Source organism: Phaenicophaeus curvirostris, unplaced genomic scaffold (assembly GCF_032191515.1).
Source record: "Phaenicophaeus curvirostris isolate KB17595 unplaced genomic scaffold, BPBGC_Pcur_1.0 scaffold_68, whole genome shotgun sequence".
In the NCBI taxonomy this organism is placed as follows: Eukaryota; Metazoa; Chordata; class Aves; order Cuculiformes; family Cuculidae; genus Phaenicophaeus; species Phaenicophaeus curvirostris.
The window spans coordinates 750,789-820,162 of record NW_027206690.1 but is presented as its reverse complement, the minus strand read 5'-3'; the positions used below and the strand labels follow the sequence as shown (position 1 = coordinate 820,162).

The 69,374-nt window shown below is 55.8% G+C and overlaps 4 protein-coding genes across 4 annotated transcripts; 1 reads left to right on the top strand and 3 right to left on the bottom strand.

The window, feature by feature from the left end:
- Positions 1-18,263: 18,263 nt before the first annotated feature.
- Positions 18,264-25,566, bottom strand: LOC138734155 (cytochrome c1, heme protein, mitochondrial-like). The gene is made up of 4 exons (XM_069881734.1): positions 25,334-25,566; positions 23,262-23,422; positions 19,788-19,910; positions 18,264-18,268 (listed from the first exon to the last, which is right to left on the bottom strand). The coding sequence occupies exons 1-4, from the start codon at positions 25,564-25,566 to the stop codon at positions 18,264-18,266; spliced, it is 522 nt and encodes a 173-aa protein (XP_069737835.1).
- Positions 25,567-26,607: 1,041 nt separating this feature from the next.
- LOC138734154 (cytochrome c1, heme protein, mitochondrial-like) lies at positions 26,608-31,167 on the bottom strand. Its single transcript, XM_069881733.1, has 4 exons — positions 30,996-31,167; positions 28,490-28,705; positions 26,802-26,902; positions 26,608-26,712 (listed from the first exon to the last, which is right to left on the bottom strand). The coding sequence occupies exons 1-4, from the start codon at positions 31,165-31,167 to the stop codon at positions 26,608-26,610; spliced, it is 594 nt and encodes a 197-aa protein (XP_069737834.1).
- On the top strand, positions 31,166-51,742 carry LOC138734160 (cytochrome c1, heme protein, mitochondrial-like). The gene is made up of 3 exons (XM_069881739.1): positions 31,166-31,275; positions 49,039-49,244; positions 51,504-51,742. The coding sequence occupies exons 1-3, from the start codon at positions 31,166-31,168 to the stop codon at positions 51,740-51,742; spliced, it is 555 nt and encodes a 184-aa protein (XP_069737840.1).
- On the bottom strand, positions 32,244-36,175 carry LOC138734178 (cytochrome c1, heme protein, mitochondrial-like). The gene is made up of 4 exons (XM_069881751.1): positions 36,132-36,175; positions 35,916-36,076; positions 32,456-32,556; positions 32,244-32,363 (listed from the first exon to the last, which is right to left on the bottom strand). Exons 1-4 carry the CDS (start codon positions 36,173-36,175, stop codon positions 32,259-32,261), a joined length of 411 nt encoding a protein of 136 aa, XP_069737852.1. The 3' UTR covers positions 32,244-32,258.
- Positions 51,743-69,374: the final 17,632 nt, after the last annotated feature.

The following is a 69,374-nucleotide window of genomic DNA, read 5'->3' as shown; positions in this document are numbered from 1 at the left end:
TCCGGCTCCCACGCCCATATCTGGTAGCAGAGGATGGTTCAGGTTCCTCTTTTTTAATTTCTCCGTGACTACTCTAAGTAGCGAGAGGAGGCGGGTTGGGAGAACAAACCGGCTGAGGGTAGCATTATCTGGGTCCAACGGGGCAGGATAAATGCTGGAGTGTGAGGTCGCGACTCACCCCTTAGGCGCAGCTATGCAAACAGATGCTGCGGCCACTCTGCTGGCGGGAATCCTCTCTAAGAGAGGGCATGATATACCCGTAAAGCAGGTAGTAGTTTTAATACAGTTAGGTCAAAGATTGGGTCATTTTGAAGACCTGCAGATGATATTTTCGGTCACGGACTGGCAAAACTACGGGGATACGTTGCGGGACAAAACTATTTCGGGATCCGAAAAGGAACGAAAAGCGGTTAAGGCCGTCCGTGCAGATTGGCGTCTCGTTTTAGAGACATTAAAGGAGATGAACGCGGAAAGGGAGGTAGCTCGTGCAGCAATTCGGATGCTGGGACCTGCATCTAACGTTGAAAGGGTTCCAGCCAAACCAGGTCCGATTTCGCGGTTATTCGGACTGCCTGCGGTAAAAGGCATGATAGGAACTGTGTGTAAAACCGTTAGTGACTTGAAAAGGGAGGATGAAGTAGATGAGGAGTGGAACGGGATCACCGCGCAACAGCCGATCGAACCGGAAGTTGATTCTTTGAGCGGTTCCGGCTCGACTGAGGAGGACGCGGAAGTGCGTCGGGAGGGAGGAACGGCTTTCTGCGGTCGCCGCCCTCGCTCTGGCGCCCCTCCTTCACTGCGGCCCTCTACTCCTCCCATCGAGGAACTGATTCCTTCAGCGCCACCCACATCTGGTAGCAGGGTCATTAAGGATACTATAATGCAGGGACACTTGATGACTCCAAATAACAGTGAAGGGCTTATGCACTTAGCCTTTCCTGTAATTCAAGAAAACGGATAAGGAAAGAGGGAGATAACAGCATCTCTCATGACCTCACATTCAATTAGAATTTTCCAACTGTATTAATATGTTGTAATATATTTTGTTTTCACATGTCCTTTTCCATAAATGTTGCAATCGGTGCCTTAAAGATCATCTTAAATTTGGTATATTCTGAAAAATGATTTGTTTTCATGTCCCAAAGGGATAGGCTCCAGAAGAATCTGGGAGTGGTCTCTCTTTTTTAGAAATTATTTTTGTTTAATTCTCTAGTTTAAAAGAGAAAACCAACCCTTTAGCGACATGGCGTTAAAAATCTTAATAGACATGTTAGCAGCAAGAGGGCTTGTTATTGCACCTGACAAGGTACAAAGATCAAGCCCCTGGAAATATTTGGGTTGGCATATCACCGATGCTCAAATTCGGCCTCAAAAGATAGAGCTCAAAACTTGTTTAAAAACAGTGAAAGATGTACAGACATTGCTAGGTGACATTCAGTGGGTACGTAACTGTGTGGGGATTTCAAACACTGAAATTGCCCCGCTGACTGCGTTATTACGCAATGCGGATCCAGCTCACGAGATCGAACTTACTGCAGAACACCATAGCCTGCTGCAAAAAATTGTTTGCAAATAGCAAACTTCTTGGTCATCTCGGCGAATCGTAGATATACCTATTTCATTTATAGTGTGTAATGGTTTAGAATCACCGTATGCCGTCATTTGTCAGTGGCAAAACAAAAAGGGGGAGACAGTCTCTACCTTACTGGATAGTGATGCCACTGACAAAGATGGGTTTGATGAATTTATCATCTTGGAATGGGTATTTCTAAGAGTGCAGCCAAAAACAAGTATCCAAACTCGACCTGATGCTGTAGCAGAATTGGTACGAAAGGGTAGATCTCGAATCATTGAGCTCACTGGACAAGAGCCTGCAGATATTAGCATCCCAGTTAATGCTGTAGACCTGGAGTGGTGGTTACGAAATGTAACGCCAATTCAGGAAGCCCTATTAGGATTTGTAGGGAAGATACATTCACAGCATCCACAAGGGAAAAGGTTTCAAATATTGTGCCGAAATCAGTGGTTGGAAAAAACAAAGGTCAGCACACAGCCACTGACAGACGGTCTTACTGTTTATACTGATGCCGGAAAACGATTGCATCGTGCTGTCTGTGTATGGCATGATGGCAACGCATGGCATAAACACGTTATAGAGGGACAACCTCAAGATTCTCTTCAGACTTTGGAGTTAACTGCCGTAGCTTGGGCCTTGTTAAATTGGTTGAATGTTCCTCTCAATGTTGTCACAGATTCGCTATATGTAGCAGGAGTAGTGCCCAGGTTAGAAGATGCTCTTATAAGAGAAACAAACAATCCCAGACTAGGGACATTATTTATGCAGTTGCAATCAACACTTCAACAACGTATTGAGCCTTGTTGTATTATTCATGTTCGTAGTCACCAACTTGACGTGGGGCTGGGAGAAGGAAATCAAATAGCTGATAGCTTGGTTAGTCCAGCTCAACATATGCCGCCCATGGATAAGTTTTGTCAAGCAAGGCAGAGCCATGAACACTTTCACCAGAATGCCAAAGGTTTAAAACGACAGTATGATTTAACAGAAAATGAAGCCCGCAGTATTGTACAGGCTTGCCCAAAATGTGGGAATCATGGCCCGGGAATAGGGGTAGGAGTTAACCCTAAGGGTTTAAAATCTTTAGAACTTTGGCAAACAGATGTTACACATATTGCAGAATTTGGAAGGTTGAAATATGTTCATGTAACAATTGATACCTTCTCAAAATTTGTCTGGGCGACTGCATTACCTGGGGAAAAGGCACAACATGTTTGTAAACATTTGTTATCTTGTTTTGCGGTTATGGGGGTGCCTGAGACTATAAAAACAGATAATGGACCTGCTTATGGTAGCCAAAAAACGAGGATCTTCTTGTCTAAATGGGGAGTTCGACACCTTACAGGGATTCCGCATTCCCCTACTGGACAAGCTTTAGTAGAGCGAACGCATCTAGTTTTGAAAGATTATTTGCGAAAGCAAAAAGGGGAAAACATGGATGCGCAAATGAGGTTAAGTAAAGCATTGTTTACGTTGAATTATTTGTGTTTAATGGGTAACAGAGAAGAGCCATCAGTGGTGATACACCATCAGAGCATAAAGTTAAGTGAAAAAACAACTATTCCTCGCTTTCAAGTGCTATATAGGGATCCGATAACTGGGGTATGGAAAGGACCTGTTACTGTTATATTCAATGGTTGAGGGTATATGTGTGTTTCCACAGAGGGTGGTCCAAAATGGGTACCAGCTAGAAGCATTCGACCCTATCGAGAGTCATCTATGGCACACGACCAGTTGCCAGCGCAAGAAGACAACGCGAGTGAATAAGCGATGAGATGAGAAGTTTGTTACCCTGATGTTTTGTGTACTTGTTATAGTTGGATTAATGTTGTTGATAATGGTTATTTAAGGGACAGCACTTTTAGCTGTGTAATGTTATATGTAAGAAAAATAATGTTGCACGTAATGTTGAAGCCTGGCTTGTTCAAAAACAAAAAGGGGGATTTGTGGAAGGGTGAATATATGATCTAATAGCAGTGAACAACCCAGGGCTCAACATTCAGGATTAAACCTGGCGTTCCCCTTTAAGCCTTCCTCGGTATGCTGACCGGGAGAGGTGCATAACAAAAGCCTGGGACTCAGCGCCGGAAAGTCCCTGAACCGGTCGGACCGGCCCGGCCCGGTACCTTTCGCGCGCTCAAACCTTGTGAACCAATCCTGTAACTTTTAAGGCGTGGACAGTTTGAATGAACCAATTGTAAGTTGTTTCTTGGCGCATGCTCTGCTGGAAAGGTATATAAGGAGTGTTGTGTTTACGAATAAATGAGAACGACCATACTCATATTGAGATTCATCGTTACTCGGGGTCCGGCTCCCACACCCATAGAAGAGGGTTTTGGTGTCACCATGATGGGTTTTGGTGTCACCGGGATGGGTTTTGGCGACACCAGGCTGGGTTTCGGTGTCACCGGGCCGGGTTTGGGTGTTGCTGGGATGGGTTTTGTTGTCTAGAAGAGGGTTGTGGTGTCACCAGGATGGATTTTGGTGTCGAGAGGAGGGATTGGGTGTCACCGGGCTGAGTTTCGGTGCCACCGGGCTGGGTTTTGGTGCCACCATGATGGGTTCTGGTGCCACCGGGCTGGGTTTTGGTGCCACCATGATGGGTTCTGGTGTCACCGGGCCGGGTTCGGGTGCCCGCAGACCCTGGTGCAGCGCGGGGACGCCATGCGCTGCCCCGGCTGTGCCGTGGTGGTGCAGAAGCGGGACGGGTGCGACTGGCTGCGCTGCCGCCTCTGCCAAACCGAGATCTGCTGGGTCACCAAAGGGCCCCGGTGGGGACCCGCGGTGAGAGACACGGGGCACTGGGGGGCACTGGGAGGGACTGGGAGGGACTGGGAGGGGATAATGGGGGCACTGGGAGGGACTGGGGGCACTGGGAGGGACTGGGAGGGGGCTGGGAGGGACTGGGGGCACTGGGAGGGACTGGGAGAGACTGGGAGGGACTGGGGGCACTGGGACACCCCATGGGCCCCACCCCGACGTTGACCCCAACCTTGACCTCAACCTCAACCTTGGCCCCAACCTCAACCTTGACCCCAACCTCAACCTTGACCCCAGCCCAACCAGAACCTCAACCTTGACCCTGATCTTGACCCCCGTGTCCCCCCCCAGGGCCCGGGTGACACGAGCGGCGGCTGCCGCTGCAACGTGTCGGGCCAGCGCTGCCACCCCCAGTGCCACAACTGCCACTGACCCCCCGGAGAGGCCACCACGGCCACCGGAGAGCCCGGAGACACCACTGGGAGAGCTGGAGATGCCACCATGGGCACCCAGAAGCTGTTGGTGTCTGTAGAGCAGCTGTTGGTGGCCCCAGAGAACCTATTGGTGGCCCTAGAGGAGCTGGAGAAGCTGCTGGTGGCCCCAGAGGAGCTGTTGGTGGCCCCAGAGAAGCTGCTGGTGGCCCCAGAGAACCTGTTGGTGGCCCCATAGGAGGTGGAGAAGCTGCTGGTAGCACCGAGAACCTGTTGGTGGCCCCAGAGGAGCTGCTGGTGGCCCCAGAGGAGCTGCTGGTGTCCCCGGAGACGCTGTTGGTGGCCCCAGAGGAGCTGCTGGTGTCCCCGGAGACGCTGTTGGTGGCCCCAGAGGAGCTGCTGGTGTCCCCGGAGACGCTGTTGGTGGCCCCAGAGGAGCTGCTGGTGTCCCTGGAGACGCTGCTGGTGTCCCCGGAGACGCTGTTGGTGGCCCCAGAGGAGCTGCTGGTGTCCCCGGAGACGCTGTTGGTGGCCCCGGAGACGCTGTTGGTGGCCCCAGAGGAGCTGCTGGTGACACTGGAGGAGCTGCTGGTGGCCCCAGAGGAGCTGTTGGTGGCCCCGGAGACACTGCTGGTGGCCCCTGAGGAGCTGCTGGTGTCCCCGGAGACGCTGCTGGTGGCCCCAGAGGAGCTGCTGGTGGCCCCGGAGACGCTGTTGGTGGCCCCAGAGGAGCTGCTGGTGTCCCCGGAGACGCTGTTGGTGGCCCCAGAGGAGCTGCTGGTGTCCCCGGAGACGCTGTTGGTGGCCCCGGAGACGCTGTTGGTGGCCCCAGAGGAGCTGCTGGTGACACTGGAGGAGCTGCTGGTGGCCCCAGAGGAGCTGTTGGTGGCCCCGGAGACACTGCTGGTGGCCCCTGAGGAGCTGCTGGTGGCCCCAGAGGAGCTACTGGTGACACTGGAGGAGCAGCTGGTGGCCCCGGAGAAGCTGCTGGTGGCCCCAGAGAAGCTGCTGGTGGCTCCAGAGGAGCTGCTGGTGGCCCCGAAGAAGCTGCTGGTGGCCCCAGAGAAGGTGCTGGTGGCCCCAGAGGAGCTGCTGGTGTCCCTGGAGACGCTGCTGGTGTCCCCGGAGACGCAGTTGGTGGCCCCAGAGGAGCTGCTGGTGTCCCCGGAGACGCTGTTGGTGGCCCCTGAGGAGCTGCTGGTGTCCCTGGAGACGCTGCTGGTGTCCCCGGAGACGCAGTTGGTGGCCCCAGAGGAGCTGCTGGTGTCCCCGGAGACGCTGTTGGTGGCCCCGGAGACGCTGTTGGTGGCCCCAGAGGAGCTGCTGGTGACACTGGAGGAGCTGCTGGTGGCCCCAGAGGAGCTGTTGGTGGCCCCGGAGACACTGCTGGTGGCCCCTGAGGAGCTGCTGGTGTCCCCGGAGACGCTGTTGGTGGCCCCAGAGGAGCTGCTGGTGTCCCCGGAGACGCTGTTGGTGGCCCCAGAGGAGCTGCTGGTGTCCCCGGAGACGCTGTTGGTGGCCCCAGAGGAGCTGCTGGTGTCCCCGGAGACGCTGTTGGTGGCCCCGGAGACGCTGTTGGTGGCCCCAGAGGAGCTGCTGGTGACACTGGAGGAGCTGCTGGTGGCCCCAGAGGAGCTGTTGGTGGCCCCGGAGACACTGCTGGTGGCCCCTGAGGAGCTGCTGGTGGCCCCAGAGGAGCTACTGGTGACACTGGAGGAGCAGCTGGTGGCCCCGGAGAAGCTGCTGGTGGCCCCAGAGAAGCTGCTGGTGGCTCCAGAGGAGCTGCTGGTGGCCCCGAAGAAGCTGCTGGTGGCCCCAGAGAAGGTGCTGGTGGCCCCAGAGGAGCAGATGGTGGCCCTGGAGAAGCTGCTGGTGGCCCCAGAGAAGCTGCTGGTGGCCCTGGAGAAGCTGCTGGTGGCCCCGGAGAAGCTGCTGGTGGCCCCAGAGACGCTGATGGTGGCACCAAAGACGCTGATGGTGGCCCTGGAGAAGCTACTGGTGATACTGGAGGAGCTGCTGGTGGCCCCGGAGAAGCTGCTGGTGACCCCAGAGGAGCTACTGGCGACACTGGAGGAGCTGCTGGTGGCCCCGGAGGAGCTGCTGGTGACACTGGAGGAGCAGCTGGTGGCCCCGGAGAAGCTGCTGGAGGCCCCGGAGGAGCAGCTGGTGGCCCTGGAGAAGCTACTGGTGACACTGGAGGAGCTGCTGGTGGCCCCGGAGGAGCTGCTGGTGACATTGGAGGAGCTGCTGGTGGCCCCGTGACGGGGTCGGTGGCTCCGGAGGCGACCAATAAACCCACCGTGTGCAGCACAGAGAGCGCCCCACGCACCCCGATCCAGGGATCCCGCCCCACGGATCCCACCCCACGCACCCCGATCCAGGGATCCCGCCCCACGCACCCCGATCCAGGGATCCCGCCCCACAGATCCCGCCCCATGGATCCCACCCCACGAATCCCACCCCACGGATCCCACCGCACGGACCCCAATCCAGGGATCCCACCCCGCGGATCCCACCCCACAGCTCAGACCCCAGGGAATAGATCCCACCCCATGGCTCAGACCCCATGGCTCCAATCCCATGGAATGGATCCCACCCCACGGATCCCACCCCGCGGCTCAGACCCCAGGGAATGGATCCCACCCCATAGATCCCACCCCATGGATCCCACCCCATGGCTCAGACCCCACCCCATGGATCCCACCCCACAGCTCCAATCCCACCCCATGGATCCCACCCCACAGCTCCAATCCCACCCCATGGATCCACCCCCCAGATCCCACCCCACGGCTCAGACCCCATGGAATGGATCCCACCCCATGGATCCCACCCCATGGCTCAGACCCCACGGAATGGATCTCACCCCATGGATCCTACCCCACGGAATGGATCTCACCCCATGGATCCCACCCCCCGGCTCAGACCCCAAGGATCCCTCCAGCTCCTCAACCTCCTCCCTGGAACGAATCCTTTATTTCCACCCCGCGATGGAGCTCGGGGCTCCCTCTATGGGACCTGGTTGGGGGGGGGGATCCCCCACATTTCCCACCCCCCTTTTTTTTTATTATTTAATTTCTACTTGGGGGGCCGATAAATCATCTTCCGGCTCTTCATCACCGACCACTTGTGCCGCTTCAGGTAATAGGAGAGGGGGGCCAGGAGAGCCCCGAGAAGCAGCATCTGGGGGGGTAGGAAGGAAAAATAGGGGGTTCAGGAGGGGCCCCAGGTGGGGGGGGGGAAGGGGATGGGTCGGAGCCCCCCGAAAAACCTTTAATCCCATTCGCTTGCGGTGATCGTGCTCGGGCTCGGCCGCCCAGCGCAGGAAGGTGCAGATGTCCTTGGCGATCTGAGACATGGAGACATCCACTGGGATGGGGTTTGGTGACACCAGGATGGGGTTTGGTGTCACTGGAAGGGTTTTGGTGACACAGGGATGGGTTTTGGTGTCTAGAAGAGGGTTTTGCTGCCACCGGGATGGGTTTTGGTGTCTAGAAGAGGGTTTTGGTGACACTGGGATGGGTTTTGGTGACACTGGGATGGGTTTTGGTGACACCAGGATGGGTTTTGGTGACTGCGGGCTGAGTTTTGGTGTCTAGAAGAGGGTTTTGGTCTCACCATGAGGGATTTTGGTGCCACCTGGCTGGGTTTCAGTGCCACCGGGCTGGGTTTTGGTGTCTAGAAAAGGGTTTTGGTGACACTGGGATGGGTCTTGGTGACACTGGGATGGGTCTTGGTGACACTGGGATGGGTTTTGGTGTCACCAGGATGGGTTTAGGTGACACCAGGATGGGGTTTGGTGTCGAGATGACGGATTTGGTGCCACTGGGCTGGGTTTTGGTGTCGCCGGGACGGGTTTAGGTGTCACATGGATGGGTTTTTGGTGTCACCGGGATGGGTTTTGTTTTCAAGAGGAGGGATCTGGTGTCACCGGGATGGGATTTGGTGTCACTGGGATGGATTTTGGTGACACCAGGATGGGTTTTGGTGTCACCATGATGGGTTTTGTTGTTTACGGGAGGGATCTGGTGCCACTGGGATGGGTTTTGATGTCACCGGGATGGGTTTTGGTGTCTAGAAGAGGGGTTTGATGTCACCGGGATGGGTTTTGGTGACACCGGGATGGATTTTGGAGTCACCGGGCTGGGTTTTGGTAACACCAGGATGGGTTTTGGTGTCACCGGGCCGTGTTTGGGTGTCACTGGGATGGGTTTGGGTGTCTAGAAGAGGGTTTTGGTGTCACCATGATGGGTTTTGGTGTCGAGAGGAGGGGTTTGATGTCACCGGGATAGGTTTTGGTGTCTAGAAGAGTGTGGAAGGGTGAATATATGATCTAATAGCAGTGAACAACCCAGGGCTCAACATTCAGGATTAAACCTGGCGTTCCCCTTTAAGCCTTCCTCGGTATGCTGACCGGGAGAGGTGCATAACAAAAGCCTGGGACTCAGCGCCGGAAAGTCCCTGAACCGGTCGGACCGGCCCGGCCCGGTACCTTTCGCGCGCTCAAACCTTGTGAACCAATCCTGTAACTTTTAAGGCGTGGACAGTTTGAATGAACCAATTGTAAGTTGTTTCTTGGCGCATGCTCTGCTGGAAAGGTATATAAGGAGTGTTGTGTTTACGAATAAATGAGAACGACCATACTCATATTGAGATTCATCGTTACTCGGGGTCCGGCTCCCACGCCCATATCTGGTAGCAGAGGATGGTTCAGGTTCCTCTTTTTTAATTTCTCCGTGACTACTCTAAGTAGCGAGAGGAGGCGGGTTGGGAGAACAAACCGGCTGAGGGTAGCATTATCTGGGTCCAACGGGGCAGGATAAATGCTGGAGTGTGAGGTCGCGACTCACCCCTTAGGCGCAGCTATGCAAACAGATGCTGCGGCCACTCTGCTGGCGGGAATCCTCTCTAAGAGAGGGCATGATATACCCGTAAAGCAGGTAGTAGTTTTAATACAGTTAGGTCAAAGATTGGGTCATTTTGAAGACCTGCAGATGATATTTTCGGTCACGGACTGGCAAAACTACGGGGATACGTTGCGGGACAAAACTATTTCGGGATCCGAAAAGGAACGAAAAGCGGTTAAGGCCGTCCGTGCAGACTGGCGTCTCGTTTTAGAGACATTAAAGGAGATGAACGCGGAAAGGGAGGTAGCTCGTGCAGCAATTCGGATGCTGGGACCTGCATCTAACGTTGAAAGGGTTCCAGCCAAACCAGGTCCGATTTCGCGGTTATTCGGACTGCCTGCGGTAAAAGGCATGATAGGAACTGTGTGTAAAACCGTTAGTGACTTGAAAAGGGAGGATGAAGTAGATGAGGAGTGGAACGGGATCACCGCGCAACAGCCGATCGAACCGGAAGTTGATTCTTTGAGCGGTTCCGGCTCGACTGAGGAGGACGCGGAAGTGCGTCGGGAGGGAGGAACGGCTTTCTGCGGTCGCCGCCCTCGCTCTGGCGCCCCTCCTTCACTGCGGCCCTCTACTCCTCCCATCGAGGAACTGATTCCTTCAGCGCCACCCACATCTGGTAGCAGGGTCATTAAGGATACTATAATGCAGGGACACTTGATGACTCCAAATAACAGTGAAGGGCTTATGCACTTAGCCTTTCCTGTAATTCAAGAAAACGGATAAGGAAAGAGGGAGATAACAGCATCTCTCATGACCTCACATTCAATTAGAATTTTCCAACTGTATTAATATGTTGTAATATATTTTGTTTTCACATGTCCTTTTCCATAAATGTTGCAATCGGTGCCTTAAAGATCATCTTAAATTTGGTATATTCTGAAAAATGATTTGTTTTCATGTCCCAAAGGGATAGGCTCCAGAAGAATCTGGGAGTGGTCTCTCTTTTTTAGAAATTATTTTTGTTTAATTCTCTAGTTTAAAAGAGAAAACCAACCCTTTAGCGACATGGCGTTAAAAATCTTAATAGACATGTTAGCAGCAAGAGGGCTTGTTATTGCACCTGACAAGGTACAAAGATCAAGCCCCTGGAAATATTTGGGTTGGCATATCACCGATGCTCAAATTCGGCCTCAAAAGATAGAGCTCAAAACTTGTTTAAAAACAGTGAAAGATGTACAGACATTGCTAGGTGACATTCAGTGGGTACGTAACTGTGTGGGGATTTCAAACACTGAAATTGCCCCGCTGACTGCGTTATTACGCAATGCGGATCCAGCTCACGAGATCGAACTTACTGCAGAACACCATAGCCTGCTGCAAAAAATTGTTTGCAAATAGCAAACTTCTTGGTCATCTCGGCGAATCGTAGATATACCTATTTCATTTATAGTGTGTAATGGTTTAGAATCACCGTATGCCGTCATTTGTCAGTGGCAAAACAAAAAGGGGGAGACAGTCTCTACCTTACTGGATAGTGATGCCACTGACAAAGATGGGTTTGATGAATTTATCATCTTGGAATGGGTATTTCTAAGAGTGCAGCCAAAAACAAGTATCCAAACTCGACCTGATGCTGTAGCAGAATTGGTACGAAAGGGTAGATCTCGAATCATTGAGCTCACTGGACAAGAGCCTGCAGATATTAGCATCCCAGTTAATGCTGTAGACCTGGAGTGGTGGTTACGAAATGTAACGCCAATTCAGGAAGCCCTATTAGGATTTGTAGGGAAGATACATTCACAGCATCCACAAGGGAAAAGGTTTCAAATATTGTGCCGAAATCAGTGGTTGGAAAAAACAAAGGTCAGCACACAGCCACTGACAGACGGTCTTACTGTTTATACTGATGCCGGAAAACGATTGCATCGTGCTGTCTGTGTATGGCATGATGGCAACGCATGGCATAAACACGTTATAGAGGGACAACCTCAAGATTCTCTTCAGACTTTGGAGTTAACTGCCGTAGCTTGGGCCTTGTTAAATTGGTTGAATGTTCCTCTCAATGTTGTCACAGATTCGCTATATGTAGCAGGAGTAGTGCCCAGGTTAGAAGATGCTCTTATAAGAGAAACAAACAATCCCAGACTAGGGACATTATTTATGCAGTTGCAATCAACACTTCAACAACGTATTGAGCCTTGTTGTATTATTCATGTTCGTAGTCACCAACTTGACGTGGGGCTGGGAGAAGGAAATCAAATAGCTGATAGCTTGGTTAGTCCAGCTCAACATATGCCGCCCATGGATAAGTTTTGTCAAGCAAGGCAGAGCCATGAACACTTTCACCAGAATGCCAAAGGTTTAAAACGACAGTATGATTTAACAGAAAATGAAGCCCGCAGTATTGTACAGGCTTGCCCAAAATGTGGGAATCACGGCCCGGGAATAGGGGTAGGAGTTAACCCTAAGGGTTTAAAATCTTTAGAACTTTGGCAAACAGATGTTACACATATTGCAGAATTTGGAAGGTTGAAATATGTTCATGTAACAATTGATACCTTCTCAAAATTTGTCTGGGCGACTGCATTACCTGGGGAAAAGGCACAACATGTTTGTAAACATTTGTTATCTTGTTTTGCGGTTATGGGGGTGCCTGAGACTATAAAAACAGATAATGGACCTGCTTATGGTAGCCAAAAAACGAGGATCTTCTTGTCTAAATGGGGAGTTCGACACCTTACAGGGATTCCGCATTCCCCTACTGGACAAGCTTTAGTAGAGCGAACGCATCTAGTTTTGAAAGATTATTTGCGAAAGCAAAAAGGGGAAAACATGGATGCGCAAATGAGGTTAAGTAAAGCATTGTTTACGTTGAATTATTTGTGTTTAATGGGTAACAGAGAAGAGCCATCAGTGGTGATACACCATCAGAGCATAAAGTTAAGTGAAAAAACAACTATTCCTCGCTTTCAAGTGCTATATAGGGATCCGATAACTGGGGTATGGAAAGGACCTGTTACTGTTATATTCAATGGTTGAGGGTATATGTGTGTTTCCACAGAGGGTGGTCCAAAATGGGTACCAGCTAGAAGCATTCGACCCTATCGAGAGTCATCTATGGCACACGACCAGTTGCCAGCGCAAGAAGACAACGCGAGTGAATAAGCGATGAGATGAGAAGTTTGTTACCCTGATGTTTTGTGTACTTGTTATAGTTGGATTAATGTTGTTGATAATGGTTATTTAAGGGACAGCACTTTTAGCTGTGTAATGTTATATGTAAGAAAAATAATGTTGCACGTAATGTTGAAGCCTGGCTTGTTCAAAAACAAAAAGGGGGATTTGTGGAAGGGTGAATATATGATCTAATAGCAGTGAACAACCCAGGGCTCAACATTCAGGATTAAACCTGGCGTTCCCCTTTAAGCCTTCCTCGGTATGCTGACCGGGAGAGGTGCATAACAAAAGCCTGGGACTCAGCGCCGGAAAGTCCCTGAACCGGTCGGACCGGCCCGGCCCGGTACCTTTCGCGCGCTCAAACCTTGTGAACCAATCCTGTAACTTTTAAGGCGTGGACAGTTTGAATGAACCAATTGTAAGTTGTTTCTTGGCGCATGCTCTGCTGGAAAGGTATATAAGGAGTGTTGTGTTTACGAATAAATGAGAACGACCATACTCATATTGAGATTCATCGTTACTCGGGGTCCGGCTCCCACACCCATAGAAGAGGGTTTTGGTGTCACCATGATGGGTTTTGGTGTCACCGGGATGGGTTTTGGCGACACCAGGCTGGGTTTCGGTGTCACCGGGCCGGGTTTGGGTGTTGCTGGGATGGGTTTTGTTGTCTAGAAGAGGGTTGTGGTGTCACCAGGATGGATTTTGGTGTCGAGAGGAGGGATTGGGTGTCACCGGGCTGAGTTTCGGTGCCACCGGGCTGGGTTTTGGTGCCACCATGATGGGTTCTGGTGTCACCGGGCCGGGTTCGGGTGCCCGCAGACCCTGGTGCAGCGCGGGGACGCCATGCGCTGCCCCGGCTGTGCCGTGGTGGTGCAGAAGCGGGACGGGTGCGACTGGCTGCGCTGCCGCCTCTGCCAAACCGAGATCTGCTGGGTCACCAAAGGGCCCCGGTGGGGACCCGCGGTGAGAGACACGGGGCACTGGGGGGCACTGGGAGGGACTGGGAGGGACTGGGAGGGGATAATGGGGGCACTGGGAGGGACTGGGGGCACTGGGAGGGACTGGGAGGGGGCTGGGAGGGACTGGGGGCACTGGGAGGGACTGGGAGAGACTGGGAGGGACTGGGGGCACTGGGACACCCCATGGGCCCCACCCCGACGTTGACCCCAACCTTGACCTCAACCTCAACCTTGGCCCCAACCTCAACCTTGACCCCAACCTCAACCTTGACCCCAGCCCAACCAGAACCTCAACCTTGACCCTGATCTTGACCCCCGTGTCCCCCCCCAGGGCCCGGGTGACACGAGCGGCGGCTGCCGCTGCAACGTGTCGGGCCAGCGCTGCCACCCCCAGTGCCACAACTGCCACTGACCCCCCGGAGAGGCCACCACGGCCACCGGAGAGCCCGGAGACACCACTGGGAGAGCTGGAGATGCCACCATGGGCACCCAGAAGCTGTTGGTGTCTGTAGAGCAGCTGTTGGTGGCCCCAGAGAACCTATTGGTGGCCCTAGAGGAGCTGGAGAAGCTGCTGGTGGCCCCAGAGGAGCTGTTGGTGGCCCCAGAGAAGCTGCTGGTGGCCCCAGAGAACCTGTTGGTGGCCCCATAGGAGGTGGAGAAGCTGCTGGTAGCACCGAGAACCTGTTGGTGGCCCCAGAGGAGCTGCTGGTGGCCCCAGAGGAGCTGCTGGTGTCCCCGGAGACGCTGTTGGTGGCCCCAGAGGAGCTGCTGGTGTCCCCGGAGACGCTGTTGGTGGCCCCAGAGGAGCTGCTGGTGTCCCCGGAGACGCTGTTGGTGGCCCCAGAGGAGCTGCTGGTGTCCCTGGAGACGCTGCTGGTGTCCCCGGAGACGCAGTTGGTGGCCCCAGAGGAGCTGCTGGTGTCCCCGGAGACGCTGTTGGTGGCCCCGGAGACGCTGTTGGTGGCCCCAGAGGAGCTGCTGGTGACACTGGAGGAGCTGCTGGTGGCCCCAGAGGAGCTGTTGGTGGCCCCGGAGACACTGCTGGTGGCCCCTGAGGAGCTGCTGGTGTCCCCGGAGACGCTGTTGGTGGCCCCAGAGGAGCTGCTGGTGGCCCCGGAGACGCTGTTGGTGGCCCCAGAGGAGCTGCTGGTGTCCCCGGAGACGCTGTTGGTGGCCCCAGAGGAGCTGCTGGTGTCCCCGGAGACGCTGTTGGTGGCCCCGGAGACGCTGTTGGTGGCCCCAGAGGAGCTGCTGGTGACACTGGAGGAGCTGCTGGTGGCCCCAGAGGAGCTGTTGGTGGCCCCGGAGACACTGCTGGTGGCCCCTGAGGAGCTGCTGGTGGCCCCAGAGGAGCTACTGGTGACACTGGAGGAGCAGCTGGTGGCCCCGGAGAAGCTGCTGGTGGCCCCAGAGAAGCTGCTGGTGGCTCCAGAGGAGCTGCTGGTGGCCCCGAAGAAGCTGCTGGTGGCCCCAGAGGAGCAGATGGTGGCCCCAGAGGAGCAGATGGTGGCCCTGGAGAAGCTGCTGGTGGCCCCAGAGAAGCTGCTGGTGGCCCTGGAGAAGCTGCTGGTGGCCCCGGAGAAGCTGCTGGTGGCCCCAGAGACGCTGATGGTGGCACCAAAGACGCTGATGGTGGCCCTGGAGAAGCTACTGGTGATACTGGAGGAGCTGCTGGTGGCCCCGGAGAAGCTGCTGGTGACCCCAGAGGAGCTACTGGCGACACTGGAGGAGCTGCTGGTGGCCCCGGAGGAGCTGCTGGTGACACTGGAGGAGCAGCTGGTGGCCCCGGAGAAGCTGCTGGAGGCCCCGGAGGAGCAGCTGGTGGCCCTGGAGAAGCTACTGGTGACACTGGAGGAGCTGCTGGTGGCCCCGGAGGAGCTGCTGGTGACATTGGAGGAGCTGCTGGTGGCCCCGTGACGGGGTCGGTGGCTCCGGAGGCGACCAATAAACCCACCGTGTGCAGCACAGAGAGCGCCCCACGCACCCCGATCCAGGGATCCCGCCCCACGGATCCCACCCCACGCACCCCGATCCAGGGATCCCACCCCACGCACCCCGATCCAGGGATCCCGCCCCACGGATCCCACTCCACGCACCCCGATCCAGGGATCCCACCCCACGCACCCCAATCCAGGGATCCCGCCCCACAGATCCCGCCCCATGGATCCCACCCCACGAATCCCACCCCACGGATCCCACCGCACGGACCCCAATCCAGGGATCCCACCCCGCGGATCCCACCCCACAGCTCAGACCCCAGGGAATAGATCCCACCCCATGGCTCAGACCCCATGGCTCCAATCCCATGGAATGGATCCCACCCCACGGATCCCACCCCGCGGCTCAGACCCCAGGGAATGGATCCCACCCCATAGATCCCACCCCATGGATCCCACCCCATGGCTCAGACCCCACCCCATGGATCCCACCCCACAGCTCCGATCCCACCCCATGGATCCCACCCCACAGCTCCAATCCCACCCCATGGATCCACCCCCCAGATCCCACCCCACGGCTCAGACCCCATGGAATGGATCCCACCCCATGGATCCCACCCCATGGCTCAGACCCCACGGAATGGATCTCACCCCATGGATCCTACCCCACGGAATGGATCTCACCCCATGGATCCCACCCCCCGGCTCAGACCCCAAGGATCCCTCCAGCTCCTCAACCTCCTCCCTGGAACGAATCCTTTATTTCCACCCCGCGATGGAGCTCGGGGCTCCCTCTATGGGACCTGGTTGGGGGGGGGGATCCCCCACATTTCCCACCCCCCTTTTTTTTTATTATTTAATTTCTACTTGGGGGGCCGATAAATCATCTTCCGGCTCTTCATCACCGACCACTTGTGCCGCTTCAGGTAATAGGAGAGGGGGGCCAGGAGAGCCCCGAGAAGCAGCATCTGGGGGGGTAGGAAGGAAAAAAAGGGGGTTCAGGAGGGGCCCCAGGTGGGGGGGGGGAAGGGGATGGGTCGGAGCCCCCCGAAAAACCTTTAATCCCATTCGCTTGCGGTGATCGTGCTCGGGCTCGGCCGCCCAGCGCAGGAAGGTGCAGATGTCCTTGGCGATCTGAGACATGGAGACATCCACTGGGATGGGGTTTGGTGACACCAGGATGGGGTTTGGTGTCACTGGAAGGGTTTTGGTGACACAGGGATGGGTTTTGGTGTCTAGAAGAGGGTTTTGCTGCCACCGGGATGGGTTTTGGTGTCTAGAAGAGGGTTTTGGTGACACTGGGATGGGTTTTGGTGACACTGGGATGGGTTTTGGTGACACCAGGATGGGTTTTGGTGACTGCGGGCTGAGTTTTGGTGTCTAGAAGAGGGTTTTGGTCTCACCATGAGGGATTTTGGTGCCACCTGGCTGGGTTTCAGTGCCACCGGGCTGGGTTTTGGTGTCTAGAAAAGGGTTTTGGTGACACTGGGATGGGTCTTGGTGACACTGGGATGGGTCTTGGTGACACTGGGATGGGTTTTGGTGTCACCAGGATGGGTTTAGGTGACACCAGGATGGGGTTTGGTGTCGAGATGACGGATTTGGTGCCACTGGGCTGGGTTTTGGTGTCGCCGGGACGGGTTTAGGTGTCACATGGATGGGTTTTTGGTGTCACCGGGATGGGTTTTGTTGTCGAGAGGAGGGATCTGGTGTCACCGGGATGGGATTTGGTGTCACTGGGATGGATTTTGGTGACACCAGGATGGGTTTTGGTGTCACCATGATGGGTTTTGTTGTTTACGGGAGGGATCTGGTGTCACTGGGATGGGTTTTTGTGCCACTGGGATGGGTTTTGATGTCACCGGGATGGGTTTTGGTGTCTAGAAGAGGGGTTTGATGTCACCGGGATGGGTTTTGGTGACACCGGGATGGATTTTGGAGTCACCGGGCTGGGTTTTGGTAACACCAGGATGGGTTTTGGTGTCACCGGGCCGGGTTTGGGTGTCACTGGGATGGGTTTGGGTGTCTAGAAGAGGGTTTTGGTGTCACCATGACGGGTTTTGGTGTCACCGGGATGGGTTTTGGCGACACCAGGCTGGGTTTCGGTGTCACCGGGCCGGGTTTGGGTGTTGCTGGGATGGGTTTTGTTGTCTAGAAGAGGGTTGTGGTGTCACCAGGATGGATTTTGGTGTCGAGAGGAGGGATTGGGTGCCACCGGGCTGGGTTTCGGTGCCACCGGGCTGGGTTTTGGTGCCACCATGATGGGTTCTGGTGTCACCGGGCCGGGTTCGGGTGCCCGCAGACCCTGGTGCAGCGCGGGGACGCCATGCGCTGCCCTGGCTGTGCCGTGGTGGTGCAGAAGCGACACGGGTGCGACTGGCTGCGCTGCCGCCTCTGCCAAACCGAGATCTGCTGGGTCACCAAAGGGCCCCGGTGGGGACCCGCGGTGAGAGACACGGGGCACTGGGGGGCACTGAGAGGGACTGGGAGGGACTGGGAGGGGATAATGGGGGCACTGGGAGGGACTGGGGACACTGGGACACCCCACGGGCACCACCTTGACCTTGACCCCAACCTCAACCTTGACCCCAGCCCAACCAGAACCTCAACCTTGACCCTGATCTTGTCCCCATGTACCCCCCCAGGGCCCGGGTGACACGATCGGCGGCTGCCGCTGCAACGTGTCGGGCCAGCGCTGCCACCCCCAGTGCCACAACTGCCACTGACCCCCCGGAGAGGCCACCACGGCCACCGGAGAGCCCGGAGACACCACCCGGAGAGCTGGAGATGCCACCACGGCCACCGGAGAGCCCGGAGACACCACCCGGAGAGCTGGAGATGCCACCATGGGCACCCAGAAGCTGTTGGTGGCTGTAGAGAAGCTGTTGGTGGCCCCAGAGAACATATTGGTGGCCCTAGAGGAGCTGGAGAAGCTGCTGGTGGCCCCAGAGGAGCTGTTGGTGGCCCCAGAGAAGCTGCTGGTGGCCCCAGAGAACCTGTTGGTGGCCCCAGAGGAGCTGGAGAAGCTGCTGGTAGCACCAAGAACCTGTTGGTGGCCCCAGAGGAGCTGCTGGTGGCCCCAGAGGAGCTGCTGGTGGCCCCGGAGACATTGTTGGTGGCCCCAGAGGAGCTGCTGGTGGCCCCGGAGGAGCTGCTGGTGTCCCCGGAGACGCTGTTGGTGGCCCCAGAGGAGCTGCTGGTGTCCCCGGAGACGCTGTTGGTGGCCCCAGAGGAGCTGCTGGTGGCCCCGGAGACGCTGTTGTTGGCCCCAGAGGAGCTGCTGGTGTCCCAGGAGACGCTGTTGGTGGCCCCAGAGGAGCTGCTGGTGTCCCCGGAGACGCTGTTGGTGGCCCCAGAGGAGCTGCTGGTGTCCCCGGAGACGCTGTTGGTGGCCCCAGAGGAGCTGCTGGTGGCCCCGGAGACGCTGTTGTTGGCCCCAGAGGAGCTGCTGGTGTCCCCGGAGACACTGCTGGTGGCCCCTGAGAAGCTGCTGGTGGCCCCAGAGGAGCTGCTGGTGGCCCCAAAGATGCTGATGGTGGCCCCAGAGACGCTGATGGTGGCCCTGGAGAAGCTACTGGTGATACTGGAGGAGCTGCTGGTGGCCCCGGAGAAGCTGCTGGTGGCCCCGGTGGAGCTACTGGTGACACTGGAGGAGCTGCTGGTGGCCCCGTGACGGGGTCGGTGGCTCCGGAGGCGACCAATAAACCCACCGTGTGCAGCACAGAACGCGCCCCACGGATCTCACCCCATGGATCCCACCCCCCGGCTCAGACCCCACGGATCCCTCCAGCTCCTCAACCTCCTCCCTGGAACGAATCCTGTATTTCCACCCCGCGATGGAGCTCGGGGCTCCCTCTATGGGACCTGGTTGGGGGGGGGGATCCCCCACATTTTCCAACCCCCCTTTTTTTTTTATTATTTAATTTCTACTTGGGGGGCCGATAAATCATCTTCCGGCTCTTCATCACCGACCACTTGTGCCGCTTCAGGTAATAGGAGAGGGGGGCCAGGAGAGCCCCGAGAAGCAGCATCTGGGGGGGTTAGGAAGGAAAAAAAGGGGGGTCAGGAGGGGCCCCAGGTGGGGGGGGGGGGAAGGGGATGGGTCGGAGCCCCCCGAAAAACCTTTAATCCCATTCGCTTGCGGTGATCGTGCTCGGGCTCGGCCGCCCAGCGCAGGAAGGTGCAGACGTCCTTGGCGATCTGAGACATGGTGGCGGGGGTCCCTGCGGGGAAAAAGGGGGGTCAGGGTGACAAAGAGCCCCAAAAGAAGCTCGAAATGGGGAAAATCACCCCTAAAAACCCCTAAAAAGGACAAAGGACCCCTAAAAACCCACCTCAATATAACGAAGGAACCCTAAAAACCCTCCTAAATGCAGGAAATGCCCCCTAAAAACCCACCTAAAAAGAACAAATGCCCCTAAAAACCCACCTCAATATAACAAAAGCGCCCTAAAAACCCTCCTAAATAGAACAAATGACTCCTAAAAGCCCTAAAAACCCACTTAAATACAACAAAGGACCCCTAAAAACCCTCCTAAATACATGAAATGCCCCCTAAAACCCCAAAAACCCACCTGAATACACCAAATGCCCCCTAAAAACCCTCCTCAATACAAGAAATGACCCCTAAACCCCCTAAAAACCCACTTAAATACAACAAAGGACCCCTAAAAACCCACCTAAATAGAACAAATGACTCCTAAAACCCCTAAAAACCCACTTGAATAGGACAAATGACCCCTAAAAACCCCTAAAAATCCACCTAAATAGGACAAATGACCCCTAAAGACCCTCGTAAATACAACAAATGCCCCCTAAAACCCCACCTAAATACACCAAATGCCCCCTAAAAAGCCTAAAAACCCACCTAAATACAACAAAGGACCCCAAAAACCCACCTAAATAGGATAAATGACCCCTAAAACCCCTCCTAAATACAAGAAATGACCCCTAAACCCCCTAAAAACGCACTTAAGTACAAGAAATGACTCCTATAAACCCACCTAAATACAAGAAATGACCCCTAAATACACTAAAACCCCACTTAACTACAACAAATGCCCCCTAAGACCCCTAAAACCCCTCCTAAATACACCAAATGCCCCCTAAAAACCCACCTAAGTACACCGAATGCCCCAGAAAACCCTAAAAACCCACCTAAATGCAACAAATGCCCCAAAAAACCCACCTAAATACAAAAAACAACTCCTAAATAAATTAAAACCCACTTAAACACACCAAATGTCCCCTAAAACCCCACCTAAATACAACAAAGGACCCTTAAAAAACCCTTGAAACCCACCTAAATACACCGAATGCCCCTAAAAACCCACCTAAATACACCAAATGCCCCCCCAAACCCACCTAAATACACCAAATGCCCCTAAAAATCCCTAAAAACCACTCTAAATACACCAAATGCTCCCTAAAATCCCTCCTAAATACAAGAAATGACCCCTAAATACACTAAAAACCCACTTAAGTACAACAAATGCCCCCTAAAACGCTTAAAAACCCACCTAAATACACCAAATGCCCCCCCAAACCCACCTAAATACACCAAATGCCCCCCCAAACCCACCTAAATACACCACATGCCCCTAAAAATCCCTAAAAACCACTCTAAATACACCAAATGCCCCCTAAAAACCCACCTAAATACACCAAATGCCCCCTAAAAACCCACCTAAATACAACAAAGGTCCATAAAAACCCTCCTAAATACCCCAAATGCCCCCTAAAAACCCATAAAAACCCACCTAAATACACCAAATGCCCCCTAAAAACCCATAAAAACCCACCTAAATACCCCAAATGCCCCCTAAAAACCCTAAAAAGCCACTTAAATACAACAAATGCCCCCTAAGACCCCTAATAACCCACCTAAATACAGGAAATGCCCCTAAAACCCCACCTAAATAGGTCAAATGACCCCTAAATAGCCACCTAAATACAACAAATGCCCCTAAAAACCCCTAAAAACCCACCTAAATATAAAAAATGACCCCTAAATACACTAAAAACCCACCCAAAAACCCCAAAAGCCCCCTAAAAATCCCTAAAAACCCCCCTAAATAACCCAAATGCCCCCTAAAAACCCACCTAAATACATCAAATACCCCAAAGCCCCCAATTAACCCCTTAAACCCCCCAATTAACCCCTTAAACGCCCCCGGGACCCCCCAAACACCCCAATTAAACCCTTAAACGCCCCCGGGACCCCCCAAACACCCCAATTAACCCCTTAAACCCCCCAATTAACCCCTTAAACCCCCTTTGACCCCCCAAACCCCCCAATTAACCCCTTAAACCCCATGTGACCCCCCAAACCACCCAATTAACCCCTTAAACGCCCCCGTGACCCCCAATTAACCCTTTAAACGCCCCCGTGACCCCCCAAACCCCCCAATTAACCCTCTAAACACCCCAATTAACCCCCTAAACACCCCCAAACACCCTTTAAACACACCCAAACACCCCAATTAACCCCTTAAACACCCCCAAACACCCCAATTAACCCCCCAAACACCCCAATTAACCCCTTAAACGCCCCTGTGACCCCCCAAACCCCGCAATTCACCCCCTAAGCCCCCCAATTAACCCCTTAAACACCCCCAAACATCCCAATTAACCCCCCAAACACCCCAATTTATCCCTTAAAAACCCCCAAACTGCCCCAGTGCCCCCGAAACACCCCAATTAACCCCCCAAACACCCCAATTAACCCCCTAAACACCCCCAAGCTGCCCCAGAGACCACCAAACACCCCAATTAACCCCTTAAACACCCCAATTAACCCCCTAAATACCACCGAAACCCGAATTAACCCCCCAAACACCCCAATTAACCCCGTAAACACCCCCAAACACCCCAATTAACCCCCCAAGCACCCCAATGACCCCTAAACACTCAAATTAACCCCTTCAACACCCCCTAACAACCCAATTAACCCCCCAAACACCCCAATTAAGCACTTAAACACCCCAATTAACCCCCCAAACACCCCAATTAACGCCCAAACACCCCAATTAGCCCCCCAAACACCCCAATTAACCCCTTAAACACCCCGTGACCCCCCCAAACACCCCAATTAACGCCTTAAACACCCCAATTAACCCCTTAAACACCCCCAAACACCCCAATTAACCCCCAAAACACCCCAATTAACCCCCTAAACACCCCCAAACACCCCAATTAACCCCTTAAACACCCCCAAGCATTCCAATTAACCCCCTAAAGACCCCCAAACACCCCAATTAACCCCCCCAAACACTCCAATTAACCCCTTAAACCCCCTTTGACCCCCCAAACCCCCCAATTAACCCCTTAAACACCCCAATTAACCCCTTAAAAACCACCAAGCTGCCCCAGAGTCCCCCCAAACACCCCAATTAACCCACCAAACACCCCAATTAACCCCTTAAACACCCCCAAACACCCCAATTAACCCCCCAAATACCCCAATTAACCCCTTAAACACCCCAATTAACCCCTTAAACGCCCCTGAGACCCCCCAAACCTCCACAGAGCCCCCCCAAACCCCCCAATTAATCCCCGTGAACCCTTATTTTTACCGTCATCGAACTGGAGGACCTCGTTGTAGATGGGGGGGGCCATGCCGATGGCCTGGCCGGGGAAGTAGGGGTTGTAGTGGAGCCCTTCCCGCACGGAGACGCCGGCCGGGGGGTCGCAGGAGCCCGTCAGCAAGGAGAAGACGTAGTCCTCACCCCCGTGGCTGGAGGAGCCGGGGAGGAAGGGGTTAACGGGGCGGAAAAAGCCCCTTGGAGAACCTCAACTTGGAGCTCGGAAGCCTCCGGAGGTGCCTCAACCCCATGGATCCATCAAAAACCCCCTCTGGAGGTGCCTCCAGCTCATGGATCAAGGCTCAGAACCCTCTGGAGGTGCCTCAACCCCATGGATCAAGGCTCAGAACCCTCTGGAGGTGCCTCCAGCTCATGGATCGAGGCTCAGAACCCTCTGGAGGTGCCTCCAGCTCATGGATCAAGGCTCAGAACCCTCTGGAGGTGCCTCCAGCTCATGGATCAAGGCTCAGAACCCTCTGGAGGTGCCTCCAGCTCATGGATCGAGGCTCAGAACCCTCTGGAGGTGCCTCCAGCTCATGGATCAAGGCTCAGAACCCTCTGGAGGTGCCTCCAGCTCATGGATCAAAGCTCAGAACCCTCTGGAGGTGCCTCCAGCTCATGGATCGAGGCTCAGAACCCTCTGGAGGTGCCTCCAGCCCATGGATCGAGGCTCAGATCCCTCTGGTGTTGCCTCCAGCCCATGGATCAAGGCTCAGAACCCTCTGGAGGTGCCTCCAGCTCATGGATCGAGGCTCAGAACCCTCTGGAGGTGCCTCCAGCCCATGGATCGAGGCTCAGAACCCTCTGGAGGTGCCTCCAGCCCATGGATCGAGGCTCAGAACCCTCTGGAGGTGCCTCCAGCCCACGGATCTGTTGCCTTCGGGGGGCGTTGGCTCCGGAGCCGTGGCGACCTGGCTCAGGAACGGCACGGTGACCAACCCCAGGCCACTCGGTCCATGAGCTCACAGACACCAATGTGGTGGACGGCAAATGGCGTTTATTGATACGTAACACAGCCTTCTAGAGCCTGGGCGTGCGACGTCACTGCCGTCCGCTGACAGCATGAACTAATCCGCAATTGGCTACCCGGAGGGGGTCCTACCTTTCCGTACATGGCGAGATCTTCCCACCGCCGCGCCTTAGCTACCCACATTTGGTGCCACCGGGATGGGTTTAGGTGACACCGGGATGGGTTTTGATGTCACTGAGAAGGTTTTGGTGTCACTGGGATGGGATTTGGTGACACCATCATAGGTTTTGATGTCACTGAGAAAGTTTTGGTGCCCCCGGGATGGGTTTTGGTGTCTAGAAGAGGGTTTTGGTGTCACCAGGATGGGTTTTGGTGCCACCGGGATGGGATTTGGTGTCACTGGGATGGATTTTGGTGACACCAGGATGGGTTTTGGTGCCACTGGGCTGGGTTTTGGTGTCATCGGGATGGGTTTTGGTGTCTAGAAGAGGGGTTTGATGTCACCGGGATGGGTTTTGGTGTCTAGAAGAGGGTTTTGTTGTCACCGGGATGGGTTTTGGTGACACCGGGATGGATTTTGGTGTCTAGAAGAGGGTTTTGGTGTCACCGGGATGGGTTTTGGTGACACCAGGATGGGTTTTGGTGTCAAGAAGAGGGTTTTGGTGTCACCATGGTGTGTTTTGGTGTCACCAGGATGGGATTTGGTGACACCAGGATGGGTTTTGTTTTCACTGGGATGGATTTTGGTGTCTAGAAGAGGGGTTCGATGTCACCAGGATGGATTTTGGTGTCGAGAGGAGGGATTGGGTGCCACCGGGCTGGGTTTTGGTGCCACCGGGCTGGGTTTTGGTGCCACCATGATGGGTTCTGGTGTCACCGGGCCGGGTTCGGGTGCCCGCAGACCCTGGTGCAGCGCGGGGACGCCATGCGCTGCCCCGGCTGTGCCGTGGTGGTGCAGAAGCGGGACGGGTGCGACTGGCTGCGCTGCCGCCTCTGCCAAACCGAGATCTGCTGGGTCACCAAAGGGCCCCGGTGGGGACCCGCGGTGAGAGACACGGGGCACTGGGGGGCACTGGGAGGGACTGGGAGGGACTGGGGCCCCGGAGAGGCCACCACGGCCACCAGAGAGCCTGGAGACACCACCCGGAGAGATGGAGATGCCACCACGGCCACCGGAGAGCCCGGAGACACCACCCGGAGAGCTGGAGATGCCACCACGGCCACCGGAGAGCCCGGAGACACCACCCGGAGAGCTGGAGATGCCACCATGGGCACCCAGAAGCTGTTGGTGGCTGTAGAGAAGTTGTTGGTGGCCCCAGAGAACATATTGGTGGCCCTAGAGGAGCTGGAGAAGCTGCTGGTGGCCCCAGAGGAGCTGTTGGTGGCCCCAGAGAAGCTGCTGGTGGCCCCAGAGAACCTGTTGGTGGCCCCAGAGGAGCTGGAGAAGCTGCTGGTAGCACCAAGAACCTGTTGGTGGCCCCAGAGGAGCTGCTGGTGGCCCCAGAGGAGCTGCTGGTGGCCCCGGAGACATTGTTGGTGGCCCCAGAGTAGCTGCTGGTGGTCCCGGAGGAGCTGCTGGTGTCCCCGGAGACGCTGTTGGTGGCCCCAGAGGAGCTGCTGGTGTCCCCGGAGACGCTGTTGGTGGCCCCAGAGGAGCTGCTGGTGTCCCCGGAGACGCTGTTGGTGGCCCCAGAGGAGCTGCTGGTGTCACCGGAGGAGCTGCTGTTGGCCCCGGAGAAGCTGCTGGTGACTCCGGAGACGCTGCTGGTGGCCCCGGAGAAGCTGCTGGTGGCCCCGGAGAAGCAGATGGTGGCCCCAGAGACGCTGATGGTGGCCCTGGAGAAGCTACTGGGGATACTGGAGGAGCTGCTGTTGGCCCCGGAGAAGCTGCTGGTGACCCCAGAGGAGCTACTGGCGACACTGGAGGAGCTGCTGGTGACCCCGGAGGAGCTGCTGGTGACACTGGAGGAGCAGCTGGTGGCCCCGGAGAAGCTGCTGGTGGCCCCGGAGGAGTAGCTGGTGGCCCTGGAGAAGCTACTGGTGACACTGGAGGAGCTGCTGGTGGCCCCGGTGGAGCTACTGGTGACACTGGAGGAGCTGCTGGTGGCCCCGTGACGGGGTCGGTGGCTCCGGAGGCGACCAATAAACCCACCGTGTGCAGCACAGAACGCGCCCCACGGATCTCACCCCATGGATCCCACCCCCCAGCTCAGACCCCACGGATCCCTCCAGCTCCTCAACCTCCTCCCTGGAACGAATCCTGTATTTCCACCCCGCGATGGAGCTCGGGGCTCCCTCTATGGGACCTGGTTGGGGGGGGGGATCCCCCACATTTTCCAACCCCCCTTTTTTTTTATTATTTAATTTCTACTTGGGGGGCCGATAAATCTTCTTCCGGCTCTTCATCACCGACCACTTGTGCCGCTTCAGGTAATAGGAGAGGGGGGCCAGGAGAGCCCCGAGAAGCAGCATCTGGGGGGGTTAGGAAGGAAAAAAAGGGGGGTCAGGAGGTGCCCCAGATGGGGGGGGGGAAGGGGATGTGTCGGAGCCCCCCGAAAAACCTTTAATCCCATTCGCTTGCGGTGATCGTGCTCGGGCTCGGCCGCCCAGCGCAGGAAGGTGCAGACGTCCTTGGCGATCTGAGACATGGTGGCGGGGGTCCCTGCGGGGAAAAAGGGGGGTCAGGGTGACAAAGAGCCCCAAAAGAAGGTCGAAATGGGGAAAATCGCCCCTAAAAACCCCGAAAACCCACCGAAATAGGACAAATGGCCCCTAAAAACCCTAAAAACCCACCTCAATATAACAAAAGCCCCCTAAAAATCCTCCTAAATAGAACAAATGCCCCCTAAAAACCCTCCTAAATACAAGAAATGACCCCTAAACCCCCTAAAAACCCACTTAAATACAACAAAGGACCCTAAAAACCCTCCTAAATACAAGAAATGACCCCTAAACCCCCTAAAAACCCACTTAAATACAACAAAGGACCCTAAAAACCCACCTACATAGAACAAATGTCTCCTAAAACCCCTAAAAACCCACTTGAATAGGACAAATGACCCCTAAAAACGCCTAAATATCCACCTAAATACACCAAATGCCCCCTAAAACCCCTAAATACATCAAATACCCCCAAACCCCCCAATTAACCCCTTAAACCCCCCAATTAAACCCTTAAACGCTCCCGGGACCCCCAAACCACCCAATTAACCTCTTAAATGCCCCCGGGACCCCCAAATCCCCCAATTAACCCCTTCAACACCCCAATTAATCCCCAAACACCCCAATTAACGCCCAAACACCCCAATTAAACCCCCAAACACCTCAATTAACCCCTTAAACACCCCTGTGACCCCCAAACCCCCCAATTCACCTCCTAAGACCCCCAATTAACCCCTTAAACACCCCCAAACAGCCAGATTAACCCCTTAAACACCCCAATTTATCCCTTAAAAATCCCCAAACCACCCCTGTGCCCCGAAACACCCCAATTAACCCCTTAAACACCCCAATTAACCCCCTAAACACACCAAACACCCCAATTAACCCCCCAAACACCCCAATTACCCCTAAACACTCAAATTAACCCCTTAAACACCACCTAACAACCCAATTAACACCCCAAACACCCCAATTAAGCCCTTAAACACCCCAATTAACCCCCCAAACACCCCAATTAACGCCCAAACACCCCACTTAACCCCCAAACACCCCCAAACACCCCAATTAACCCCTTAAACACCCCGTGACGCCCTAAACCCCCCAATTAACACCTTAAACGACCCCAATTAACCCCTTAAAAACCCCGTGACCCCGCCAAACACCCCAATTAACGCCTTAAACACCCCAATTAACCCCCTAAACACCCCAATTAACCCCCTAAACACCCCCAAACACCCCAATTAGCCCCCCAAACACCCCAATTAAACCCTAAACATCCCCAAACACCCCAATTCACCCCCAAACACCCCAATTAACACCTTAAACACCCCCAAACACCCCAATTAACCCCCAAACACCCCAATTAACCCCCTAAACACCCCAATCAACCCCTTAAACACCCCCAAACTGCCCCCGTGACCCCCGAAGCACCCCAATTAACCCCCTAAACGCCCCAGAGCCCCCCCAAAGTCCCAATTAACCCCCCAAACACCCCAATTAACCCCCTAAACACCCCCAAACGTCCCAATTAACCCCCCAAACCCCCCAATTAACCCCTTCCACGCCCCCGTGACCCCCTTTATTTTACCGTCATCGAACTCGAGGACCTCGTTGTAGATGGGGGGGGCCATGCCGATGGCCTGGCCGGGGAAGTAGGGGTTGTAGTGGAGCCCTTCCCGCACGGAGACGCCGGCCGGGGGGTCGCAGTAGCCCGTCAGCAAGGAGAAGACGTAGTCCTCACCCCCGTGGCTGGAGGAGCCGGGGAGGAAGGGGTTAACGGGGCGGAAAAAGCCCCTTGGAGAACCTCAACTTGGAGCTCGGAAGCCTCCGGAGGTGCCTCAACCCCATGGATCCATCAAAAACCCCCTCTGGAGGTGCCTCCAGCTCATGGATCGAGGCTCAGAACCCTCTGGAGGTGCCTCCAGCTCATGGATCGAGGCTCAGAACCCTCTGGAGGTGCCTCCAGCCCATGGATCAAGGCTCAGAACCCTCTGGAGGTGCCTCCAGCTCATGGATCGAGGCTCAGAACCCTCTGGAGGTGCCTCCAGCTCATGGACCGAGGCTCAGAACCTTCTGGAGGTGCCTCCAGCTCATGGATCAAGGCTGAGATCCCTCTGGAGGTGCCTCCAGCCCATGGATCAAGGCTCAGATCCCTCTGGAGGTGTCTCCAGCTCATGGATCAAGGCTCAGAACCCTCTGGAGGTGCCTCCAGCTCATGGATCGAGGCTCAGAACCTTCTGGAGGTGCCTCCAGCTCATGGGTCGAGGCTCAGAACCCTCTGGAGGTGCCTCCAGCTCATGGATCAGGGCTCAGAACCCTCTGGAGGTGCCTCCAGCTCATGGATCAAGGCTCAGATCCCTCTGGAGGTGCCTCCAGTTCATGGATCAATACTCAGAACCCTCTGGAGGTGCCTCCAGCTCATGGATCGAGGCTCAGAACCCTCTGGAGGTGCCTCCAGCTCATGGACCGAGGCTCAGAACCTTCTGGAGGTGCCTCCAGCTCATGGATCAAGGCTGAGATCCCTCTGGAGGTGCCTCCAGCCCATGGATCAAGGCTCAGATCCCTCTGGAGGTGTCTCCACCCAATGGATCAAGGCTCAGAACCCTCTGGAGGTGCCTCCAGCCCATGGATCAAGGCTCAGATCCCTCTGGAGGTGCCTCCAGCTCATGGATCGAGGCTCAGAACCCTCTGGAGGTGCCTCCAGCTCATGGATCGAGGCTCAGATCCCTCTGAAGGTGCCTCCAGCTCATGGATCAAGGCTCAGAACCCTCTGGAGGTGCCTCCAGCCCATGGATCGAGGCTCAGAACCCTCTGGAGGTGCCTCCAGCCCACGGATCTGTTGCCTTCGGGGGGCGTTGCCTCCGGAGCCGTGGCGACCTGGTTCAGGAACGACACGGTGACCAACCCCAGGCCACTCGGTCCATGAGCTCACAGACACCAATGTGGTGGACGGCAAATGGCGTTTATTGATACGTAACACAGCCTTCTAGAGCCTGGGCGTGCGACGTCACTGCCGTCCGCTGACAGCATGAACTAATCCGCAATTGGCTACCCGGAGGGGGTCCTACCTTTCCGTACATCGCGAGATCTTCCCACCGCCGCGCCTTAGCTACCCACATTTGGTGCCACCGGGATGGGTTTAGGTGACACCGGGATGGGTTTTGATGTCACTGAGAAGGTTTTGGTGTCACTGGGATGGGATTTGGTGACACCATCATAGGTTTTGATGTCACTGAGAAAGTTTTGGTGCCCCCGGGATGGGTTTTGGTGTCTAGAAGGGGGTTTTGGTGCCACAAGGCTGGGTTTTGGTGCCACCGGGCTGGGTTTTGGTGCCACCATGATGGGTTCTGGTGTCACCGGGCCGGGTTCGGGTGCCCGCAGACCCTGGTGCAGCGCGGGGACGCCATGCGCTGCCCCGGCTGTGCCGTGGTGGTGCAGAAGCGGGACGGGTGCGACTGGCTGCGCTGCCGCCTCTGCCAAACCGAGATCTGCTGGGTCACCAAAGGGCCCCGGTGGGGACCCGCGGTGAGAGACACAGGGCACTGGGGGGCACTGGGAGGGACTGGGAGGGACTGGGAGGGGATAATGGGGGCACTGGGAGGGACTGGGGGCACTGGGAGGGACTGGGAGGGGGCTGGGAGGGACTGGGGGCACTGGGAGGGACTGGGAGGGGGCTGGGAGGGACTGGGGGCACTGGGAGGGACTGGGAGGGGGCTGGGAGGGACTGGGGGCACTGGGGGCACTGGGAGGGACTGGGAGGGACTGGGGGCACTGGGAGGGACTGGGAGGGGGCTGGGAGGGACTGGGGGCACTGGGAGGGACTGGGAGGGACTGGGGGCACTGGGACACCCCATGGGCCCCACCCCGACGTTGACCCCAACCTTGACCTCAACCTCAACCTTGGCCCCAACCTTGAACCCAGCCTCAACCTTGACCCCAACCTCAACCTTGACCCCAGCCCAACCAGAACCTCAACCTTGACCCTGATCTTGACCCCCGTGTCCCCCCCCAGGGCCCGGGTGACACGAGCGGCGGCTGCCGCTGCAACGTGTCGGGCCAGCGCTGCCACCCCCAGTGCCACAACTGCCACTGACCCCCTGGAGATGCCACCACGGCCACCGGAGAGCCCGGACACACCACCCGGAGAGCTGGAGATGCCACCACGGCCACCGGAGAGCCCGGAGACACCACTGGGAGAGCTGGAGATGCCACCACGGCCACCGGAGAGCCCGGAGACACCACCTGGAGAGCTGGAGATGCCACCATGGGCACCCAGATGCTGTTGGTGGCTGTAGAGAAGCTGTTGGTTGCCCCAGAGAACATATTGGTGGCCCTAGAGGAGCTGGAGAAGCTGCTGGTGGCCCCAGAGGAGCTGTTGGTGTCCCCAGAGAAGCTGCTGGTGGCCCCAGAGAACCTGTTGGTGGCCCCAGAGGAGCTGCTGGTGGCCCCAGAGGAGCTGCTGGTGGCCCCGGAGACATTGTTGGTGGCCCCAGAGGAGCTGCTGGTGGCCCCGGAGGAGCTGCTGGTGTCCCCGGAGACGCTGTTGGTGGCCCCGGAGACGCTTCTGGTGTCCCCGGAGACGCTGTTGGTGGCCCCAGAGGAGCTGCTGGTGTCCCCGGAGACGCTGTTGGTGGCCCCAGAGGAGCTGCTGGTGTCCCCAGAGACGCTGTTGGTGGCCCCAGAGGAGCTGCTGGTGACACCGGAGGAGCTGCTGGTGACCCCGGAGACGCTGCTGGTGGCCCCGGAGAAGCTGCTGGTGGCCCCGGAGAAGCAGATGGTGGCCCCAGAGACGCTGATGGTGGCACCAGAGACGCTGATGGTGGCCCTGGAGAAGCTACTGGTGATACTGGAGAAGCTACTGGTGGCCCCGGAGAAGCTGCTGGTGACCCCAGAGGAGCTACTGGTGACACTGGAGGAGCTGGTGGTGGCCCCGGAGGAGCTGCTGGTGACACTGGAGGAGCAGCTGGTGGCCCCGGAGAAGCTGCTGGTGGCCCCGGAGGAGCAGCTGGTGGCCCTGGAGAAGCTACTGGTGACACTGGAGGAGCTGCTGGTGGCCCCGGTGGAGCTACTGGTGACACTGGAGGAGCTGCTGGTGGCCCCGTGACGGGGTCGGTGGCTCCGGAGGCGACCAATAAATCCACCGTGTGCAGCACAGAACTCGCCCCACGGATCTCACCCCATGGATCCCACCCCCCAGCTCAGACCCCACGGATCCCTCCAGCTCCTCAACCTCCTCCCTGGAATGAATCCTGTATTTCCACCCCGCGATGGAGCTCGGGGCTCCCTCTATGGGACCTGGTTGGGGGGGGGGATCCCCCACATTTTCCAACCCCCCTTTTTTTTTTATTATTTAATTTCTACTTGGGGGGCCGATAAATCATCTTCCGGCTCTTCGTCACCGACCACTTGTGCCGCTTCAGGTAATAGGAGGGGGGGGCCAGGAGAGCCCCGAGAAGCAGCATCTGGGGGGGTTAGGAAGGAAAAAAAGGGGGTTCAGGAGGTGCCCCAGATGGGGGGGGGGGGGAAGGGGATGGGTCGGAGCCCCCCGAAAAACCTTTAATCCCATTCGCTTGCGGTGATCGTGCTCGGGCTCGGCCGCCCAGCGCAGGAAGGTGCAGACGTCCTTGGCGATCTGAGACATGGTGGCGGGGGTCCCTGCGGGGAAAAAGGGGGGTCAGGGTGACAAAGAGCCCCAAAAGAAGCTCGAAATGGGGAAAATCGCCCCTAAAAACCCCTAAAAAGGACAAAGGACCCCTAAAAACCCACCTCAATATAACGAAGGAGCCCTAAAAACCCTCCTAAATGCAGCAAATGCCCCCTAAAATCCCACCTAAATAGAACAAATGACTCCTAAAAGCCCTAAAAACCCACTTAAATACAACAAAGGTCCCCTAAAAACCCTCCTAAATACATGAAATGACCCCTAAAACCCCTAAAAACCCACCTGAATACACCAAATGCCCCCTAATAACCCTCCTAAATACAAGAAATGACCCCTAAACCCCCTAAAAACCCACTTAAATACAACAAAGGACCCCTAAAAACCCACCTAAATAGAACAAATGACCTCTAAAGACCCTCGTAAATACAACAAATGCCCCCTAAAACCCCTAAAAACCCATCTAAATACACCAAATGCCCCCTAAAAAGCCTAAAAACCCACCTAAATACAACAAAGGACCCCAAAAACCCACCTAAATACAACAAAGGACCCCAAAAACCCACCTAAATAGGATAAATGACCACTAAAAACCCTCCTAAATACAAGAAATGACCCCTAAAAGCCCTAAAAACCCACTTAAATACAACAAAGGAGCCATAAAAACCCTCCTAAAAACAAGAAATGACCCCTAAAAACCCTCCTAAATACAAGAAATTACCCCTAAAACCCCTAAAAACCCACTTAAATACAACAAATGCCCCCTAAAAACCCACCTAAATACAACAAATGCCCCCTAAAAACACACCTAAATACAACAAATAACCCCAAAAACCCTCCTAAATACACCAAATGCCCCTAAAAAACCCTAAAAACCCTCCTAAATACAAGAAATGCCCCCTAAAAACCCACCTAAATACACCAAAGGACCACTAAAAACCCACCTAAATATCAAAAATGACCCCTAAAACCCCCTAAAAACCCCAAATGCCCCCTAAACACCCCCGAAATACCCCAAATGCCCCCTAAAAAACCCAAAAAACCCTCCTAAATACAAGAAATGCCCCCTAAAAACACACCTAAATACAACAAATGTCCCTAAAAACCCACTTAAATACAACAAATGCCCCCTAAAAACCCACCTAAATACAAGAAATGCCCCCTAAAAACCCTCCTAAATACACCAAATGCCCCCTAAAAACCCTCCTAAATACCAGAAATGACCCCTGAATACACTAAAAACCCACTTAAATACAACAAATGCCCCCCAAAACCCCTAAAAACCCTCCTAAATACAACAAATGCCCGTAAAAACCCACTTAAATACAACAAATGACCCCTAAATACACTAAAACCCCACCTAAATACACCAAATGGCCCCTAAAACCCCTAAAAACCCACCTAAATACACCAAATGCCCCCTAAAACCCCTAAAAATCCACCTAAATACACCAAATGCCCCCTAAAACCCCACCTAAATACACCAAATGCCCCTAAAAACCCACCTAAATACAACAAATGACCCCTAAATACACTAAAACCCCACCTAAATACAACAAATGCCCCCCAAAAACCCATAAAAACCCACCTAAATACACCAAATACCCCCCAAAACCCCTAAAAACCACCCTAAATACACCAAATGCCCCCTAAAACCCCACTTAAATACAACAAATGCCCCCTAAAAACCCATAAAAACCCACCTAAATACACTAAATGCCCCCTAAAAACCCACCTAAATACAGCAAATGTCCCTAAAAATCCCTAAAAACCCACTTAAATACACCAAATGCCCCCCAAACCCCCTAAAAAGCCACCTAAATACACCAAATGCCCCCTAAAACCCCTAAAAACCCAACTAAATGCAGCGAATGCCCCCAAAAACCCACTTAAATACAAAAAATTACCCCTAAAAACCCACCTAAATACAGCAAATGCCCCCAAAACCCCCTAAAAACCCTCCTAAATACCCCAAATGCCCCCTAAAAACCCCTAAATACATCAAATACCCCCAAACGCCCCAATTAACCCCTTAAACCCCCCAATTAACCCCTTAAACGACCCCGGGAAACCCAAACCCCACAATTAACCCCTTAAACGCCCCTGTGACCCCCCAATTAACCCCTTAAACGCCCCCAGGACCCCCAAACCCCCCAATTAACCCCTTAAACGCCCCCGTGACCCCCCAATTAACCCTTTAAACTCCCCTGTGACCCCCAAACACCCCAATTAACCCCCAAACACCCAGATTAACCCCCTAAACACCCCAATTAACCCCTTAAACGCCCCCGGGACCCCCCAAACCCCCCAATTCACCCCCTAAGCCCCCCAGTTAACGCCTTAAACACCCCCAAACATCCCAATTAACCCCCAAACACCCCAATTAACCCCTTAAACACCCCCAAACACCCCAATTAACCCCCCAAACACCCCAATTAACCCCCTAACCACCCCCAAACACCCCAATTAACCCCCCAAACACCCCAATTAACCCCCTAACCACCCCCAAACACCCCAATTAACCCCCCAAACACCCCAATTCACCCCCAAACACCCCAATTAACACCCCGATTAACCCCCAAACACCCCAATTAAACCCCCAAACACCCCAATTAACCCCCCAAACATCCCAATTAACCCCTTAAACGCCCCTGTGACCCCCCAAACCCCCCAATTCACCCCCTAAGCCCCCCAATTAACCCCTTAAACACCCCCAAACATCCCAATTAACCCCCCAAACACCCCAATTTATCCCTTAAAAACCCCCAAACCGCCCCAGTGCCCCCGAAACACCCCAAATAACCCCCCAAACACCCCAATTAACGCCCTAAACACCCCCAAACACCCCAATTAACCCCCTAAACACCCCCAAACACCCCAATTAACCCCCCAAGCACCCCAATTACCACCTAAACACTAAAATTAACCCCTTAAACACCCCCAAACATCCCAATTAATCCCCCAAACACCCCAATTTATCCCTTAAAAAACCCCAAACTACCCCAGTGCCCCCCCAAACACCCCAATTAACCCCCCAAACCCCCCAATTAACCCCTTAAACACCCCCGTGACCCCCCAAACACCCCAATAAACCCCTTAAACGACCCCAATTAACCCCTTAAAAACCCCGTGACCCCCCCAAACACCCCAATTAACGCCTTAAACATCCCAATTAACCCCCTAAACACCCCAATTAACCCCTTAAACACCCCCAAACACCACAATTAGCCCCCAAACACCCCAATTAACCCATTAAACACCCCAATTAACCCCTTAAACGCCCCTGAGACCCCCAAAACCGCCCCAGAGCCCCCCCAAACACCCCAATTAACCCCTGTGACCCCCTTTTTTTTACCGTCATCGAACTCGAGGACCTCGTTGTAGATGGGGGGGGCCATGCCGATGGCCTGGCCGGGGAAGTAGGGGTTGTAGTGGAGCCCTTCCCGCACGGAGACGCCGGCCGGGGGGTCGCAGGAGCCCGTCAGCAAGGAGAAGACGTAGTCCTCACCCCCGTGGCTGGAGGAGCCGGGGAGGAAGGGGTTAACGGGGCGGAAAAAGCCCCTTGGACAACCTCAACTTGGAGCTCGGAAGCCTCCGGAGGTGCCTCAACCCCATGGATCCATCAAAAACCCCCTCTGGAGGTGCCTCCAGCTCATGGATCAAGGCTCAGAACCCTCTGGAGGTGCCTCCAGCCCATGGATCAAGGCTCAGAACCCTCTGGAGGTGCTTCCAGCTCATGGATCAAGGCTCAGAACCCTCTGGAGGTGCCTCCAGCTCATGGATCGAGGCTCAGAACCCTCTGGAGGTGCCTCCAGCTCATGGACCGAGGCTCAGAACCCTCTGGAGGTGCCTCCAGCTCATGGATCAAGGCTGAGATCCCTCTGGAGGTGCCTCCAGTCCATGGATCAAGGCTCAGATCCCTCTGGAGGTGCCTCCAGCTCATGGATCAAGGCTCAGAACCCTCTGGAGGTGCCTCCAAACTCATGGATCAAGGCTCAGAACCCTCTGGAGGTGCCTCCAGCTCATGGATCAAGGCTCAGAACCCTCTGGAGGTGCCTCCAGCTCGTGGATCAAGGCTCAGAACCCTCTGGAGGTGCCTCCCTGCACCCCAAAATCCACCTCCTGCACCCCAAAATCACCCCCAGGCACCCCAAAATCACCCCTAGCACCCCAAAATCACCCCCAGGCACCCCAAAATCCACCCCCTGCACCCTAATTCACCACCTGGCACCCCCCCTGCACCCCAAAATCCACCCTCTAAGCTCAAAGTTCAACCCTAAGGTGGTAAAATCAACACCCTGCACCCCGCTCCTCGTGTCCCCAGCTGGGTCTGGGCCCTCCCTCCCAGTACAAACCAGTAACCTTCATCCCCATCCCAGCTCCATCCTCCCAGTTTGAAGGCTCTGGGCCGGGTCGGAGGCTCTTCCCGCGTCCCAATCCCGCTTCCTGACCCCTTTTTCCGGCTCCCGATCCCTCCGTGTCACAGAATCACAGAATCACAGAATCACAGAATCACAGAATAACCAGGTTGGAAGAGACCCACCGGATCACCGAGTCCAACCGTTCCTACCAAACACTAACCCATGTCCCTCAGCACCTCGTCCACCCGTGCCTTAAACACCTCCAGGGAAGGGGACTCAACCCCCTCCCTGGGCAGCCTGTTCCAGTGCCCAATGACCCTTTCTGTGAAGAATTTTTTCCTAATGTCCAGCCTAAACCTCCCCTGTCGGAGCTTGAGGCCATTCCCTCTTGTCCTGTCCCCTGTCACTTGGGAGAAGAGGCCAGCACCCTCCTCTCTACAACGTCCTTTCAGGGAGTTGTAGAGAGCAATGAGGTCTCCCCTCAGCCTCCTCTTCTCCAGGCTGAACATCCCCAGGTTCCTCACAGGCTCCTCGTGTTCTCCAGCCCCTTCACCAGCTTTGTTGCTCTTCTCTGGACTCTCTCCAGAGCCTCAACATCCTTCTTGTGGTGAGGGGCCCAGAACTGAACACAGGATTCGAGGAGCGGTCTCACCAGCGCTGAGTACAGAGGGAGGAGAACCTCCCTGGACCTGCTGGTCACGCCGTGTCTGATCCAAGCCAAGATGCCATTGGCCTTCTTGGCCACCTGGGCCCCTGCTGGCTCATGTTCAGTCGCCGTCAACCAACACCCCCAGGTCCCTCTCCTCCAGGCAGCTTTCTAGACAGACTTCTCCCAGTCTGTAGCACTGCACAGGGTTGTTGTGCCCCAAGTGCAGGACCCGGCATTTGGCCTTGTTAAACCTCATGCCATTGGACTCTGCCCAGCGGTCCAGCCTGTTCAGATCCCTTTGGAGCCTCCCGACCCTCCAGCAGATCGACACTTCCACCCAGCTTAGTGTCGTCCGCAAACTTGCTCAGGGTGCACTCGATGCCTTCATCCAGATCATTGATGAAGACATTGAACAGGGCTGGACCCAGCACTGAGCCCTGGGGAACCCCACTTGTCACTGGCCTCCAGCTGGATTTCACACCATTTCCCACCACTCTCTGGGCCCTCCAGCCAACCAGTTTTCCACCCAGGAGAGTGTGCGCCTGTCCAGCCCAGAGGCTGACAGTTTCTCAAGCAGAACGCTGTGAGAAACTGTGTCAAAGGCTTTGCTGAAGTCCAGGAAGATCCATCCACAGCCTTTCCCTCATCCAGTAGCCGGGTCACTTTGTCATAGAAGGCGATCAGGTTAGTCTGGCAAGACCTGCCTTTTGTGAACCCATGTTGACTGGGCCTGATCACCCAGTTCTCTTGCATGTGCTTCATGATAGCACTCAAGATCACCTGTTCCATGACTTTCCCTGGCACTGAGGTCAGACTGACAGGCCTGTAGTTCCCTGGGTCCTCCCTGCAGCCCTTTTTGTAGATGGGCACAACATCAGCCTCCAGTCCAGTGGGACTTCCCCAGTCTTCCAGGACTGTTGGAAGATGATGGAAAGGGGTTTGGCCAGCACATCCGCCAGCTCCTTCAGTACCCTAGGGTGAATCCCGTCCGGCCCCATAGACTTGTGACTGTCCAGTCGGGCTAGCAAGGCTCTGACCACCTCCTCTTGGATCATGGGAGCCTCATTTTGCTCCTCTAGCTCCTGGGTTTGTACACAGACGGAACGACCCTCCTTACGACTAAAGACTGAGGCAAAGAAGGCATTAAGTACCTCAGCCTTTTCCTCATCCCCTGTTACTGTTGTCCCTTCTGTGTCCAATAGGGACTGTATGGTCTCCCTAGTCCGCCTTTTATTATTTATATATTTGTAGAAAGATTTTTTGTTCTCTTTCACTGACTTGGCCAATCCAATTTCTAGCTGAGCCTTAGCCCTTCTGATTTTTTCCCTACACAATCTCACTTCCCTCCTGTAGTCCACCCAAGAGGCCTGTCCCTTCTTCCAGAGGCCATAAACATTTCTTTTCTTCTTGATATCCCTCAAGATCTCTCTATTCAACCAAGCTGGCTTTCTCCCCTGCCGGCTTTTTTTCCGGACCACGGGGATGGCTTTCTCCTGAGCTGCTAGGACCACCCTTTTGAAGAGCTCCCAGCCCTCCTGGGCTCCCTTGCCCTTGCGTACTGTCTCCCATGAGACTTCACCAACCAGCCTGCTGAAGAGATCAAAGTCTGCCCTCTGGAAATTTAATGTTACCGTCTTGCTAACCACCCTCTTCACTTCACCTAGAACAGAAAATTTTATCATCTCATGGTCGCTTAGTCCTAGGCGTCCACCTACCGCCACATCCCCCACAAGGCCTTCTCTGTTCACCAACAGGAGGTCCAGGAGGGCACCTTCCCTGGTTGGTTCATTCACCAACTGTGCGAGGAAGTTGTCTCCCACGCACTCCAGGAACCTCCTAGACTGCTTCCTTTCTGCCGTGTTGTACACCCAGCAGATATCAGGCAGATTGAAGTCTCCCACCAGAACGAGAGGCATCGATCTAGAGATTGACCGCAGCTGTTTATAGAAGAGCTCATCTGCTGCTTCTCCTTGGTTGGGTGGTCTGTAACAGACTCCCATCACAAAATCTACCTTCTGGTGGGCTCCTCTGATTTTGACCCACAGGCACTCAACCTCCTCATCTCCACAATCCATCTCAGTGATGTCCAAGTCCTCCCTTACAAAGAGGGCTACCCCGCCTCCTCTCCTACCCTTCCTATCCCGCCTGAAAAGCTTGTACCCCACCATAGTCGTACTTAGGGGGTTAATTGGGGTGTTTGGGGGGTTAATTGGGTTTAGGGGGTTAATTGGGGTGTTTGGGGGGTTAATTGGGGGTGTTTAGGGGGTTAATTTGGGGTTTGGGGGGTCCCGGGGGCGTTTAAGGGGTTAATTGGGGGGTTTAGGGGTATTTGATGTATTTAGGGTTTTTTAGGGGGCTTTTGGGTTATTTAGGTGGGTTTTTAGGGGCATTTGGTGTATTTAGGTGGGTTTTTAGGGGCATTTGTTACATTTAGGAGGGTTTTTAGGGGGTATTAGGGGCATTTGCTGTATTTAGGTGGATTTTTAGGGGTCCTTTGGTGTATTTAGGTGGGGTTTTAGGGATTTTAGGGACATTTTTTTGTATTTAGGAGGGTTTTTAGGGGTCATTTTTTGTATTTAAGTGGGTTTTGAGGGGCATTTGCTGCATTTAGGTGGGTTTTCAGGGGTTTTTGGGGGCATTTGTTGTATTTCAGTGGGTTTTTAGTGTATTTAGGGGTCATGTTTTGTTTTTAGGTGGGTTTTTAGGGGCATTTGTTGTATTTAGGTGGGTTTTTAGTGTATTTAGGGGTCAATTTTTAGTTTTAGGTGGGTTTTTAGGGGGCATTTGGTGTATTTAGGTGGGTTTTTATGGGTTTTTAGGGGGCATTTGGTGTATTTAGGTGGGTTTTTATGGGTTTTTGGGGGGCATTTGTTGTATTTAGGTGGGGTTTTAGTGTATTTAGGGGTCATTTGGTGTATTTAGGTGGGTTTTTAGGAGCATTTGGTGTATTTAGGTGGATTTAGGAGGGTTTTAGGGGGCATTTCTTGTATTTAGGAGGGTTTTTAGGGGGCATTTGTTGCATTTAGGTGGGGTTTTAGGAGTTTTGGGGGGCATTTGTTGTATTTAAGTGGATTTTTAGTGTATTTAGGGGTCATTTCTTGTATTTAGGAGGGTTTTTAGGGGCATTGGCTGTATTTAGGTGGGGTTTTAGGTGTCTTTTGTTATGTTTGGGTGGGTTTTTAGGGTTTTTTAAGGGTCCTTTGTTGTATTTAGGTGGGTTTTTATGGATTTTTAGGGACATTTGGTGTATTTAGGTGGGTTTTTAGGGGCATTTGGTGTATTTAGGAGGGGTTTTAGGGGTCTTAGGGGGCATTTCTGGTAGTTAAGTGGGGTTATAGTGTATTTAGGGGTCACTTCTTGTATTTAGGTGGGTTTTTAGGGGTCCTTTGTTGTATTTAAGTGGGTTTTTAGGGGGTTTAGGGGTCATTTCTTGTATTTAGGAGGGGGTTTAGGGGTCATTTATCCTATTTAGGTGGGTTTTTAGGGTCCTTTGTTGTATTTAAGTGGGTTTTTAGGGGGTTTAGGGGTCATTTCTTGTATTTAGGAGGGGGTTTAGGGGTCATTTATCCTATTTAGGTGGGTTTTTAGGGTCCTTTGTTGTATTTAAGTGGGTTTTTAGGGGTTTTAGGGGTAATTTCTTGTATTTAGGAGGGGGTTTAGGGGTCATTTTTCCTATTTAGGTGGGTTTTTAGGGTCCTTTGTTGTATTTAAGTGGGTTTTTAGGGGGTTTAGGGGTCATATCTTATATTTAGGAGGGTTTTTAGGGGGCATTTGTTCTATTTAGGAGGATTTTTAGGGGGCTTTTGTTATATTGAGGTGGGGTTTTAGGGTTTTTAGGGGCCATTTGTCCTATTTCGGTGGGTTTTTGGGGTTTTTAGGGGCGATTTTCCCCATTTCGAGCTTCTTTTGGGGCTCTTTGTCACCCTGACCCCCCTTTTTCCCCGCAGGGACCCCCGCCACCATGTCTCAGATCGCCAAGGACGTCTGCACCTTCCTGCGCCGGGCGGCTGAGCCCGAGCACGATCACCGCAAGCGAATGGGATTAAAGGTTTTTTGGGGGGCTCCGACCCATCCCCTTCCCCCCCCCCATCTGGGGCACCTCCTGAACCCCCTTTTTTTCCTTCCTAACCCCCCCAGATGCTGCTTCTCGGGGCTCTCCTGGCCCCCCTCTCCTATTACCTGAAGCGGCACAAGTGGTCGGTGATGAAGAGCTGGAAGATGATTTATCGGCCCCCCAAGTAGAAATTAAAAAATAAAAAAATAAAGGATTCGTTCCAGGGAGGAGGTCGAGGAGCTGGAGGGATCCGTGGGGTCTGAGCCGGGGGGTGGGATCCGTGGGGTGGGATCAGATCCATGGGGTGGGATCCATGGGGTCTGAGCTGTGGGGTGGGATCCATTCCATGGGGTCTGAGCTGTGGGGTCTGAGCCATGGGGTGGGATTGGAGCTATGGGGTGGGATCCGTGGGGTGGGATCCATTCCCTGGGGTCTGAGCTGTGGAGTGGGATCCATGGGGTGGGATTGGAGCCATAGTCTGGGATCCATGGGATCGGAGCTATGGGGTGGGATCCGCGGGGTGGGATCCATGGGGTGGGATCCATTCCATGGGGTGCGATCTATGGGGTGGGATTGGAGCCATGGGGTGGGATCCATGGGGTAGGATCGGAGCTATGGGGTGGGATCCATTCCATGGGGTGAGATCCGTGGGGTGGGATCCATTCCCTGGGGTCTGAGCCGTGGGGTGGGATCCATGGGGTGGGATCCTTGGGGTGGGATCCCTGGATCGGGGTGCGTGGGGCGGGATCCGTGGGGCGGGATCCCTGGATTGGGATCCGTGGGGTGGGATCCGTTGGGCGGGAACCCTGGATTGGGATCCGTGGGGTGGGATCCATGGGGCGGGATCCGTGGGGCGGGATCCCTGGATCGGGGTGCGTGGGGCGCTCTCTGTGCTGCACACGGTGGGTTTATTGGTCGCCTCCGGAGCCACCGACCCCGTCACGGGGCCACCAGCAGCTCCTCCAGTGTCACCAGTAGCTTCTCCAGGGCCACCAGCAGCTCCTCCGGGGCCACAAGCAGCTTCTCCGGGGCCACCAGCTGCTCCTCTAGTGTCACCAGCAGCTCCTCCGGGGCCACCAGCAGCTCCTCCAGCATCACCAGCAGCTCCTCCAGCGTCACCAGTAGCTCCTCTGGGGTCACCAGCAGCTTCTCCGGGGCCACCAGTAGCTTCTCCAGTATCACCAGTAGCTTCTCCAGGGCCACCATCAGCGTCTCTGTTGCCACCATCAGTGTCTCTGGGGCCACCATCTGCTTCTCCGGGGCCACCATCTGCTTCTCCGGGGCGACCAGCAGCTCCTCTGGGGCCACCAGCAGCTTCTCCGGGGCCACCAGCAGTTCCTCTGGGGCCACCAGCAGCTCCTCAGGGGCCACCAGCAGCTTCTCCGGGGCCACCAACAGCTCCTCTGGGGCCACTAGCAGCTCCTCCAGTGTCAGCAGCAGCTCCTCTGGGGCCACCAACAGCTCCTCCAGTGTCACCAGCAGCTCTTCTGGGGCCACTAACAGCGTCTCCGGGGCCACCAACAGCGTCTCCGGGGACACCAGCAGCTCCTCTGGGGCCACCAACAGCGTCTCCGGGGACACCAGCAGCTCCTCTGGGGCCATCAACAGCGTCTCCGGGGCCACCAACAGCGTCTCCGGGGACACCAACAGCTTCTCTGGGGCCACCAACAGCTCCTCTGGGGCCACCAACAGCTTCTGGGTGCCCATGGTGGAATCTCCAGCTCTCCGGGTGGTGTCTCCGGGCTCTCCGGTTGCCGTGGTGGCATCTCCAGCTCTCCGGGTGGTGTCTCCGGGCTCTCCAGTGGCCGTGGTGGCATCTCCAGCTCTCCCAGTGGTGTCTCCGGGCTCTCCGGTGGCCGTGGTGGCATCTCCAGCTCTCCGGGTGGTGTCTCCGGGCTCTCTGGTGGCCGTGGTGGCCTCTCCGGGGCCCCAGTCCCTCCCAGTCCCTCCCAGTGCCCCCCAGTGCCCCGTGTCTCTCACCGCGGGTCCCCACCGGGGCCCTTTGGTGACCCAGCAGATCTCGGTTTGGCAGAGGCGGCAGCGCAGCCAGTCGCACCCGTCCCGCTTCTGCACCACCACGGCACAGCCGGGGCAGCGCATGGCGTCCCCGCGCTGCACCAGGGTCTGCGGGCACCCGAACCCGGCCCGGTGACACCAGAACCCATCATGGTGGCACCAGAACCCAGCCCGGTGGCACCAAAACCCAGCCTGGTGGCACCCAATCCCTCCTCTCGACACCAAAATCCATCCTGGTGACACCACAACCCTCTTCTAGACAACAAAACCCATCCCAGCAACACCCAAACCCGGCCCGGTGACACCGAAACCCAGCCTGGTGTCGCCAAAACCCATCCCGGTGACACCAAAACCCATCATGGTGACACCAAAACCCTCTTCTAGACACCAAAACCCATCCCGGTGACATCAAACCCCTCCTCTCGACACCAAAACCCATCCTGGTGACACCAAAACCCTCTTCTAGACACCCAAACCCATCCCAGTGACACCCAAACCCGGCCCGGTGACACCAAACCCCATCCTGGTGTTACCAAAACCCAGCCCGGTGACTCCAAAATCCATCCCGGTGTCACCAAAACCCATCCCGGTGACATCAAACCCCTCTTCTAGACACCAAAACCCATCCCGGTGACATCAAAACCCATCCCAGTGGCACAAAAACCCATCCCAGTGACACCAGATCCCTCCCGTAAACAACAAAACCCATCATGGTGACACCAAAACCCATCCTGGTGTCACCAAAATCCATCCCAGTGACACCAAATCCCATCCCGGTGACACCAGATCCCTCCTCTCGACAACAAAACCCATCCCGGTGACACCAAAAACCCATCCATGTGACACCTAAACCCGTCCCGGCGACACCAAAACCCAGCCCACTGGCACCAAATCCGTCATCTCGACACCAAACCCCATCCTGGTGTCACCTAAACCCATCCTGGTGACACCAAAACCCATCCCAGTGTCACCAAGACCCATCCCAGTGTCACCAAAACCCTTTTCTAGACACCAAAACCCAGCCCGGTGGCACTGAAACCCAGCCAGGTGGCACCAAAATCCCTCATGGTGAGACCAAAACCCTCTTCTAGACACCAAAACTCAGCCCGCAGCCACCAAAACCCATCCTGGTGTCACCAAAACCCATCCCAGTGTCACCAAAACCCATCCCAGTGTCACCAAAACCCTCTTCTAGACACCAAAACCCATCCTGGTGTCACCAAAACCCTTCCAGTGACATCAAACCCCATCCTGGTGTCACCACAACCCTCTTCTAGACACCAAACCCCATCCTGGTGTCACCAAACCCCATCCTGGTGTCACCAAACCCCATCCCAGTGGATGTCTCCATGTCTCAGATCGCCAAGGACGTCTGCACCTTCCTGCGCTGGGCGGCCGAGCCCGAGCACGATCACCGCAAGCGAATGGGATTAAAGGTTTTTCGGGGGGCTCCGACCCATCCCCTTCCCCCCCCCCCCATCTGGGGCACCTCCTGACCCCCCTTTTTTTCCTTCCTAACCCCCCCAGATGCTGCTTCTCGGGGCTCTCCTGGCCCCCCTCTCCTATTACCTGAAGCGGCACAAGTGGTCGGTGATGAAGAGCCGGAAGATGATTTATCGGCCCCCCAAGTAGAAATTAAATAATAAAATAAAAGGGGGGTTGGAAAATGTGGGGGGAACCCCCCATCCCCAACCAGGTCCCATAGAGGGAGCCCCGAGCTCCATCGCGGGGTGGAAATACAGGATTCGTTCCAGGGAGGAGGTTGAGGAGCTGGAGGGATCCGTGGGGTCTGAGCCAGGGGGTGGGATCCATGGGGTGGGATCCATTCCATGGGGTGCGATCTATGCAGTGGGATTGGAGCCATGGGGTGGGATCCTTGGGGCAGGATCGGAGCTATGGGGTGGGATCCATTCCCTGGGGTCTGAGCCGTGGGGTGGGATCCATGGGGTGGGATCCTTGGGGCAGGATCCCTGGATTGGGATCAATGGGGTGGGATCCGTGGGGCGGGATCCCTGGATCGGGGTGCGTGGGGCGCTCTCTGTGCTGCACACGGTGGGTTTATTGGTCGCCTCCGGAGCCACCGACCCCGTCACGGGGCCACCAGCAGCTCCTCCAGTGTCACCAGCAGCTCCTCCGGGGCCACCAGCAGCTCCTCCAGTGTCACCAGTAGCTTCTCCAGGGCCACCAGCTGCTCCTCCGGGGCCTCCAGCAGCTTCTCCGGGGCCACCAGCTGCTCCTCCAGTGTCACCAGCAGCTCCTCCGGGGCCACCAGCAGCTCCTCCACTGTCGCCAGTAGCTCCTCTGGGGTCACCAGCAGCTTCTCCGGGGCCACCAGCAGCTTCTCCAGTATCACCAGTAGCTTCTCCAGGGCCACCATCAGCGTCTTTGGTGCCACCATCAGCATTTCCGGGGTCACCAGCAGCTTCTCTGGGGACACCAACAGCTCCTCTGGGGCCACCAACAGCGTCTCCGGGGACACCAGCAGCTCCTCTGGGGCCACCAACAGCGTCTCCGGGGACACCAACAGCGTCTCCGGGGACACCAGCAGCTCCTCTGGGGCCACCAACAGTGTCTCCGGGGCCACCAGCAGCTCCTCTGGGGCCACTAACAGCGTCTCCGGGGCCACCAACAGCGTCTCCGGGGCCACCAACAGCGTCTCCGGGGCCACCAACAGCGTCTCCGGGGACACCAGCAGCTCCTCTGGGGCCACCAGCAGCTCCTCTGGGGCCACCAACAGGTTCTCGGTGCCACCAGCAGCTTCTCCAGCTCCTCTGGAGCCACCAACAGGTTCTCTGGTGCCACCAGCAGCTTCTCTGGGGCCACCAACAGCTTGTCTGGGGCCACCAACAGCTCCTCTGGGGCCACCAACAGCTTCTGGGTGCCCATGGTGGCATCTCCAGCTCTCCGGGTGGTGTCTCCGGGCTCTCCGGTGGCCGTGGTGGCATCTCCAGCTCTCCGGGTGGTGTCTCCGGGCTCTCCGGTGGCCGTGGTGGCCTCTCCGGGGGGTCAGTGGCAGTTGTGGCACTGGGGGTGGCAGCGCTGGCCCGACACGTTGCAGCGGCAGCCGCCGCTCGTGTCACCCGGGCCCTGGGGGGGGACACGGGGGTCAAGATCAGGGTCAAGGTTGAGGTTCTGGTTGGGCTGGGGTCAAGGTTGAGGTTGGGGTCAAGGTCAAGGTGGGGCCCGTGGGGTGTCCCAGTGTCCCCAGTCCCCTCCCAGCGCCCCCACTCTCTCCCCTTATCCCCTCCCAGTGCCCCAGGTCCCTCCCAGTGCCCCCAGTCCCTCCCAGTGTCCCCAGAGCCTCCCAGTGCCCCCCAGTGCCCCGTGTCTCTCACCGCGGGTCCCCACCGGGGCCCTTTGGTGACCCAGCAGATCTCGGTTTGGCAGAGGCGGCAGCGCAGCCAGTTGCACCCGTCCCGCTTCTGCACCACCACGGCACAGCCGGGGCAGCGCATGGCGTCCCCGCGCTGCACCAGGGTCTGCGGGCACCCGAACCCGGCCCGGTGACACCAGAACCCATCCTGGTGGCACCAAAACCCAGCCCGGTGGCACCAAAACCCAGCCTGGTGGCACCCAAACCCGGCCCGGTGACACCAGAATCCATCATGGTGTTACCAAAATCCATCCTGGTGGCACCAAAACCCTCTTCAAGACACCAAAATCCATCCCGGTGTCACCAAAACCCTATTCTAGACACCAAAACCCTCTTCTAGACACCAAAACCCATCCCGGGGGCACCAAGATTTTCTCAGTGACATCAAAACCCATCCTGGTGTCACCAAAATCCATCCCGGTGACACCAAAACCCTCTTCTAGACACCAAAACCCAGCCCGGTGGCACCAAAACCCAGCCCGGTGGCACCCAATCCCTCCTCTCGACACCAAAATCCATCCTGGTGACATCAAACCCCATCCCGGTGACACCAAACCCTCTTCTAGACACCAAAACCCATCCCAGTGTCACCAAAACGCATCCTGGTGACACCAAAACCCATCCTGGTGACACCAAAACACACCATGGTGACAGCAAAACCCTCTTCTAGACACCAAAACCCATCCCGGTGGCACCAAAACCTTCTCAGTGACATCAAAACCCATCCCGGTGTCACCTAAACCCATCCCAAAGTCATTAAACCCATCCCAGTGACACCAAAACCCTCTTCTAGACACCAAAACCCAGCCCGGTGGCACCGAAACCCAGCCCGGTGGCACCCAATCCCTCCTCTCGACACCAAAACCCATCCTGGTGACATCAAACCCCAGCCTGGTGTCACCAAATCCCATCCCAGTGACACCAAAACCTTCTCAGTGACATCAAAACCCATCCCGGTGTCACCTAAACCCATCCCGGTGGCACCAAATGTGGGTAGCTAAGGCGCGGCGGTGGGAAGATCTCGCGATGTACGGAAAGGTAGGACCCCCTCCGGGTAGCCAATTGCGGATTAGTTCATGCTGTCAGCGGACGGCAGTGACGTCGCACGCCCAGGCTCTAGAAGGCTGTGTTACGTATCAATAAACGCCATTTGCCGTCCACCACATTGGTGTCTGTGAGCTCATGGACCGAGTGGCCTGGGGTTGGTCACCGTGCCGTTCCTGAACCAGGTCGCCACGGCTCCGGAGGCAACGCCCCCCGAAGGCAACAGATCCGTGGGCTGGAGGCACCTCCAGAGGGTTCTGAGCCTCGATCCATGGGCTGGAGGCACCTCCAGAGGGTTCTGAGCCTCGATCCATGAGCTGGAGGCACCTCCAGAGGGTTCTGAGCCTCGATCCATGAGCTGGAGGCACCTCCAGAGGGCTCTGAGCCTTGATCCATGGGCTGGAGGCACCTCCAGAGGGTTCTGAGCCTCGATCCATGAGCTGGAGGCATCTCCAGAGGGTTCTGAGCCTTGATCCATGAGCTGGAGGCACCTCCAGAGGGTTCTGAGCCTTGATCCATGGGCTGGAGGCACCTCCAGAGGGTTCTGAGTGTGGATCCAGGGGCTGGAGGCACCTCCAGAGGGTTCTGAGCCTTGATCCATGAGCTGGAGGCACCTCCAGAGGGTTCTGAGCCTTGATCCATGAACTGGAGGCACCTCCAGAGGGTTCTGAGCCTTGATCCGTGGGCTGGAGGCACCTCCAGAGGGTTCTGAGCCTTGATCCATGAGCTGGAGGCATCTCCAGAGGGTTCTGAGCCTCGATCCATGGGGTTGAGGCACCTCCAGAGGGATCTGAGCCTTGATCCATGAGCTGGAGGCACCTCCAGAGGGTTCTGAGCCTTGATCCATGATTTTGGAGGCTCCTCCAGAGGGTTCTGAGCCTTGATCCATGGGCTGGAGGCACCTCCAGAGGGGGTTTTGATGGATCCATGCGGTTGAGGCACCTCCGGAGGCTTCCGAGCTCCAAGTTGAGGTTGTCCAAGGGGCTTTTTCCGCCCCGTTAACCCCTTCCTCCCCGGCTCCTCCAGCCACGGGGGTGAGGACTACGTCTTCTCCTTGCTGACGGGCTCCTGCGACCCCCCGGCCGGCGTCTCCGTGCGGGAAGGGCTCCACTACAACCCCTACTTCCCCGGCCAGGCCATCGGCATGGCCCCCCCCATCTACAACGAGGTCCTCGAGTTCGATGACGGTAAAAAAAAGGGGGTCACTGGGGTTAATTGGGACGTTTGGGGGGGTCTCAGGGGCGTTTAAGGTGTTAATTGGGGTGTTTAAGGGGTTAATTGGGGGGTTTGGGGGGTTAATTGGGGGGTTTGGGGGGTTAATTTGGGTGTTTGGAGGGTTGATTGGGGTGTTTGGGGGGTTAATTGGGGTGTTTGGGGGTGTTTAAGGGGTTAATTGGTGGGTTTGGGGGTTAATTGGGGTGTTTGGGGGTCTTAAGGGGGTTAATTGGGGTGTTTGGGGGCATTTGGAGGGTTAATTGGGGTGTTTGGGGGTGTTTAAGGGGTTAATTGGGGATTTTAAGGGGTTAATTGGGGTGTTTGGGGGTTAATTGGGGTGTTTGGGGGTGTTTAGGGGGTTAATTGGGGTGTTTGGGGGGGCACTGGTGCAGTTTGGGGTGTTTAAGGGGTTAATTGGGGTGTTTGGGGGGTTAATTGGGGTGTTTGAGGGTGTTTAAGGGGTTAATTGGGGTGTTTGGGGGTGTTTAAAGGGTGTTTGGGGGTGTTTAGGGGGTTAATTGGGGTGTTTAGAGGGTTAATTGGGGGGTTTGGGGGGTCCCGGGGGGGTTTAAAAGGTTAATTGGGGGTTTGGGGTGTCCCGGGGGCGTTTAGGGGGTTAATTGGGGGGTTTGGGGGTCCCGGGGGCGTTTAAGGGGTTAATTGGTGGTTTGGGGGTCACAGGGGAGTTTAAAGGGTTAATTGGGGGGTCACGGGGGGTTTAAGGGGTTAATTGGGGGGTTTGGGGGTGTTTGATTTATTTAGGGTTTTTTAGGGGGCTTTTGGGGTATTTAGGTGGGGTTTTATGGGTTTTTAGGGGGCATTTGGGGTATTTAGGTGGGTTTTTAGTGTAGTTAGGGGTCATTTTTTATATTTAGGTGGGTTTTTAGGGCTTTTTAGGGGTCATTTGACCTATTTGGGTGGGGTTTTAGGGGGCATTTGCTGCATTTAGGTGGGTTTTTAGGGGTTTTAGGGTGAATTTGTTGTATTTAAGTGGCTTTTTAGGGTTTTTAGGGGGCATTTGGTGTATTTAGGTGGGTTTTTAGTGTAATTAGGGGTCATTTTTTGTATTTAGGTGGGTTTTTAGGGGTTTTGGGGGCATTTGGTGTATTTAAGTGGGTTTTTAGTGTATTTAGGGGTCATTTCTTGTATTTAACTGGGTTTTTAGGGGCATTTGGGGTATTTAAGTGGGTTTTTAGGGGGCATTTGGTGTATTTAGGAGGGGTTTTAGGGGTCTTAGGGGGCATTTGTTGTAGTTAAGTGGGGTTTTAGTGTATTTAGGGGTAATTTCTTGTATTTAGGTAGGGTTTTAGGGGTCCTTTGTTGTATTTAAGTGGGTTTTAGGGGGTTTAGGAGTCATTTGTTGTATTTAGGTGGATTTTTAGGGGTTTTAGGGGTCCTTTGTTGTATTTAGGTGGGTTTTTAGTGTATTTAGGGGTCATTTTTTGTTTTTAGGTGGGTTTTTAGGGGCATTTGTTGTATTTAGGTGGGTTTTTAGGGGGTATTTGGTGTATTTAGGTGTCTTTTTAGTGTATTTAGGGGTCAATTTTTAGTTTTAGGTGGGTTTTTAGGGGGCAATTGGTGTATTTAGGTGGGTTTTTATGGGTTTTTAGGGGGCATTTGATGTATTTAGGTGGGTTTTTAGGGTTTTTGGGGGGCATTTTTTGTATTTAGGTGGGGTTTTAGGGGCATTTGGTGTATTTAGGTGGGGTTTTAGGGGGCATTTGTTGTATTTAGGTGGATTTTTAGGGGTTTTAGGGGGCATTTGTTGTATTTAGGTGGGTTTTTAGGGGTTTTAGGGGGCATTTGTTGTATTTACGAGGGTCTTTTGGGGTCATATGTCCTATTTAGGTGGATTTTTAGGCATTTTTAGGGGTCATTTGTCCTAATCAAGTGGGTTTTTAGGGGTTTTAGGAGTCATTTGTTCTATTTAGGTGGGTTTTTATGGCTCCTTTGTTGTATTTAAGTGGGTTTTTAGGGGTTTTAGGGGTCATTTCTTGTATTGAGGAGGGTTTTTAGGGGTCATTTCTTGTATTTAGGTGGGTTTTTAGGGTCCTTTGTTGTATTTAAGTGGGTTTTAAGGGGTTTTAGGGGTCATTTCTTGTATTTAGGAGGGTTTTTAGGGGGCATTTGTTCTATTTCGGTGGGGTTTTCGGGGTTTTTAGGGGCGATTTTCCCCATTTCGAGCTTCTTTTGGGGCTCTTTGTCACCCTTACCCCCCTTTTTCCCCGCAGGGACCCCCGCCACCATGTCTCAGATCGCCAAGGACGTCTGCACCTTCCTGCGCTGGGCGGCCGAGCCCGAGCACGATCACCGCAAGCGAATGGGATTAAAGGTTTTTCGGGGGGCTCCGACCCATCCCCTTCCCCCCCCCCCCCATCTGGGGCACCTCCTGACCCCCCTTTTTTTCCTTCCTAACCCCCCCAGATGCTGCTTCTCGGGGCTCTCCTGGCCCCCGTCTCCTATTACCTGAAGCAGCACAAGTGGTCGGTGATGAAGAGCTGGAAGATGATTTATCTGCCCCCCAAGTAGAAATTAAATAATAAAAAAAAAAGGGGGGGTTGGAAAATGTGGGGGTAACCCCCCCTCCCCCAAAACCAGGTCCCATAGAGGGAGCCCCGAGCTCCATCGCGGGGTGGAAATAAAGGATTCGTTCCAGGGAGGAGGTTGAGGAGCTGGAGGGATCCGTGGGGTCTGAGCCGGGGGGTGGGATCCATTGGGTGGGATCCATTCCGTGGGGTAGGATCCATGGGGTGAGATCCATTCCGTGGGGTCTGAGCCATGGGGTGGGATCCATGGGGTGGGATCCCTGGATTGGGGTCCGTGGGGTGGGATCCATGGGGCGGGATCCGTGGGGCGGGATCTGTGGGGTGGGATCCCTGCATTGGGATCCATGGGGCGGGATCCCTGGATCGGGATCCGTGGGGCGGGATCCCTGGATCGGGGTGCGTGGGGCGGGATCCGTGGGGCGGGATCCCTGGATCGGGGTGCGTGGGGCGCTCTCTGTGCTGCACACGGTGGGTTTATTGGCCGCCTCCGGAGCCACCGACCCCGTCACGGGGCCACCAGCAGCTCCTCCAGTGTCACCAGCAGCTTCTCCAGGGCCACCAGCAGCTCCTCCGGGGCCACCAGCAGCTTCTCCGGGGCCACCAGCTCCTCCAGTGTCACCAGCAGCTCCTCCGGGGCCACCAGCAGCTCCTCCAGTGTCACAAGTAGCTCCTCTGGGGTCACCAGCAGCTTCTCCGGGTCTACCAGTAGCTTCTCCAGTATCACAAGTAGCTTCTCCAGGGCCATCATCAGCGTCTCTGGTGCCACCATCAGCGTCTCTGGGGCCACCATCTGCTTCTCCGGGGCCACCAGCAGCTTCTCCGGGGCCACCAACAGCTCCTCTGGGGCCACAAACAGCTCCTCTGGGGCCACCAGCTGCTCCTCCAGTGTCACCAGCAGCTCCTCTGGGGCCACCAGTTGCTCCTCCAGTGTCACCACCAGCTTTTCTGGGGCCACCAACAGCGTCTCCGGGGCCACCAACAGCGTCTCCGGGGACACCAGCAGCTCCTCTGTGGCCACCAACAGCGTCTCCGGGGACACCAGCAGCTCCTCTGGGGCCACCAACAGGTTCTCGGTGCTACCAGTAGCTTCTCCAGCTCCTCTGGGGCCACCAGCAGCTTCTCTGGGGCCACCAACAGCTCCTCTGGGGCCACCAGAAGCTTCTCCAGCTCCTCTAGGGCCACCTATATGTTCTCTGGGGCCACCAACAAGCTTCTCTACAGCCACCAACAGCTTCTGGGTGCCCATGGTGGCATCTCCAGCTCTCCGGGTGGTGTCTCCGGGCTCTCTGGTGGCCGTGGTGGCCTCTCCGGGGCCCCAGTCCCTCCCAGTCCCTCCCAGTGCCCCCCAGTGCCCCGTGTCTCTCACCGCGGGTCCCCACTGGGGCCCTTTGGTGACCCAGCAGATCTCGGTTTGGCAGAGGCGGCAGCGCAGCCAGTCGCACCCGTCCCGCTTCTGCACCACCACGGCACAGCCGGGGCAGCGCATGGCGTCCCCGCGCTGCACCAGGGTCTGCGGGCACCCGAACCCGGCCCGGTGACACCAGAACCCATCCTGGTGGCACCAAAATCCAGCCCGGTGGCACCGAAACCCAGCCTGGTGGCACCCAATCCCTCCTCTCGACACCAAAATCCATCCTGGTGAAACCAAAACCCTCTTCTAGACACCAAAACCCATCCCGGTGACAACAAAACCCTCTTCTAGACACCAAAACCCATCCCGGTGACACCAAAACCCTCTTCTAGACAACAAAACCCATCCCGGTGACAACAAAACCCTCTTCTAGACACCAAAACCCATCCCGGTGACATCACACCGCTCCTCTCGACACCAAAACCCATCCTGGTGACACCAAAACCCTCTTCTAGACACCCAAACCCATCCCAGTGACCCCCAAACCTGGCCCGGTGACACCAAAACCCATCCTGGTGTTACCAAAACCCAGCCCGGTGACTCCAAAATGCATCCTGGTGTCACCAAAACCCATCCCGGTGACATCAAACCCCTCTTCTAGACACCAAAACCCATCCCGGTGACATCAAAACCCATCCCAGTGGCACAAAAACCCATCCCAGTGACACCAGATCCCTCCCGTAAACAACAAAACCCATCATGGTGAAACCAAAACCCATCCTGGTGTCACCAAAATCCATCCCAGTGACACCAAATCCCATCCCGGTGACACCAGATCCCTCCTCTCGACAACAAAACCCATCCCGGTGACACCAAAAACCCATCCATGTGACACCTAAACCCGTCCCGGCGACACCAAAACCCAGCCCAGTGGCACCAAATCCGTCATCTCGACACCAAACCCCATCCTGGTGTCACCTAAACCCATCCTGGTGACACCAAAACCCATCCCAGTGTCACCAAGACCCATCCCAGTGTCACCAAGACCCATCCCAGTGTCACCAAAACCCTTTTCTAGACACCAAAACCCAGCCCGGTGGCACTGAAACCCAGCCAGGTGGCACCAAAATCCCTCATGGTGAGACCAAAACCCTCTTCTAGACACCAAAACTCAGCCCGCAGTCACCAAAACCCATCCCCGTGTCACCAAAACCCATCCCGGTGTCACCAAAACCCATCCCAGTGTCACCAAAACCCTCTTCTAGACACCAAAACCCATCCCGGTGGCAGCAAAACCCTCTTCTAGACACCAAAACCCATCCCCGTGTCACCAAAACCCTTCCAGTGACATCAAACCCCATCCTGGTGTCACCACAACCCTCTTCTAGACACCAAACCCCATCCTGGTGTCACCAAACCCCATCCTGGTGTCACCAAACCCCATCCCAGTGGATGTCTCCATGTCTCAGATCGCCAAGGACGTCTGCACCTTCCTGCGCTGGGTGGCCGAGCCCGAGCACGATCACCGCAAGCGAATGGGATTAAAGGTTTTTCGGGGGGCTCCGACCCATCCCCTTCCCCCCCCCCAATCTGGGGCACCTCCTGACCCCCCTTTTTTTCCTTCCTAACCCCCCCAGATGCTGCTTCTCGGGGCTCTCCTGGCCCTCCTCTCCTATTACCTGAAGCGGCACAAGTGGTCGGTGATGAAGAGCCGGAAGATGATTTATCGGCCCCCCAAGTAGAAATTAAATAATAAAAAAAAAGGGGGGTTGGAAAATGTGGGGGATCCCCCCCCCCAACCAGGTCCCATAGAGGGAGCCCCGAGCTCCATCGCGGGGTGGAAATAAAGGATTCGTTCCAGGGAGGAGGTTGAGGAGCTGGAGGGATCCGTGGGGTCTGAGCTGGGGGGTGGGATCCATGGGGTGAGATCCGTGGGGCGCGTTCTGTGCTGCACACGGTGGGTTTATTGGTCGCCTCCGGAGCCACCGACCCCGTCACGGGGCCACCAGCAGCTCCTCCAGTGTCACCAGTAGCTCCACCGGGGCCACCAGCAGCTCCTCCAGTGTCACCAGTAGCTTCTCCAGGGCCACCAGCTGCTCCTCCGGGGCCACCAGCAGCTTCTCCGGGGCCACCAGCTGCTCCTCCAGTGTCACCAGCAGCTCCTCCGGGGTCACCAGCAGCTCCTCCAGTGTCGCCAGTAGCTCCTCTGGGGTCACCAGCAGCTTCTCCGGGGCCACCAGCAGCTCCTCCAGTATCACCAGTAGCTTCTCCAGGGCCACCATCAGCGTCTCTGGGGCCACCATCAGCATCTTTGGGGCCACCAGCAGCTCCTCTGGGGCCACCAACAGCTTCTCCGGGGCCACCAGCAGCGTCTCCGGGGTCACCAGCAGCTTCTCCGGGGCCATCAGCAGCTCCTCCGGTGACACCAGCAGCTCCTCTGGGGCCACCAACAGCGTCTCTGGGGACACCAGCAGCTCCTCTGGGGCCACCAACAGCGTCTCCGGGGCCACCAGCAGCTCCTGTGGGGCCACCAACAGCGTCTCCGGGGACACCAGCAGCTCCTCTGGGGCCAACAACAGCGTCTCCGGGGCCACCAGCAGCTCCTCTGGGGCCACCAGCAGCTCCTCTGGGGCCACCAGCAGCTCCTCTGGAGCTGGCGGATGTGCTGGCCAAACCCCTTTCCATCATCTTCCAACAGTCCTGGAAGACTGGGGAAGTCCCACTGGACTGGAGGCTGATGTTGTGCCCATCTACAAAAAGGGCCGCAGGGAGGACCCAGGAAACTACAGGCCTGTCAGTCTGACCTCAGTGCCAGGGAAAGTCATGGAACAGGTGATCTTGAGTGCTATCATGAAGCACATGCAAGAGAACCGGGTGATCAGGCCCAGTCAACATGGGTTCACAAAAGGCAGGTCTTGCCAGACTAACCTGATCGCCTTCTATGACAAAGTGACCCGGCTACTGGATGAGGGAAAGGCTGTGGATGTGGTCTTCCTGGACTTCAGCAAAGCCTTTGACACAGTTTCTCACAGCGTTCTGCTTGAGAAACTGTCACCTCTGGCCTGGACAGGCGCACACTCTCCTGGGTGGAAAACTGGTTGGATGGCCGGGCCCAGAGAGTGGTGGGAAATGGTGTGAAATCCAGCTGGAGGCCAGTGACAAGTGGGGTTCCCCAGGGCTCAGTGCTGGGTCCAGCCCTGTTCAATGTCTTCATCAATGATCTGGATGAAGGCATCGAGTGCACCCTTAGCAAGTTTGCGGACGACACTAAGCTGGGTGGAAGTGTCGATCTGCTGGAGGGTCGGGAGGCTCCAAAGGGATCTGAACAGGCTGGACCGCTGGGCAGAGTCCAATGGCATGAGGTTTAACAAGGCCAAATGCCGGGTCCTGCACTTGGGGCACAACAACCCTGTGCAGTGCTACAGACTGGGAGAAGTCTGTCTAGAAAGCTGCCTGGAGGAGAGGGACCTGGGGGTGTTGGTTGACAGCGACTGAACATGAGCCAGCAGTGGCCCAGGTGGCCAAGAAGGCCAAGGGCATCTTGGCTTGGAGCAGAAACGGCGTGGCCAGCAGGTCCAGGGAGGTTCTTCTCCCTCTGTACTCGGCACTGGTGAGACCGCTCCTCGAATCCTGTGTTCAGTTCTGGGCCCCTCACCACAAGAAGGATGTTGAGGCTCTGGAGAGAGTCCAGAGAAGAGCAACAAAGCTGGTGAAGGGGCTGGAGAACAGGCCTTATGAGGAGCGGCTGAGAGAGCTGGGGGTGTTTAGCCTGGAGAAGAGGAGGCTGAGGGGTGACCTCATTGCTCTCTACAACTACCTGAAAGGAGGTTGTAGAGAGGAGGGTGCTGGGCTCTTCTCCCAAGTGACAGGGGACAGGACAAGAGGGAATGGCCTCAAGCTCCGCCAGGGGAGGTTTAGGCTGGACGTTAGGAAAAAATTCTTTACAGAAAGGGTCATTGGGCACTGGAACAGGCTGCCCAGGGAGGGGGTTGAGTCCCCTTCCCTGGAGGGGTTTAAGGCACGGGTGGACGAGGTGCTGAGGGACATGGGTTAGTGTTTGGTAGGAACGGTTGGACTCGGTGATCCGGTGGGTCTCTTCCAACCTGGTTATTCTGTGATTCTGTGATTCTGTGAAATCCCTCTCACGGATTGGAGAAAAATAAAGATGGCATGTGCCGATTGGGCCCCATCGGCCACGCTGGCGTTCCCGGTCCGGGTCACAGACGGGGGACGGAGGGTCCACTCGCCAATAAACCCTAAGGACGTACAAGCGATTGTTAAAGCAATTGCAGATAAAGGGCTTAATTCTGCCATGGTCTCCACCCTCACAGACAGCGTTTTCGGGGGAGATGACATGCTGCCCTTTGATATAAAACAAGCTTGCAGATTAATATTGGACGGGGCAGGGATGGTTGTGTTCAAACAAGAATGGGAGGACACCTGCGTGAAGCAAGCGGCCCAAGTCGCTGGGGCAGATCACCCCCTGCACGGCTCCGGCCTGCAGCGGCTCGTGGGAACAGCCCCAACAACGATCACCCCTCAGGCGCAAGCCCAGGGCCTGCGGGGCCATGAAGTCACGGCGACTACCCGTGCGGCCAGAGAAGCCATTCGCACGGCCTCTAGAGTCATCGCCAAGCCATCCCCACGGTCCACGATAAAACAAAGTGAAAGTGAGAGTTTCACACAATTCGTGGACCGTCTCCAGGCAGCGGTCGACTCTCCGAGCCTGCCCGCGGAAGCAAAAGGCCCGGTGGTAGCAGAATGCTTGCGTCAGCAGGGCAACTCGGCAACCAAAGCAATCCTGCGGTCCTTGCCGCTGGGGTCGAGTATCGCAGCCATGATCCAGCATGTCGCGAAGGAAGAGCGTCTAGCCCCAATCCAGATGGCCGTTAGCACTGCAATCGCCAGCGTGACGGCATGCTCTAAATGTGGCCAGGTGGGTCACGTTGTAACAACCTGCCCTCGGTTTCATGACTTGCCAACAGCATTCCCCCTGCGCCGGAATCGACCCAGAGGACCGTGTTGGGTCTGCGGGAAGCAAGGGCACTTTGCCAAGGAATGCAGATCTAAAACTCAGGGAAACAGGAGGGGGAGAGGGCACCTGGGCCGCACACGGCCCTCTCCCACTTGGGACACCAGGCGGCCCAACTTGCCAACCCCGAATGGGGCGAAGCACCCCCGAACCTGCAGCCCCCCCGACAAGCAACCAACTTTATGGCTCAACCAGCGGTCCAGTCGAACCTGCCCTTATCTCAGGGACAGCAAGGACCACCCTCTGGGGGCGAGACCCCAGGGTGGCCCTGGCAGTGAAGTGTGATAACCCACCAGTGGTGTGGGGGACTTGTTCCCTTTATAATACCCTAAATGGCACCACCATTAGTGTCCCCTTTTTGATCGATACCGGAGCAGACGTTACAGTTATTCCCGAGACGAGTTGGCCCCCACGTTGGAAATTGGAAGACGCCCCTATGGTGGGAGGAGTTGGGGGATTAACCCGAGCTCGGAAGAGCGCTCAACCGATAGCAATAACGCTTCACACTGAAAAGGGGCCGGAGAAAACTATTACCCTCTTCCCATATGTTGTGTCGGGAGTCCCACCCCTGCTGGGAAGGGACGCTCTAGCCCTAGTAAAAGCCAGAGTGACAAATTTACCATAAGGGCCACTGCCGCACACCCACTTCCACCAATTAAACTGAAGTGGAAATCGTCCGACCCAGTGTGGGTCGAGCAGTGGCCCCTGTCGAAGCCTCGAATGGATGCTCTTCTTGAGCTAATTGACCGTGAACTACAGCGAGGTCATATAGAGCCTTCCACTAGCCCATGGAACACCCCAGTTTTCGTAATACCCAAACGAACCGGCGAGGGGTTTCGTCTCCTCCATGACCTGCGTGAGGTAAACAAGAAAATTCAACCAATGGGTCCTGTCCAAACGTTGTTGCCCATGAACTCTATGATGCCGGAAGGACAACCTTGTGCTGTCCTTGATATTAAGGACTGTTTTTTCTCGATATCTCTACACGAGGCAGATAAGGAGCGGTTTGCTTTTTCTGTCGTGTTCCCGAATAGCCAACGCCCCAACTTGCGCTTTCAGTGGAAAATGCTGCCGCAGGGAATGATCAACTCGCCTCCTATTTGCCAAATTACGGTGGATCGAGCGTTAGCACCGGTTCGGCGCAGTGACCCGACCGCGACAATCATTCAATACATGGACGATATTCTGATCGCTGCGCCGTCAGAAAGTCAGGTGGATCAGCTAGTGTCGACAGTCTCAGAAACTCTAAAAATAAACGGGTTCGAGGTTGCGAGCGCGAAAATTAAGAGAGGGCCATGTGTCAGTTTTTTGGGAGTGGGGATCACAAGTTCTTATGTGACCCCCCCCCAAATAAAAATCTGTCGACGCATCAAAACACTCCATGATATGCAACAGCTAGTGGGGTCTTTGCAATGGCTCCGTAATATCGTCCTGATCCCTCCTGAAACCATGGCCCCTCTGCATGATCTTCTAAAGGGAAAGCACCCATGGGAGCAAAAAACACTGACGACGGAAGCAATGAACTCTCTCGACTTCATCGAACAACAGGTATCGTCAAGCACACTTGCCAGATGGAACCCGAATTTACCACTTGACCTGTATGTACATTTCACGGAAGGAGGGGGAGTAGGGGCACTAGCCCAGGCCCCCCTGATAAAGCTCAACCTATACAATGGATAGTCCTAGGAAAACCGTCACGTGCATTCTCTCCAGGAATCGAGTGCCTCGGTAACCTCATCATGAAAGGCAGAAAACTCGCCCTAAGACACCTAGGCATCGAACCCGCCAGGATACACCTACCCTTCCGCAAACAGCTCCCAACGCAATCAGTAGCGATGTCAGAGTATCTGGCCATAGCCCTTGTCGGATTCGGCGGAGAAGTCCGGTATGCTACAAAGCCCCCCTGGACTCAGATGCTGGCAATTGTCGACATCGACCTCCCACGGAAAATCATGGACCGACCCCAACAAGGACCAACGATCTTCACAGACGCATCCTCAGCGACCTCAACTGCAGCAGCAGTATGGCAGTCGGAAGGAGAACGGCACTGCATTAAAATGACCATCGTGCGCTTTCAGTCCAGCAGCTAGAAGTGACGGCCGTCGTACTAGCGTGCGGACTGTTCCCAATGGAACACCTCAACGTAGTGACTGACTCGATGTTCGTGGCCAAGCTTTGCTTAGCCATGTCGGGGCCTGGCGTGTCAACATCCACAGCAGCTTTAGTGTCAGAAGAAGCACTTTTCTCCCGAAAAGGTACCATATCGGTCATCCACGTCAATAGCCATAACCCAATCAAAGGGTTCTTCCAAACCGGTAATGACAAAGCAGACGCCGCAGCGAAAGGACTGTGGACGCTAAGAGATGCCCGTCAGCTGCATGAGTCTCTCCATATTGGAGCTAAAGCGCTAGCAAAGAGGTGCGGGATTTCAGTTACTGACGCGAAACACATAGTAGCCACGTGTCCCCACTGTCAGAAAGCGCCATTGTGGTCCAGTGGAGTCAACCCCAGAGGCCTTAAGGCCTCCGAGGTGTGGCAGACGGATTTCACGCTCTGTCAGTTGCTGAAACCTCGAGCATGGCCAGCAGTAACCGTAGACACATATAGCGGAGTCATTGTAGCTACACAACACCTTAGGACCGACTCCAAAGCGACCATCCAACATTGGCTGACGGCCGTGGCATGGCTTGGCGACCCTAATCAGATCAAAACGGACAGTGGTCCGAACTTTGTCTCCAAATCAGTCCAGGCATTTGCTTGGAAGTGGGGTATCACCTTAACACACGGCATCCCGTATAATAGCACAGGACAAGCCATAGTCGAACGAGCAAATCAAATGCTGAAATCTCAATTAGAGGTATTAGCAAAAACGGAAGGTTTTGTCAATGCCGTTCCCCCGGGAAACCAAGCACGCCTGCTAGCGACTGCTCTGCTAGCTCTAAATCAGTTCCCCCGGGGGGAAGAGGTGAATAGCCCAACCCAAAAACATTGGGCCACCCGAGCGTTAGAGGAAGGCTCGTTGGTCACAATTAGAAATGAGCTGGGAGAATGGGAACACGGGTGGGGGCTAGTCCTGACAGGGCGAGGGTACGCTGCTATCAAGAAAGATGGTAAAATTAAGTGGTGTCCGCTTAAGTCTATTAAACCGGACTTACACGACAAAGCTAACGAAAACTGTGAGTTTCTGTCCACAGGATCAGATTATCAGACGCCCTCGTCACCCGTACCCGGTGACAGGAGAAGACGAAAAGTCGACAAGCATCCTGTCCGCGCCTGGGAGCTCCGCACCGTCGGAATCCAAACGACGGCGACGTAGCCCCGATGGGGAGGGGCTGCCATCCCTTTGTGCAATTTTGATTTTAGGGCTGATGGTAATAATCATACTGGTGTTGGTCTTTAGACCCTGCGTATTGAGTGAGCTTGCAGCGTTTGTTAAGAGCTGGCCAGCGAAGGGTAATTTTATGTTTGTAGAACACCAGCAGCTGCTTTAAGAAGGTATTGGGTTAGCGCGACACCCAGGGACATTGAAGTCACCATGGGCCCGAGTGTGCCAAGGGTTTGTTACTATGGAACTGCTCTTTACACCTTTTAGACTTTATATTTTAAATTCAGACTTTTGATGTTATAGTTGAGACTTGTTAAGATTTTTATATCTGTTAATTTATTTAAATTTGGTAAGATTATATATTGTTAAGAATTTATATTTGCTAAGATTTTTATATTTTATAATTTTTTGGCTATTTCGTTAAGCAGAGGGAGGGGGGAAATGTGGGTAGCTAAGGCCCGGCGGTGGGAAGATCTCGCGATGTACGGAGAGGTAGGACCCCCTCCGAGTAGCCAATTGCGTATTAGTTCATGCTGTCAGCGGACGGCAGTGACGTCGCACGCCCAGGCTCTAGAAGGCTGTGTTACGTATCAATAAACGCCATTTGCCGTCCACCACATTGGTGTCTGTGAGCTCATGGACCGAGTGGCCTGGGGTTGGTCACCGTGCCGTTCCTGAACCAGGTCGCTACGGCTCCGGAGGCAACGCCCCCCGAAGGCAACACCTGGCTGCCCCCCAGGTCTCCTGCTCCTGCGTGGCCTCCTGCAGGGCCTGCACGACTCTCCCCCACGACTTAAGGCTTCTCCCACAGCCCGAGGACATCGCCCCCTCGGCTAACGCTTTGGTGCCTTCATCCCGCACCTCGGGGTGGAGAATATCCACCGGCTGGTCAATGACCCCAAGCTCTGAAAGCCTCGCAACGGCGAGAATAAAATCTTTAGGCTTACACTCTGTCTTATATAATTGCGATACGACCCTCACAAGGGCTTCCATCCTCCTTGCGGGTCCGGGAGCGTCCTCCCTGCCGGGCTGGTCCAGCCGCCCCGGCCGCCGTTCACCCGATTCCAAGCGACTTCCCGACTCCCGGAGCTCCTTCCCGGCTCCCGGGTTTCGGCACCACTTGTTGCCTTCGGGGGGCGTTGGCTCCGGAGCCGTGGCGACCTGGTTCAGGAACGGCACGGTGACCAACCCCAGGCCACTCGGTCCATGAGCTCACAGACACCAATGTGGTGGACGGCAAATGGCGTTTATTGATACGTAACACAGCCTTCTAGAGCCTGGGCGTGCGACGTCACTGCCGTCCGCTGACAGCATGAACTAATCCGCAATTGGCTACCCGGAGGGGGTCCTACCTCTCCGTACATCGCGAGATCTTCCCACCGCCGCGCCTTAGCTACCCACATTTGGTGCCACCGGGATGGGTTTTGATGTCACTGAGAAAGTTTTGGTGTCACTGGGATGGGATTTGGTGTCTAGAAGAGGGTTTTGGTGTCACCGGGATGGGTTTTGGTGCCCCCGGGATGGGTTTTGGTGTCTAGAAGAGGGTTTTGGTGTCACCAGGATGGGTTTTGGTGCCTAGAAGAGGGTTTTGGTGTCACCAGGATGGGTTTTGGTGTCGAGAGGAGGGATTGGGTGCCACCGGGCTGGGTTTTGGTGCCACTGGGCTGGGTTTTGGTGCCACCAGGACGGGTTCTGGTGTCACCGGGCCGGGTTCGGGTGCCCGCAGGCCCTGGTGCAGCGCGGGGACGCCATGCGCTGCCCCGGCTGTGCCGTGGTGGTGCAGAAGCGGGACGGGTGCGACTGGCTGCGCTGCCGCCTCTGCCAAACCGAGATCTGCTGGGTCACTAAAGGGCCCCGGTGGGGACCTGCGGTGAGAGACACGGGGCACTGGGGGGCACTGGGAGGGACTGGGAGGGACTGGGGGCACTGGGGGGACTGGGGGCACTGGGAGGGACTGGGGGCACTGGGGGCACTGGGGGCACTGGGGACACTGGGACACCCCACGGGCCCCACCCCGACTTTGACCCCAACCCCAACCTTGACCGCATGACCCCAACCTTGACCCCAACCTCGACCTTGACCCCAATCTCAACCTTGACCTCAACCCCAAACTCGACTCCAACCTCAACCTTGACCTCAACCTTGACCCAAACCTCAACCTTGACCCCAACCTTGACCCCAACCTCAACCTTGACCTCAACCTTGACCCCAACCTCAACCTTGACCCCAACCTCAACCTTGACACCAACCTCAACCTTGACCCCCAACGTTGACCCCAACCTTGACCCCAACCTCAACCTCGACCCCAACCTCAGCCTTGACCCCAACCTTGACTCCAACCTCAAGCTTGACCCCCAACCCAACCTTGACCGCAACCTCAACCTTGACCCCAACCTCAAGCTTGACCCCAACCTTGACCCCAACCTTGACCCCAACCTCAACCTTGACCCCAACCTTGACTTCAACCTCAACCTTGACCCCCAACGTTGACCCCAACCTCAACCTTGACCTCAACCTTGACCCCAACTTCAACCTTGACCCCAACCTCAACCTTGACCTCAACCTTGACCCCAACTTCAACCTTGACCCCAACCTCAACCTTGACCCCAGCCTCAACCTTGACCCCAGCCTCAACCTTGACCCCAACCTCAACCTTGACCCCAAACTTGACCCCAACCTCAACCTCGACCCCAACCTCAACCTCGACCCCAACCTCAACCTCGACCCCAACCTCAACCTTGACCCCAACCTCGACCCCAACCTCAACCTTGACCTCAACCTCAACCTTGACCACAGCCCAACCAGAACCTCAAACTTGACCCTGATCTTGACCCCCGTGTCCCCCCCCAGGGCCCGGGTGACACGAGCGGCGGCTGCCGCTGCAACGTGTCGGGCCAGCGCTGCCACCCCCAGTGCCACAACTGCCACTGACCCCCCGGAGAGGCCACCACGGCCACCGGAGAACCCGGAGACACCACCCGGAGAGTTGGAGATGCCACCACGGCCACCGGAGAGCCCGGAGACACCACCCGGAGAGTTGGAGATGCCACCACGGCCACCGGACAGCCCAGAGACACCACCCGGAGAGCTGGAGATGCCACCATGGGCACCCAGAAGCTGTTGGTGGCTGTACAGAAGCTATTGGTGGCCCCAGAGAACCTATTGGTGGCCCTAGAGGAGCTGGAGAAGCTGCTGGTGGCCCCAGAGAATCTGTTGGTGGCCCCAGAGAAGCTGCTGGTGGCCCCAGAGAACCGGTTGGTGGCCCCAGAGGAGCTGGAGAAGCTGCTGGTAGCACCAAGAACCTGTTTGTGGCCCCAGAGGAGCTGCTGGTGGCCCCAGAGGAGCTGCTGGTGGCCCCGGAGACATTGTTGGTGGCCCCAGAGGAGCTGCTGTTGGCCCCGGAGGAGCTGCTGGTGTCCCCGGAGACGCTGTTGGTGGCCCCAGAGGAGCTGCTGGTGTCCCCGGAGACGCTGTTGGTGGCCCCAGAGGAGCTGCTGGTGTCCCCGGAGACGCTGTTGGTGGCCCCAGAGGAGCTGCTGGTGGCCCCGGAGACGCTGTTGGTGGCCCCAGAGGAGCTGCTGGTGGCCCCGGAGACGCTGTTGGTGGCCCCAGAGGAGCTGCTGGTGTCCCCGGAGACGCTGTTGGTGGCCCCAGAGGAGCTGATGGTGTCCCCGGAGACGCTGTTGGTGGCCCCAGAAGAGCTGCTGGTGTCCCCAGAGACGCTGTTGGTGGCCCCAGAGGAGCTGCTGGTGTCACCGGAGGAGCTGCTGTTGGCCCCGGAGAAGCTGCTGGTGACCCCGGGGACGCTGCTGGTGGCCACGGAGAAGCTGCTAGTGGCCCCAGAGGAGCTGCTGGTGGCCCCAAAGATGCTGATGGTGGCCCCAGAGACGCTGATGGTTGCCCTGGAAAAGCTACTGGTGATACTGGAGGAGCTGCTGGTGGCCCCGGAGAAGCTGCTGGTGACCCCAGAGGAGCTACTGGCGACACTGGAGGAGCTGCTGGTGACCCCGGAGGAGCTGCTGGTGACACTGGAGGAGCAGCTGGTGGCCCCGGAGAAGCTGCTGGTGGCCCCGGAGGAGCAGCTGGTGGCCCTGGAGAAGCTACTGGTGACACTGGAGGAGCTGCTGGTGGCCCCGGTGGAGCTACTGGTGACACTGGAGGAGCTGCTGGTGGCCCCGTGACGGGGTCGGTGGCTCCGGAGGCGACCAATAAACCCACCGTGTGCAGCACAGAGAGCGCCCCACGCACCCCGATCCAGGGATCCCACCCCACGGATCCCGATCCAGGGATCCCGCCCCACGGATCCCACCCCACGCACCCCGATCCAGGGATCCCGCCCCACGCACCCCAATCCAGGGATCCCGCCCCACAGATCCTGCCCCATGGATCCCACCCCACGAATCCCACCCCACGGATCCCACCGCACGGACCCCAATCCAGGGATCCCACCCCGCGGATCCCACCCCGCGGATCCCACCCCAGAGCTCAGACCCCAGGGGATAGATCCCACCCCATGGCTCAGACCCCATGGCTCCAATCCCATGGAATGGATCCCACCCCACGGATCCCACCCCGCGGCTCAGACCCCAGGGAATGGATCCCACCCCATAGATCCCACCCCATGGATCCCACCCCATGGCTCAGACCCCACCCCATGGATCCCACCCCACAGCTCCAATCCCACCCCATGGATCCACCCCCCAGATCCCACCCCACGGCTCAGACCCCATGGAATGGATCCCACCCCATGGATCCCACCCCATGGCTCAGACCCCACGGAATGGATCCCACACCATGGATCCCACCCCATGGCTCAGACCCCACGGAATGGATCCCACCCCATGGATCCCACCCCCCGGCTCAGACCCCACGGATCCCTCCAGCTCCTCAACCTCCTCCCTGGAACGAATCCTTTATTTCCACCCCACGATGGAGCTCGGGGCTCCCTCTATGGGACCTGGTTGGGGGGGGGGATCCCCCACATTTCCCACCCCCCTTTTTTTTTATTATTTAATTTCTACTTGGGGGGCCGATAAATCATCTTCCGGCTCTTCATCACCGACCACTTGTGCCGCTTCAGGTAATAGGAGAGGGGGGCCAGGAGAGCCCCGAGAAGCAGCATCTGGGGGGGTAGGAAGGAAAAAAAGGGGGTTCAGGAGGGGCCCCAGGTGGGGGGGGGGAAGGGGATGGGTCGGAGCCCCCCGAAAAACCTTTAATCCCATTCGCTTGCGGTGATCGTGCTCGGGCTCGGCCGCCCAGCGCAGGAAGGTGCAGATGTCCTTGGCGATCTGAGACATGGAGACATCCACTGGGATGGGGTTTGGTGACACCAGGATGGGGTTTGGTGTCACTGGAAGGGTTTTGGTGACACAGGGATGGGTTTTGGTGTCTAGAAGAGGGTTTTGCTGCCACCGGGATGGGTTTTGGTGTCTAGAAGAGGGTTTTGGTGACACTGGGATGGGTTTTGGTGACACTGGGATGGGTTTTGGTGACACCAGGATGGGTTTTGGTGACTGCGGGCTGAGTTTTGGTGTCTAGAAGAGGGTTTTGGTCTCACCATGAGGGATTTTGGTGCCACCTGGCTGGGTTTCAGTGCCACCGGGCTGGGTTTTGGTGTCTAGAAAAGGGTTTTGGTGACACTGGGATGGGTCTTGGTGACACTGGGATGGGTCTTGGTGACACTGGGATGGGTTTTGGTGTCACCAGGATGGGTTTAGGTGACACCAGGATGGGGTTTGGTGTCGAGATGACGGATTTGGTGCCACTGGGCTGGGTTTTGGTGTCGCCGGGACGGGTTTAGGTGTCACATGGATGGGTTTTTGGTGTCACCGGGATGGGTTTTGTTTTCAAGAGGAGGGATCTGGTGTCACCGGGATGGGATTTGGTGTCACTGGGATGGATTTTGGTGACACCAGGATGGGTTTTGGTGTCACCATGATGGGTTTTGTTGTTTACGGGAGGGATCTGGTGCCACTGGGATGGGTTTTGATGTCACCGGGATGGGTTTTGGTGTCTAGAAGAGGGGTTTGATGTCACCGGGATGGGTTTTGGTGACACCGGGATGGATTTTGGAGTCACCGGGCTGGGTTTTGGTAACACCAGGATGGGTTTTGGTGTCACCGGGCCGTGTTTGGGTGTCACTGGGATGGGTTTGGGTGTCTAGAAGAGGGTTTTGGTGTCACCATGATGGGTTTTGGTGTCGAGAGGAGGGGTTTGATGTCACCGGGATGGGTTTTGGTGTCTAGAAGAGTGTGGAAGGGTGAATATATGATCTAATAGCAGTGAACAACCCAGGGCTCAACATTCAGGATTAAACCTGGCGTTCCCCTTTAAGCCTTCCTCGGTATGCTGACCGGGAGAGGTGCATAACAAAAGCCTGGGACTCAGCGCCGGAAAGTCCCTGAACCGGTCGGACCGGCCCGGCCCGGTACCTTTCGCGCGCTCAAACCTTGTGAACCAATCCTGTAACTTTTAAGGCGTGGACAGTTTGAATGAACCAATTGTAAGTTGTTTCTTGGCGCATGCTCTGCTGGAAAGGTATATAAGGAGTGTTGTGTTTACGAATAAATGAGAACGACCATACTCATATTGAGATTCATCGTTACTCGGGGTCCGGCTCCCACGCCCATATCTGGTAGCAGAGGATGGTTCAGGTTCCTCTTTTTTAATTTCTCCGTGACTACTCTAAGTAGCGAGAGGAGGCGGGTTGGGAGAACAAACCGGCTGAGGGTAGCATTATCTGGGTCCAACGGGGCAGGATAAATGCTGGAGTGTGAGGTCGCGACTCACCCCTTAGGCGCAGCTATGCAAACAGATGCTGCGGCCACTCTGCTGGCGGGAATCCTCTCTAAGAGAGGGCATGATATACCCGTAAAGCAGGTAGTAGTTTTAATACAGTTAGGTCAAAGATTGGGTCATTTTGAAGACCTGCAGATGATATTTTCGGTCACGGACTGGCAAAACTACGGGGATACGTTGCGGGACAAAACTATTTCGGGATCCGAAAAGGAACGAAAAGCGGTTAAGGCCGTCCGTGCAGATTGGCGTCTCGTTTTAGAGACATTAAAGGAGATGAACGCGGAAAGGGAGGTAGCTCGTGCAGCAATTCGGATGCTGGGACCTGCATCTAACGTTGAAAGGGTTCCAGCCAAACCAGGTCCGATTTCGCGGTTATTCAGACTGCCTGCGGTAAAAGGCATGATAGGAACTGTGTGTAAAACCGTTAGTGACTTGAAAAGGGAGGATGAAGTAGATGAGGAGTGGAACGGGATCACCGCGCAACAGCCGATCGAACCGGAAGTTGATTCTTTGAGCGGTTCCGGCTCGACTGAGGAGGACGCGGAAGTGCGTCGGGAGGGAGGAACGGCTTTCTGCGGTCGCCGCCCTCGCTCTGGCGCCCCTCCTTCACTGCGGCCCTCTACTCCTCCCATCGAGGAACTGATTCCTTCAGCGCCACCCACATCTGGTAGCAGGGTCATTAAGGATACTATAATGCAGGGACACTTGATGACTCCAAATAACAGTGAAGGGCTTATGCACTTAGCCTTTCCTGTAATTCAAGAAAACGGATAAGGAAAGAGGGAGATAACAGCATCTCTCATGACCTCACATTCAATTAGAATTTTCCAACTGTATTAATATGTTGTAATATATTTTGTTTTCACATGTCCTTTTCCATAAATGTTGCAATCGGTGCCTTAAAGATCATCTTAAATTTGGTATATTCTGAAAAATGATTTGTTTTCATGTCCCAAAGGGATAGGCTCCAGAAGAATCTGGGAGTGGTCTCTCTTTTTTAGAAATTATTTTTGTTTAATTCTCTAGTTTAAAAGAGAAAACCAACCCTTT

Excerpts from the sequence above, each read along its gene's own strand:
- LOC138734178 (XM_069881751.1), bottom strand. The coding sequence starts at position 36,175 with ATGGGGTTGAGGCACCTCCGGAGGCTTCCGAGCTCCAAGTTGAG. Across the intron at positions 32,557-35,915 it reads GGTCCTCGAGTTCGATGACG|GGACCCCCGCCACCATGTCT; the intron begins GTAAAAAAAAGG and ends TTTTCCCCGCAG. Across the intron at positions 32,364-32,455 it reads GCAAGCGAATGGGATTAAAG|ATGCTGCTTCTCGGGGCTCT; the intron begins GTTTTTCGGGGG and ends TAACCCCCCCAG.
- LOC138734160 (XM_069881739.1), top strand. The coding sequence starts at position 31,166 with ATGGGCACCCAGATGCTGTTGGTGGCTGTAGAGAAGCTGTTGGTTGCC. Across the intron at positions 31,276-49,038 it reads CTGGTGGCCCCAGAGGAGCT|GGGCTTTTTCCGCCCCGTTA; the intron begins GTTGGTGTCCCC and ends AGGTTGTCCAAG. Across the intron at positions 49,245-51,503 it reads GGTCCTCGAGTTCGATGACG|GGACCCCCGCCACCATGTCT; the intron begins GTAAAAAAAAGG and ends TTTTCCCCGCAG.
- LOC138734154 (XM_069881733.1), bottom strand. The coding sequence starts at position 31,167 with ATGGTGGCATCTCCAGCTCTCCAGGTGGTGTCTCCGGGCTCTCCGGTG. Across the intron at positions 28,706-30,995 it reads CGTGGTGGCATCTCCAGGGG|GTTCTCCAAGGGGCTTTTTC; the intron begins GTCAGTGGCAGT and ends CTCCAAGTTGAG. Across the intron at positions 26,713-26,801 it reads GCAAGCGAATGGGATTAAAG|ATGCTGCTTCTCGGGGCTCT; the intron begins GTTTTTCGGGGG and ends TAACCCCCCCAG.
- LOC138734155 (XM_069881734.1), bottom strand. The coding sequence starts at position 25,566 with ATGTTCTCTGGGGCCACCAACAACTTCTCTACAGCCACCAACAGCTTC. Across the intron at positions 23,423-25,333 it reads GTGGCCTCTCCGGGGCCCCA|CCACGGGGGTGAGGACTACG; the intron begins GTCCCTCCCAGT and ends CGGCTCCTCCAG. Across the intron at positions 19,911-23,261 it reads GGTCCTCCAGTTCGATGACG|GGACCCCCGCCACCATGTCT; the intron begins GTAAAAATAAGG and ends TTTTCCCCGCAG.